At 37.5% G+C, this 72,089-nt stretch overlaps 3 protein-coding genes and 1 pseudogene across 4 annotated transcripts in view; all 4 read right to left on the bottom strand.

Moving 5' to 3' along the window:
* The window catches only part of LOC115989645 (protein SMG7L), a 5,380-nt gene extending 2,444 nt beyond the window's left edge, over positions 1-2,936 (bottom strand). Inside the window, exons 1-5 of one of the 2 annotated variants that reach the window (XM_031113442.1) lie at positions 2,660-2,936; positions 1,299-1,438; positions 588-1,193; positions 315-437; positions 1-199 (exon numbers count right to left, since the gene is read on the bottom strand). The exon at positions 1-199 is cut by the window's left edge and continues 10 nt beyond it. In XM_031113442.1, coding sequence (XP_030969302.1) covers positions 1-199; positions 315-437; positions 588-1,193; positions 1,299-1,361 — 991 coding nt within the window. In that variant the 5' untranslated portion in view covers positions 1,362-1,438; positions 2,660-2,936. The remainder of the gene's footprint in view (positions 200-314; positions 438-587; positions 1,194-1,298; positions 1,439-2,659) is intronic. The other variant, XM_031113443.1, reaches the window with a different exon arrangement.
* Positions 2,937-30,314: 27,378 nt separating this feature from the next.
* Positions 30,315-41,359, bottom strand: LOC115990481 (annotated as a pseudogene).
* A 5,255-nt stretch (positions 41,360-46,614) lies between these two features.
* Positions 46,615-48,351, bottom strand: LOC115990480. The gene has a single exon (XM_031114309.1). The coding sequence runs from the start codon at positions 48,349-48,351 to the stop codon at positions 46,615-46,617; it is 1,737 nt and encodes a 578-aa protein (XP_030970169.1).
* A 972-nt stretch (positions 48,352-49,323) lies between these two features.
* Positions 49,324-51,336, bottom strand: LOC115990479. The gene has a single exon (XM_031114308.1). It carries the CDS (start codon positions 51,334-51,336, stop codon positions 49,324-49,326), a length of 2,013 nt encoding a protein of 670 aa, XP_030970168.1.
* Positions 51,337-72,089: the final 20,753 nt, after the last annotated feature.

Genomic DNA, 72,089 nt, shown 5'->3' with positions numbered 1-72,089 from the left:
TGAAAAAGAAACTCATAGTTCTGATAAAAAGAGACCATAAGTCTGTTTCCATGAAGCAATTGTGTATGGATTCCAACATATTGCAATTTGAAAATTCATCACTAGATTGTGATTTTCTGTGGAAATCGCTTCTTTCAGATGGTTTTAAGAAATCAAAGTGAGCCTCTCTACAAAGGGAATGCGAATAAGATGATCTGTTCTGCAATATCAAAACAAACCTTGAGAAATGCCTAGATTTTGAAGATAAGTAAATCAGAAATCAGCATGAATCTGAGGAGGACTAACAACAAATGAAAAACACCATCAAGTCTTACCCTATCAAAGAGTAAAATTAGGTTATCCCAGGCATCAGGGAAAGGTTCTTTAACAGCTAAACTCCTTACACAGTGGTACAAGGCAAGGAACTCATCACCAACATATGTTGCCAATACTGCTAACTACAAACAAACAGAGTTGGTTACACATATTAAAACCAAAATAGAAGCATTGAAAATTGTGATGTCAAATTCCATATCTTAACTATTTCTCAAGAATGTTCATATATTTCAAGATAATTAAAGAAGTGATTGATGAGAAAAGAAAAATACCTGATTCTGGGGGTTTCCACTATCTGGCCAAATCATTGTTGCTTCCAAGTAGTGGGAGGCTGCAACCGACCAGTTATGGTTTTGATCATCAGGTTTTTCATATTGTTCTTTATACCTAGCAAGATCCCCGAGACAGACTAAAAACCGATGGCATAAAAATTGGCATTTCTGCATCTTCTTTGGTTCAATTGAAGTAGAGCTACCACTTTTCTTATTGAACAATGTATCTTCGGGAAGCCTATAACATTTTCTGATTTTCACAACCAAATTTTGGTAAAATTCAGTTGCTTCTGACAGAAATGACGTAAATCCTGCTATACCTTTATTATCACTTCTCTGCAAATTACCAACATTTTGTGTCGTTACCAATTTTATGCTCTCACCATTACCAGAACTTTTCTTCATTGTCTTACGAAATTCATCAATATGCTTATAATGAAGCTTCCACAAGGAATATTCAACATCTTGAAATTCCACATCTTCACGATCACTTAGAATGATTTCCTCATAACTAGAACGAACTTTGCGGTACAAGTCTTGAACATCAGAGTGCAATAAACCTTTGGAATAAATCAATGCCCACAGCTGTTTTTCTGAGTTACCAACCTGAAAACACAGCAGTTTCAAGAGTCAGGTAAAATGATGATGTCAGTGAAAGCTTACCTGTAAGAATTGAATAATTACAAGCAAATGAAGCTCCAAAAAAATTACCTCTGAGAGAAAAATCTGTTTTTCTTTATGATCTTTTAGTCGAATAGGTGAAGTAGAAGTCATGGCTAGAGTCCAAACTCTTCAAATATTGAACCTTATCTTCTTGAAGCGAAATGAATTACATTCACAGTACAGCTGACCTGATAGCAGATGATTCTATCCATCAGACAATGAGAGGGAAAGTAACCAATCAACAAATGAAAAGCTGGGAAGTTGCAACACACGATATCCCCATGGTTTTGGATGTATCTTTATAACTCTAGTTAAAATCTAACATTCACATGCAGAAGAAATTTCTACTCTGGGATGTTATGTATGCATAAAGCACATGAAATTCCTAGAAACATTCAAATCCAATGATTATTTACTAAGTCTAAACTGCAAAATTGAACCATATAAGTGAAAATTATTTTTTTGAACATTTTATGTAAATTATTTTTGTGGGGTTTTGAACATAAATTGATTGTCCAATGGCATAAAATTTACAAAACCATCATCTTTCATGATTATAGCATTACATAGAGGAAAACAAAAACAGTTAAAAAAAATTAAATATAATATAAAAAAAAAAAGAAAAGGAAAGGATTCACTGCCAAAGGATGGTAATGAGAACCATGATTAGAGTCATCTGAATTGTGATTAAAAAGCAAAATTTTGAGTAAAAAGACAAACCGTCCTCCAGAAATGTGAGTGTTTGACGCAAGCAGCACAAAAGTACTACAAAGACCCCATTTGAACAATAATTCGAGCAAATTGGGCCGGCCAAAGAAGAAATTCAAGAAGAAGTAATTACATAATCCATTGCAAGTTGAATATCACGAATCAATCCAAATGAAATTCAGGAGACATATGACCCATCAGTCAATGTGAAGTCAAATCTTAACTAAGCTCCACTAAATATCCAATTCACCAGGATAATATGAACAAGAACTGAACTCTTTAGCAGGTAATCCACCGACATCATATTTAAAGAACATAAAAATTCCAAACAAGCATCATACTGGTCTTTAATTAAGAATTATCAGTCAAATTAAGCACATGACACATAGTCTACTTCTCAATTACATATTCATAGCATAAACCATATCATAACTACAGATAATTAAAACAAATAAGTAAAAAAAACCAGAAGTCAGGACTTTCATAACCAAAGCTACCCATCTCAAAATTAGCTCCACCACCAACAAAAACATCAACACTAAAAGAAACCCACATCAATTAAGAAACATAGAGAGCAAGAAACAAAGTTTTTATGATCTTTGAAGATCAAAAAGAGAGAGAATTGCATCAGAAACACACACAATTGTACCCAAAAAAAAAACAAAACAAAACAAAACAAAACAAAAAACAAAAAAGCGCACCTGAAGAACTAAAAGAGACAAAACGACAATTACCAAAGTCACAAAAAAGTTGGTAACTTGTGACCAAAGTTGGAAGCAGAAACCGAAAACAAAGCAGGCAAGCAACAGCCCTCAAATGGAAGAAGCTAGAGAGAGAGAGAGAGAGAGAAATGCGGGAAAAGGGAGTTGCAATAGAAACAGGCCACATGTACTGTTTCAGTTGTGAAACAGACAAAGAAAAAGGTGGCTGATGATGATACTCAGACCAAGACTCCTATCTATCTCGTACCCATCCTCTTCTTTTTATTGTTCTTTGTTTTTTGTTTAATTACTATTATTATTTAAAATAAAATAAAAAACTAAAAAGAGAGAAAAAGAGAATAAATTAAAGTGGCTCGTTAATCATCATTATCATCATCTTCAGCTTTGTCTTGCCTTATATAAACAGGATAACGTGTAATCCAAGCTAAACGCCATCTTTCTGGTCCAAATGGGAGATATATCCCTTTCGGGCAAAATATGTAATAAAATATTTCTGTTTTGAACTATTTAAAAAAATATTTATGTTTTAAATTTAATTTTTTAAAAATCGAGTGTTAATAAAAAATTCAATTTTTAGAAAATCGAGTTACAGGTAATTAAAATTAAAAAATAAAATAAAAAATAAAAAATAAAAATAAAAACTACATAGAACTTGTGGGGCCCGGCCCAAAAATAATGGGCCACTCCAAATCCAGGCCCATCCGAGGAGCGTCCTTTCCAAGGAGAGGCCACGCATGAAGCGTTACTCAATCCCAGCAACGCCCAGGAAGCCTGTCCGAAGAGTAACTCCTCCTCGGACATCACGAAGCCCAGACCAAGAGCCATCCCCAGCCAATTCAGTTCACCCTCCAGACATATAAAATGAATAAAATCCAAAATATCCCTCGAAAAGCTACCACCACATTAATTGCGCCCCAACTAACCTCATGGCCGCATTAATGAAGAAAAGACCCCTGAACAGTACCGCCTTGGCCTCTGCAACTCACAAAGGGAGTGGTGAGGGCGGCTGATGGGACAGGCGCTCAAGTGAATGCTTAGATGATCAACAGGTGTAAGGTTGAGATGAAAGAAGGAGAGCTATATAATGTAATGCAGTCCCCCCAAAGAAGGGGACGGAAAAAACTGTAGGAAGACCTAAAGAGAAAAGGAATAGAAGGAGACTTGAGAAATCCTCCCCGTGTCTTTTATCTTCTGCAACCGCCTTATCCATGCATTCGACCGAACAGGCTCACTGAAGCCAAGTTCTTTCACCCATTCTCTACGAACATTCATTGTGGGTTGCGTCTTGGGTCAAAGCCTGATCATTAGAATTTGGGCCAAGAAAATCATGCAACTACAATTGGCGCCGTCTGTGGGAAGAACTAGGGCATCAGCAGGCACAACGGTCAAGCATGGCAGAACTAAATCCGCACCAGGGGAATCCTCACCAGGCCGACTCCCAACGGACACAACTCGTCGAGTCCCAGAGGCAGAATAACCCCGTCAACCCAGGCCACAGGGGAGATCGTGAGGGAAGTGTGCAAACTATCTGGACAAGCCAGAGTCACACTCAGATAAGAAGCCACGCTTCCCAGAGGCGAAAGAGTCACCAGGACATGCAAAGAGAGATAGATGATCTGAAGAGAAAGTTGCGACGAACCCAGCGAAAACGATCTCCTTCAGACTCAGACGGGTCCTCTAATGCGGAGGATGTGAGTTACCGACGGAGGTCAAGGACCCCCCCAAGTGAAACTTTTTCCTACGTAAAGGAACCGCGCCACGTGCGGAAGTATGAGAGCACATCCAGCAGGGGCTCGGGAAACGATGCCATGAAGAAGGCGTTGGACCAGGTCTCGAGATCCCCCTTCACGTATAGAATTGAAGAGGCTAAGCTGCCTCGACGGTTCAACCAGCCGACGTTCACCATCTATAGCGGTCGAACAGACCCGGTAGAGCATGTGAGCCAGTTTAACCAAAAGATGGCGATCTACTCGAAAGATGAGGCCCTGATGTGTAAAACCTTCCCATCCAGCCTGGGATCAATGGCGATGAGGTGGTTCAATGGCCTAAAGGCAAATTCCGTAAGCTCATACAAGCAGCTCACTCGGGATTTCTGCACCCGCTTCATCACCAGCACCAGAGTCCCCAGGCCCCTCGGTTCGCTACTGTCCTTGTCCATGCACGAGGGAGAGACTCTGAAAGCATACTCGGACAGATACTGGGAGGTGTACAACGACCTGGATGACAACCATGATGCGGTCGCTATCAGCACGTTCAAGAGCGGGCTCCCCACCGACCATGGCTTGAGAAAATCCCTCACTGGTAAACCGGTCGCCAACATCGATCAGCTGAGGGATAGGATTAACAAGTACAAAAGAGTGGAGGAAGATCAACTGCAAGGGAGGGGTAAGGATAAAGTTATCCCCCCCAAAGCAAACGACTTCAGGTCGGAACGGCACAATCCTGGTCAGCCGAGGAGAGATTTTTCGCGACAGGCGGGCCAGAGCAACCCGCAGGCAGTGAATGCCGTATTCAGGGAGCCAGTACAACAAGTGTTGGAGAAAGTACGGAATGAGCCCTACTTCAGGTGGCCAGGAAAGATGGCCGGAGACTCTTCCAGGCGTAACCAGAACCTGTACTGCCACTATCATCAGGATCATGGGCATACTACTGAGGACTGCAGGAATCTATGGAATCACCTAGATCAGTTGGTCCGAGAAGGAAAGCTACGTCACCTACTGCACCCGTCAAGTGGCCATCCCGGCCGAACAACACAAGAGCCCCGAAAGGACGTATCCTTGGGACCCCCCACCGGGACGATACATGTCATCCTTGCTGCACCAGGAAGGACGGGGCCGCCCACTCCCAGGGTGTTAGTTGTTGATCGGTTCCCCCCTGAGGGTAGGCAAGGAGAGCCCAAAAGGTCAAGAAAGGGAAGCTCTCTGGTACTGGGTTTCTCGGACGAAGATAAGAGAGGAACTATTCAACCCCACGATGATGCCTTGGTGGTCACGCTGAGGATCGGGGGCTTCGACGTGAAGAGGGTGATGGTGGATTCGGGAAGTGCGGTAGAGATAATGTACCCCGACCTATACAAGGGGCTGAACCTGAAGCCAGAAGATTTGGCCGCTTATGACTCCCCTCTTCTCAGTTTTGAGGGAAGGATGGTCACGCCAAAAGGACAGATCCGACTGCCCGTACAGACTGGAGCGGAGATAGTGGAGGTAAATTTTATTGTGGTTGACGCTTATTCGCCTTACACTGCGATAATGGCAAGGCCGTGGATCCATGCCCTGGAGGCGTAAAGTCTTGGACAGAACCAAGGTCTTGCATGGTCCTCGGACTCAAGCCTATGGGGAAACCAAGTACAAAAAAGAAAAATCGCGTAAGTCTTGGACAGAACCAAGGTCTTGCATGGTCCTCGGACTCAAGCCTATGGGGAAACCAAGTACAAAAAGAAAATCGCGTAAGTCTTGGACAGAACCAAGGTCTTGCATGGTCCTCGGACTCAAGCCTATGGGAAAACCAAGTACAAAAAGAAAAATCGCGTAAGTCTTGGACAGAACCAAGGTCTTGCATGGTCCTCGGACTCAAGCCTATGGGGAAACCAAGTACAAAAAGAAAAATCGCGTAAGTCTTGGACAGAACCAAGGTCTTGCATGGTCCTCGGACTCAAGCCTATGGGGAAACCAAGTACAAAAAGAAAAAATCGCGTAAGTCTTGGACAGAACCAAGGTCTTGCATGGTCCTCGGACTCAAGCCTATGGGGAAACCAAGTACAAAAAGAAAAATCGCGTAAGTCTTGGACAGAACCAAGGTCTTGCATGGTCCTCGGACTCAAGCCTATGGGGAAACCAAGTACAAAAAGAAAAATCGCGTAAGTCTTGGACAGAACCAAGGTCTTGCATGGTCCTCGGACTCAAGCCTATGGGGAAACCAAGTACAAAAAAGCAGAATCGCATAAGTTCTAGACAGAACCTAAGTCCTGCGTGGCACTTCGGACCACAGACTTAGAGAAAACTACTACTGGTGACAGATCGGGAGATTATCGCTTAAAGGAAATCATTTCTATGCGCGGCACACATCCATCGAGAGCCATATCTGCATCATTGCAAGTATTTAAAGTAAAACGCTACTGGCATATATCCATAGAGAGCCAAACTAACATTCCAGATTAATATTTCGAGTACACTGGAAAGAGAGGTCCTTACAAAAAATGGAAAAACAGGACGGCTCTCATATAAAAAAAAAGAGAAAGAAAGAGTACAAAAAACAAAAGCCTAAAAGACTAAGCCTCAACAGGGGGATCTTCCTTCTGCTCGGGCTGAGGAGGAGGAGCCTCAACGACTAAGTCTATGGCGGGACTCTTCGTCATCTCAGGCACAAGGGCGGTATCAGGCGCCGCCAAATCCTGCTCTGAAGTCACTTGGGCACCATCAGGATTCGCTCGGATCTCCTGAGGATAGAAGATGTTCTCGGGCAGTCTTAGTGCCGAATCCGCAGGAACTCCTGCAGCATCGAGAGCATGAGCCCAGGAGATACTGCAGTAATCCCTGCACACCTCGGGGACCTCCTCTGATAGCCTGGCCTCCGTCTCCTCAGCCCCAAGCTGGCGAGCAGCATTCTTCTCGGCCTCTGTAGCCTCTCGGATCAGCTGAGCCTCCTCTTTGACCTTTCTCAGTTCATCCTCGACCTTTTGCAGGGCAGTTTTGAGATCCTGCACTGCCTGCCTCTCGGTGACAAGGTTGAGCTGCGTCGAGTATAGCTCCTTGCGCTGGTCCTCCGCCTGGGTCTCGGCGCTCTTCAGACCAGATTCTGCACTCTTGCGCCGGTGCTCCGACTCCTTAAACTCGTTCGTGAGTTTAAGGTGATCGTGCCTGAGGGACCCCAAGGTCTTCTCCACCTCCGTCCGAGCCTGGATCTCGACCTCAGTCCGATTACGTTCACTTCGGCAGAATTCCTCAGCCACGAATACCTGCTGAGTAATCTACAGACAAAACCAAAATGCTTTAAAAATATCTAACGAGATCAAAAGAGTTAATGAAACAGTAGAAGGATCACTTACCATCGCAAGATCCCTTTTAAGGGATAGGAAGATCTCGGACTGAGAGAAACGCCTGTAAGCCTCCATGTCCCGAGGAAGGAGCAGGGGCAGCTCTAAGGCCTCAGCCACGTACCCAGCTCGGCCGCGGTTGTACTCTCTGATCGAGGCATTGTAAGGGATTGCAACCCCCTCCAACTCCAATTTGGGGCTCCATACACGCGGAGTAACCCGTACATCCGCAAGGCTCTCCTCGTCCCTACTCTCCGAGGAATTGCCCCTTCTGCTCCTCGGAGCCCGAGCAGTCTTCTGCTGCTTGGTGGGCTGAGCAGCCACCTCACCCTCCTCAGGGGTGTCAACCGGTCTCTTCTTCTTCAGGTCCGGATTGACCTTGAGACCAGGTTCCAAAGTTCCTTGAGGGACCACGGGAGGAAGGGCCTTGGCTTGTGGTGAAGGAGGTCCCTTCGATGATTGGCCTTTCCCTCTGGAACCCAACAGCTCCTTCAGAGTTTTTCCCTTTCCTGCCATGGGCTCCGTCTCTTCGTCCGAAGTGTCGTCCGAGCAGATAACAAGGGAAGGAGCACCAACCGCCGAATGTCGATCCCGCTCTCCTTCGGGATCGGAAAATTCCGCTAAGGGGGATTGCTGGACTTCCTCCTCAAAATGGAACTCGTCTATCTCTTCCTCAAGAGAGAGACGAGACGACTCAGCTTCTTCTTCAACTTGAACGGCAACGCCAGGCTCGTCTGGCGGAGGTAACTGCTCTGCCAAGTAGGGATTTCTAACACCGGGCAACACAACTGGCGGTAAATCGTGGTCGGCTAGGAACCCGTCCCTGGACACGTCAATCCTGGCCAGCCTCGGACTGCCAGCCCTTATAGCGTGACCGATCGCCTGGAAAGAGCTGCTTAAAGGTTGATAGCCCAAAACTAGATGAGCCGCACGCAACTGTCCGTCCTCGGAAACGTAAATCTCCGACCTCAGAAGGTAGTTCAACGCCGGCACGTTCACAAGGCTAAGCCGAGGAGCTACGTGAGATTTATCTGCAAACAACCAAGAAGAGTGGGGTTAGTTCAAGAAATCTACCAGTTATAAGGAAAGCAGTAAAAATAAACCCTCAACACTAATTCCTCTCCTAACAAGGACCGATCCCAAAGGACGCCGCACCTGGGTTTCCTGCCCGAGTTGGACAATGAATACCGTCGAACCACTCCCCAGAAGCAATGAGGAAGTCATTCTTCACGGTCTTATTGGATACCGGGAGACAAGAGATCAACCTAACGTCCTCGTTCCGGGATTTAAGATAATACCCCTCATCCCCGAGGCGGTGACACTCGTACAGATAGGCCACATTGTGCCAAGTAAGGCCTAGGTTCATCCGCTCATCTAGGACATCTACACAGCCTAATATCTTGAACATATTTGGGGCACACTGTTGCGGCGCCAACCTATGGTTGAACAAGTATTCCCTGGTAATCCTACGCATGGGAAGTGTCATCCCTCCCTCTATGAAAGCAATCATGGGAATGACAACTTCTCCCAGACGTTTATCTGTCACTATTCCTTCAAGAGGACAGTACCGCAGCCCAACCCCCGGGGGGATGCGGTATTTAGCCCTAAAGACCTCCATAGCGGCCGGAGTATTTACTAGTTTCTCGAACCTACCCATCTGAACTGAACTGGGAAACGAAAGTAAAGACTGAGCAGAAAAGAAGGGTCCGAGGAGAGAATTGAAACGACGAGATGAGCGAAATGTACTGGTACCTTCACAAAATGCTTGATGGGATGCCTGGAAATCACTCGTGGACGAGACGTTTCGCAGAAAATGGTCACGGCGGCGTAAGGGGCGCAAGTGCTTGTATGTCTCTGGGTTTCGCTGTAGATCTCTGGAGCCCTTTGAGGTTTATGAAACGCAGATAAAGAAGGAACTGAACCCCCCCCTGACGCCTTATATAGTCAAGAGGAGAGAGAAGAAATCACTCCTGCCTAAAAATACGCGAATGAACGATGGTCGTTCGATCCGCGCCGCACCGTTGGATGAAGGGAACATAACGCCTCCGGAAATTAATGGCCACGCCTCGAAAATTGTGGCACGTCAAAGGTCACGATCTGCACACGCGCCCCAGGTCCTCCTTATCCCTATCCACTCATTAACATCAAAACCCCGCTTTTCTCCTTGGAAGGAGATAAAAACCGGAGTTTTGAGGGGCTATTGTGGGGCCCGGCCCAAAAATAATGGGCCACTCCAAATCCAGGCCCATCCGAGGAGCGTCCTTTCCAAGGAGAGGCCACACATGAAGCGTTACTCAATCCCAGCAACGCCCAGGAAGCCTGTCCGAGGAGTAACTCCTCCTCGGACATCACGAAGCCCAGACCAAGAGCCATCCCCAGCCAATTCAGTTCACCCTCCAGACATATAAAATGAATAAAATCCAAAATATCCCTCGAAAAGCTACCACCACATTAATTGCGCCCCAACTAACCTCATGGCCGCATTAATGAGGAAAAGACCCCTGAACAGTACTGCCTTGGCCTCTGCAACTCACAAAGGGAGTGGTGAGGGCGGCTGATGGGACAGGCGCTCAAGTGAATGCTTAGATGATCAACAGGTGTAAGGTTGAGATGAAAGAAGGAGAGCTATATAATGTAATGCAGTCCCCCCAAAGAAGGGGACGGAAAAAACTGTATGAAAACCTAAAGAGAAAAGGAATAGAAGGAGACTTGAGAAATCCTCCCCGTGTCTTTTATCTTCTGCAACCGCCTTATCCATGCATTCGACCGAACAGGCTCACTGAAGCCAAGTTCTTTCACCCATTCTCTACGAACATTCATTGTGGGTTGCGTCTTGGGTCAAAGCCTGATCATTAGAATTTGGGCCAAGAAAATCGTGCAACTACAGAACTCGAGTTCCATATAGTTTTTTTTAAATAAGTATAACTCGATTTTTGCCAAATCGAGTTTTTTATTGAAATTCGATTTTCTAAAAATTAAGTTTTAAAATAGAGGTATTTTTCTAAATATTTTCAGAATAAGGATATTTTATTAGAACTTTTGGACAAAAGGGGTATTTTGCCCATTTTTCTATTAGATTTGCTATTATATTATTTTTTTAAATAATTTTCTATTAGATTGTTAAAAATACATTTATAATATATGTAAAAGGATGGCATTTATAAAATATACATAAGATTCATCATTGTTAAAGTTGTGTTTTTGTTAGCTTTATTACTATGATAATATATGATGGAATTTCATTTTTGAGAGGAATATATATATATATATATATATATATGTATGTATGTATGTATGATAAAAGTAATCCAGTAGGGTTAGTCGAGTGGTTGCGCACTTGATCTCAAAGTGGCTGTCTCAAGTTTGACTGGGTACTCTCTAGTTCAAGTCCAAGCACCAGTATGTTGAAAAAACTCCATGGGCCAACGATTAACCCCACTATAGATCCAATTGTCACAAATAATGATTAGCCTTTGATAGAAAGTTTTGAGGAAAAAAAAAAAAAAGTTGGTAGAGTGGTTTAGTGCTATTAAAAACTTTAGGCAGTTTTGCTGAACAGGAAGTTAGTCTAGTTACAAAGGGCTTAGCTGCACACGTGTGCATTGTGTAGAGGCCGCTGGTGGGTTGTTGGGGGATGGGTCTGTCTAGTCTCTATCCAAAATACTTCCAAAAAGAAAATGGGGCCTTAATCAGTCATATTCTCATATTTAAAAACATTCAACATGCCCTTAAATTCGTTAAGTCATGAAAGTTGAAACAAGGTCTTATTTTGCAATTGTTGAGCATTCATATAGCAACGTGGGATACAATTTACTATTTAATTATTGTAATATATTAATTTTGGTATTTAATTTGTAATTTTTGTTATTTTAGGTTTAGGTTATTTATTTCTTTATTTTTAGGTGTTTTTAACGTTTTTTTTAGATCAAATTTTATTCTTATTATGGTTAGGTATCAATTAGAAGTTATTTTAGAATATATTTTCTTGTTTGTTAAGTTTTACAGAGCCCTCAAATAGGCTTCTAAGTCTATACACGTTTTTTAACAATTATTCAATTAATAAAATTCAGCCATTCTATTTTCTGATGGATTCCGGACCCTTTCTCCTTATGAATTCAAGGAACCCTTGTGGATTCGAGATTGCTTTCAGAAACAAACGTGTTTTGTTTCTTGTTTTCTAGAAGTAGATGTGTTCCGCTTCTTAATGCTTCCACTTCCCACATCACACTTAGATACATGTATGATAGAAAACTGTCTTAAATGTTCACTTTTAAGCTAAAAATTAACTCATATCAGTCAATCTATAAATCTATAAAATGTGTATATTTACATTGTTGCTACAATAATAATGTAGTAACAATGTAAATATACACGGTTATTATTCATATTCACATGTGAATTCACTTTTAATACTCGTGTACTTAAAAGAGAGAGATAGATGATTTGAGTAATAAAAAATGATAAAAAAAACAATATTTTAATAAAATATAGTATAAAAATAAATCATTTTAATGTGTGTATTTTTGAAAAGTAATTAGATAATATAGAAAAAGTAATTGTGTAATATATAGTAAATCTGTTGGATGAGAAAATGAGAGAGGTCTCATTAATTTTATTTAGTTTAATTGATAAAATTTATCGTGAAATCAGGGAAAGACTAAAGTCTAAAGAGTTCTCCTTCTAAGGTGAGTTTTACTTCTAGTACGAAAAATTGAAAGAGGAGAAATAAATTCCATTTTACAAAAAATAAAATGAATAAATGTACCAATAATTCATTTATCCACCCACCACCAGTCATTATCGTATTCGCTACTTCAAATACTGTAAATGGGACGAGTATAAATTAATACTAAGCACTAACAATAGTAATGGAATGTTTTGTAACAAATTTATTAACTCTTTTTTTTTTTCGATTCTAAATTTATTAACTCTTTATCCATGCATATCTCCTCTTTAAATACTACTGTTTCTTCATCTTGCAACTTTCTCACCGCCAATTACCTTTTCTAATTTTATTTTCCGTTGGACAATACTTTTGTACAGAATATAAGTCAAATGATGCATTTATTTTTTAGAAACAAATATACACAAAGGAGAGAAAATAAAATTAGTATTAATGATGCCTTGTGTTAAATGATGCTTTTACTTAAATGCTGGAGAAAGGGAATAGTTTCATATAACATTGAAATAATTACTTTAGACATGCTACACTGAGTAATATTTATTTTCTATTAAAGTAAGAAATGGTGGTGAAGAGGAGAATTGTTTCTAGAGGGTCAAGGTTATCCAGTGAGATGAAAAATATTAAGAGTTAGCAACTTATTTTAATAAATAATCTAGTTTATAATAAAAGTCACAAGATATTTATAATAATTAAAAAAAAAAAAAAAACTCAATGTATATATCAAACAAATGAGAAATTAATAAAAGTGTTAATTTATACAGCTAATTAAGTTATAATCGAACATCCCCTTATATTTCAATATCATTGTCATAAATATTTCACTCACAATTTTGTAAGAAACCTTAGTTTGTTGAAATCTGTATTTTAAATTAAAAAAAAATGGGTAAAAAATAAGTTGTGAAAGGCATGTAAATACTATGTTTGCAACTAAATTTTTTTTTTAATTGGCTCTATCGATGTAAATTGATTAGACATGTGACTCATTTTAGAATTTATAATCCCCAATTACAAATTTTAACTTCTAAATTTCTATTTTTAAAACCGATCTAAAAAAGCTACAATTTAAAATAGGGATAAATATATTTTTAAAAAAAAATTTTATTGCACAATACCATACAATTCAAAATAGGGGTAATTATACTCCCATCTCTCGAGATTTTTAAAAATGACATTCTACTCCAAAATTGAAGAAAAAAAACATTTATCACCCTTAACATCTAATTGACCAAATTTTGTTACGTTAATATTAAAAATATTGTGTATTAAACTGCCCTTTGCTTAAGGGTAGATTTTCAAAATTAGCCTCCATTTTAGAATTAGAATATGTTGTTTTAAATTTTTAATGAAAGTGCATTTTAAAATATTAAATATGTCTTTTGCCTTTTTTTTTTTTCTTTTTGTTTTTAGTGGATTATAGAGAGATTTTATTTTTATTATTTTTCTAGAGATAATTATAATATGCTGTTAATTTTGCAACTCAAGACTCTTTCTCCCCTAAACCCCTAATCACTTTATGCATGTAGAGGTGCCAATTCAACCATAAAGCGCTTGGCAAATTTGGAATATTTTGTTATTAATATAAACAGAAGAAATGAGTATTATTTTTGTAAGGACTCAATTTGTAACGACCCCAAACTGGTTTTATTGGGTTCGAACGTTTAAGGCCCAAACAATAAATTTGTAGAGGGTGGGCTGAAAGGTTAGGCCTTAGTCACCGGACAATGGTTAGTCATGGTGTTCATGGTAACTGCACAAGGATGAACCGTGCTTGCCTAAGAAGGTTTTCTCCTTGGCACGGCCTGGGAGGCTCTAGTTCTTGGCCCTCCTCCCCGTCTTCCTTTCTGGACTGCTTCCTTCTCTTTTTATACTAACCTTTGCCCTCTCTCAAACGTTCATGTGTAGGTTCCGCTTTTTAGGGATGATACTTGTCTTGTCAGCCCATGTCCAAAGTGGTTGGGGGTGGTTGTAAAAACTGAAGAGCATGGCTCTGTCAGGCGCAGCGTATTCAATTGCAGTAATGACAGTCTTTCCCTTATTCTTTGTCGCCGCATTGTTCAGGGGTCCTTTCTCCATCAATGCGGAGGGTTCCTATACCGTACTTGCTCTTTCTTCCAGGAGCGCTTTGGGATGCCGATGACAGAATCGTCCTCGGCCATATCTCTAGGCCATTTGGACTTTCATTGTATGTCCTTGACAATGTCCCTCCTCAGTTCAGGCCTTGGGCCCTAACGTAAAGTAGGCTGGGGTCACAAGTTCTCTAGCCCCACAATTTTTTTTTCAAACCACAAGGAACGGAGAATGTTATTGCCCCCTTCAAAATATTGCTTATTAACATATTTACGAGGGTCAAAAATAAAATACTATTTTAGGTTTTTTTTTTTTTTTTTTTTTTTTTTTTTTTTTTTTTTTCAATTTAAGAAAATATCATAGATGGAGGTAGTGCAAAATTAAAGGGCCATGGCCTCACTCATGGACTGTGGACCCCATTCCATTCCCTCTAGTCTCCACCACTAGCCAGGAATATTTGAAAATCTTTCTGGGAAAAAAAAGAAAAACGTGATTTTAAATAGTGATTAGCATCATATCAATAACATTTCAAATACCACACTCAAAAGTAGTTGTTAAGAGCATCATTTGCAATAGTGTTTTAACTTTTAACACTAACAAGGTAAATATTACTCTGAAATTGATGTCCAAATGCGCATTTTCCTCTTAAAAACAAAAGGACAAGGGGACGGTTATTAACACTCCATTTGTTTTGATGAAATTTTTTATTTTTTTGAAGATAAATTTTCATGTGTTTTATTATTTGGTAGCATTTGAAAAATGAGTCAAATGAAAATTATTTTAATCAATAGAAAAAGTATGACTTATATTGTAGAGATCATTTTTCATTAAATATTTTTTGAAAAACAACTCAATCTCATGGTAAGCTAAATAAGAGAAATTAAGATATAGTTTTCTAACTCATTTAAGGTTGCTATAAAATATAAGAAAATAAAATATCTTTATAATTTTTTTTTAAAATGACTCATTTAAAAAAAGAGCAAGATTTAGGTAGAATAGGTGATATTCCTTAGATTCCATTTTTAAGATTCTGCTGTATGGATTTTTTCTCATGGGATGAAAGTGTATTTTTTGGTTAAGTAATCACATGACTGAATCTTAAGAGGGGAACTTAAGAAACAGCAACAGCAATAGTACCTAAAGTACTATACCTAAATTTTGTCTTTAAAAAACATATTAAGGATCCGTTTGGATATTGCTAAAAACTGAAAAAAATTGTAGCAAAATAATTTTTAAATTTATAAATAGTATCGTGGAACCCATTTTTAATGAAAAAGTTGTTGAAAAGTGAGATTTGCGAGTCTCGTGAATAGTACACAAGACCCACTTATGTGGCTGAAAAGTAATTGAAAAGTCAAATTGTGCGGCTAAAAAAAATGCTGAAAACGCAAATGCCCAACATGGACGCGCAAACCAAACGCACACTAAGTCAAAACAAACAAAACTTCATCTCTTTTCCTTTTTTGTATTATTAAAAATCGAAATTTAAGCTTAGGCAAAATTTTATAGGTTTGCCTCTTGATAATTTTGTTCAAAATACTTAAATAAGTTAAACGTATTTGTTTATAACTTATTCAGATTAACTGTGAGTATTTAATAAGATGTTAATTAAAGTTACTTAATTATGAGTCGTGATAAACTCATGTGAAATTCTTCTTCTTCTTCTTCTTCTTCTTCTCTCTCTCTCTCTCTCTTTTTTTTTTTTTTTTAATTAAAAAAAAATGATCGGATTTAAATATAAAGTGTCGATGGCAAGATGACTGTTTCATGTGAATACATTAATTAGTTTCTATGTGATGTGAACAAAATTCAAACCCACGTTAGTTAAAGTTTATCAATCAATCAAACCAACTTAAACCTGCTAATGTAAAAGCGATTATACATTCAACTTTATTTTTCTTTTCTTTTTGACATAATGTCTACTCACAAGTTTTAAAACAATGAAAACAGTAGAAAGGAAGAAAAGAAAAATGTATAAATAATTGAATGAGAGACAGTGGGTCTCACTTTGGATACTCATATCTCCCGCATGGATTATTAAGGCTATGCCTACAATTAATATCTGCGCAGAGATGGATAGAATCTATCGTATATGAGAAGCTTCTCTTCGGCGAGGAAGATGTTGCGTACGGGCATGGATGCACATGGCTGATGACACTTATTAGGTCCCACCTGGAAAAAACTGGCAAAATAGGGAGATGTCTTTTTCCTCTTCTTTTTATTTATTTATTTATTTTTTTTATAAATTTTTTTCATCCATAGTTAGAACTTAGAAGGGCATTTAAACCTGACATTTCGTGCTTTTTTTTTTCTTTTTTTTTTTTAAGAATATTTTCTGATAATTTGATAGTTGAGGAGGGAACAAAAATTGACTCTGCAACAAATAAACCATTTTTTATTTGTTTTATTTATATTTTATAAATATAATAAAATTTTAATTTATAGTATCTGCTTTATATTGATTACTGTTAGTTAGACGCTTCAGTTGATAATGTTAAAGCTACTACAAAATTTTCATATAGTAAAAAGGTTAGTTAACAATTGTCTAAGTACATTTGTTAAGGTTAATTTTTTTTTGGTTTACAATAGTCTGACATTTTTTAAGGGACAAAATTTAGCTACAAAATAGATCGTAATCTAATACTATAACCTTACTCAATATCATTAATATTACTATATATTTTGAAAATATAACCGTTAAATTGCATATTTATTACGCTCTTAATACACATGTCAAATTTGTTGTATATATAGGTATATATATGGTAGGTTGTAATAATGATGTTTGAGTTTGGAGAATATTGTTTCATAAAGTTGTTAAAGTGAAAATTCAAGTTCTGGAATTTTCTAAATGAAAATTCGAAGTTAGGCATTTTTAATCGGTCAAAATTTTGGCTCGATCGATCAAAATAGTAAAGAAAAAATCTTGAAGTTTTTGGATGTCTCAATCGCTGCTTAATTCTTGTTCTACCAATTGAAAATAACACTCAATCGATCGAAAGTAACTTTCGATCGATTGAAAATCATGAAACAGGATTTTTCTGCAAAATTTTTTAGGGACTGTTCAGAAAGGTTGAAGAGGTTTCAAGCCTTGTGAATGGTTCTATGAAACATTTTAACTCTCCATACGTACCTTTTGAAGGGTTATAATCCTATGAGTATAAATAGAGGTTAATCTCCCCAAAATAGTAAGTTACAAAGAAACACAAGAAATCCTGTGGGTGTTCTCCAAGATTAATATTTGTAGAATCTAATAAACTTAGTTGTATCTTGGAAACAAGTTTATAGAAACCCTTTAGCAACTTGCGAATGGAAACAAATATTGTCTAAGGATAACATTTAATTGTGCCTCTAAGTCAATCACTAATTTCTATTTACTTGATGTGTTCATTTGTTCACTTATTGTTATCCTTGATTTGGTAAAATCCCTAACAATCTTAGAAAATATTTGCTACAAGACAAGGAGTAAATGATGGTACAACTTTAAAGATGTTGAACCATGGTTTGGTGAAATTGGATTGCTTTGATGGAACCAATTTTACACTGTAAAAAGAGCAATTGGCTTGGATTTGAAGAGTCCTTCAAATGATGAATCGATCACAATGAAGATTTAGTGGAACAAGGCTTAAAGAAACAAGTTACTTTGTTGGCAAGACAAAGTGATGATCACATTGTGAATGCATTAAAAACCATGTTCATAGTTTGAACATTGAAGGTACGAATTTCTTGTTCATGGGTAATTTGAATTTCAAATTGATTGATGAGTTTCTTTGTTAGAATATTTGCATGTGTTGCGAATTTATTTGAATTGAGAAATAAGAATGAATTTTTGACATGTTTAAATGTTATAAAGTGAAGTAAAAAATCTAAAGGATGGGAACTTAAATTCTTAAAGTGATAGAGTATGTGAATATTTTCCAAAGTGATTTTCTAAGCTATGTGAAATCATTAAATAACATGTCAGAAGATCTCTCTTCAGATCAATTCAAACATCACTGAATTGAAGAGGAAAGTCTAGTTAGAGGTGTAACTAACACGGATTCTAAAGTGAATGTGAACAATGTTAAAATTAGAAGTTCTAGTAAGATCAATAAACACTTGAATGTGAATAAGAGTGTGAATGGTTTTAAAAGAACAACTCCAAGAATTCCAACAATGACAAGTAGAATTTGTCATGTTTCCTTTGTGGAAAAAAAGACTATTACATTTGAGAATGTAAGTTCTTAAAGAATAAGAAAGATGAAGATGGAAATACCAATGAAGCAATTGTCATTAAAGACATTATTGCTATGATGAGTGATGTATGTAATATGATCACCATAATTCATATGGCCGTAATTACAAATCCTTCTGATTAGGGGTTTGATTCGGGTACAATGTTGCATGTGTGCAACTATATAGCATATTTTAAGACTTATGAGGAGTCTTCCATAAAACTATAAGTGCTTGTGGATATTCACATTAAGGCAAAAGTTCATGGAAAGTGCATTGTTGAAGTGAAATTGAGTTTTGGCAAGAAGTTTTCTAGACCAATGCTATGTTTTTCACATACTTGATATCAAGGGAAGCCAATTTATTATTTAAGAATGGTCTTGTTCAAGTACGGGACATTAGTAGGCAATGGGTATGCTACTAATGACATGTTCAAATAGAGTGTTATATAGCAATATGTTTTGGTTGTGCTTATATTGTTGATTCTTTATTTATGGCATGCTAGATTGAGATTTTTAAATTTCAAATAAATTTCAAATTCTTGAAATTTATATCAAAGCATGATATAATTTATATAAGCATGATGATTTGAATTGAATGGTGTTTTAACTAGAAATGGTGAATATTTCTAAATGTATATTATTCTTTGTGAGGAACATGTCATAATACACGAAGGTTTAGTCCCTTATACACCTTAATAAAATGGTTTGGTCAAAAGAGAGAATTTTATTTGATATGGTGAATGCCATAATCTTGAGTGCAATCAGCTAAGTTTCTATCTGATCAATGGGAAGAAGCTTTGCTTAGTATATGCTATGTGCATAATAGAGTTCCATTTCAAAGGTATTTCATATGTGTTATGAAATGAGAATGTGACCAAATGTTTATCATTTTAAACTGTGGGGGTGTTTAACCTTTGTATAATGATAGACCAAAGAGAACTAATTAGTCAAAGAGCTATACAAAGTGTATATGTAGGTTTTGAGTAAATTCGAGGGTGTGTAGTTGATTAGACTTAATGTCTAATAGAAGAGTGAAATCAAAGGATATTGAATTTATTGAGTTTAAATTCAAAAATGATTTCAAAAATACCCTAATACCTACTTAAACACGAGTAAATGACTCTAATGTTAAATATCACATTAAGTGATATTAAAGACTCAAATGTGGTTCACCAAGTGAACAAAGGTGGAGTTAAAGTGTAAGAAGTAAAAGGATTTTAATCCAAATTTTTATTTCATGTGAAGCTCTTGTTTACCTTGTTAAAGGTAATAAAAGTGTAGTTCTAATTAAATACCCATAGTACTCTTTAAGAGAAGCGATCCTAAAGTTTAAGAAAGTTTTGTGCTTGTAAGAGATATAGCTTTCTATTATAAAAGTTATTAATGATAAAATAGACTCGATGTTATTTAATAATGATTGGATCTTAGTGGATCTACCTCTAGTTTCAAAACCAGTCAGTTGTGAGTGGGTATTAGTATAAAATATAAAATCTTTTGGTCTAAAATTAATAATAAAAGGTTTGAAACAAAGGGAAGAGATATATTTTGATATCTATACACTAGTAACTATTTGTGTTATTAGTTTGATCTTTTTTAAAACCATTCATATAATTTTAAAGAAATTCACTATATTCTATTATTACATTTTGATATATGTAATTGTAATGTGTGTATATATGCGAATTTTGGAATGGTTGAAAACCCAAATTGTGTGATTTAGAAACTCAAATTGTGGAATTATGATATCCAAGAAGTGTGGAGGTATAACCTTCAAAAGAGTCATGGACTCTTAAGGATGCTAATGTGCATCAAAGATGTGCTTGTTAAAGGTATTGAGAATTAACATCGAGGGATGTTAAATTCATTGTGATTAAATTCTGCCATGTGTGGTAGATGTCTTAAGTTTAATCAAGCACATGTGGTGATCCTATTTTGAAAGTATCTCTTTGTGAAATAAAGAGAGTACAAGTGAGTTCATTAATTTAACATTCAAGGATCAATAATGAAATATTGGATTATGTCTCCACATATAATTTGAGTATGCATCATACAGATGTAAAGTGAATTTCTTAAATAGTGATCTTGGTAAGGAGGTTTGCTTGAAAAACTTGTGGGTTTGTACCCATAATTAATTAAATGAAAGTCTTTTATGAATGGGAATCAATTAAAGAAATATAGTGGAGATATGCACTATATTAATCTCATTTTGAGATTTATGATATCTCATTGTGTTGAGATTAGTGATTTCTCATTCTACTGGGAATTGTGTTATCTCATTGTGTTGAGATTAGTGTTGAGAATTTTCTTCTTAGATTTTAATATTTTTAAAAAGACAAAGACACTCTGATTCCAATAATAAATAAAGAGATTACTGGAAGGACGGATGCATAGCTCGAGTTTGCCTAGTGAATTAAGTACATGTTGCGTATCATATATGGAACTAAACTATATGTTGCCTTCACAGTATGTAGACTTTCAAAAGTTTCTAAAACTTGAGGTTGATCACTAGAAAGTACTTAATTGTGATGAATATCTATTATATAGAATATTCAAGTTTAATTCTATTATTGATGTGAGTGATAATATCTATGTCTAGTTAGATAATCACTACATGTAGGGGTGCCATGTGTAAGCATTAAAGAAATAAGGTGTATTTCTTACTCTACTATAGAATTAAATTGAGAGCATTGATTATAATGGTAATGGGCAAGGAAAGAAATTGGCTAAGGTTTTGATAAAGTGTCATGGCCACAACCACAGTATGCCATTCCTTGTACTGTAATTGTGAAATCACAACGCGTATAATTAGGGGTGACAAAATTGGACATGACCTGTGAACCTGACACGACAGGACACGACACGACACAAAATTAATAGATTATGAGTTGAGAGTTAATGGGTTTGTGTCATATTCAAGTTGACATGGCTGGCTCATTTAATAAATGGGTTGGGTTAGTGTCCATCACATGGAACTTGTTTGACTCGTTTAATTAAATGACATTTTACCAACATACTCTTCAAACCCTAGGTATATAAACTTCTTAATTATTTTGGATTATTTTCTTTGACATATTATGATTGATTATATGTGATATTGAGATATACTTTAATTTTGAATTATTATTTGTAATGTTGTTACTTATTAGTTCTAATTTTTATATAAAAATATTTATTTGTTTGGGTTTTCATAATTCATATCAATTTGTTTAATACTAAAATTATTATTATTATTTTCGTTTCGATAAAATCTGATAAAAGAGTCGACAAAACTGACCCATTTAATAAATGGGTTGTGTTAGGGTTAAGGAATCTTAACTCGTTTAATAAACATGTCGAGTTAGGGTTGACCCATATAGTCCAATACTCATGACTCAACTCGACACGACACGAACTTGACACAAAAACACAAATTGCCACCCATACATATAGTATACATGAGTTGTATACAATGTGAACTTAGACTTAAAAGTCTAAGAAAAGAATACGTGAGGCAAGTCAAATGTGGTTGGATTAGTCCATTGCCTATGTAATTCTATATATAAAATAGGTTTTTTACTGAAGTGTGTCTCAAGACTAGGTAAGGATAACATCCATTAGAATGGGACTAAAATCCTTCTTTTAAAAGAATCACCAATAGTGGGAACCCAACCTCGAATTGATTATATCTAAGGGGTTTAAAAGGTAACAACAAGCTATTGATACATGGCTAGTAAGAGCACTAAATTTGTATCTTATTTAGGATGGATTAGTGATAGGCCAAGAATGTATTGACCCCTTTTGGTAAATTAATCAATTAATTATCCAAGTGAATTAATTAGATTCAATTATATGTAATAAGCATGGTCGTACAAAAAAAATCACCAACAAAGTTAAATGTAGCAGAAAATAAATTTGACATAGGTGATTTGTTTACGAATGGGGACGAGCACCGAGGTAAAACCTTACCGGGTGAATTTAAGGTCACTACTCTCGATAATCCACTATTATTAAAACAAGCGGTTACAAGTAAAAGGAATCCCAGTACCTAATACCAACCTACAGTTGAACTCTTACCCCAGTATCCAATTGGACTTGTAATGTAGCGACAATCTCTCTTTTTAATGCACAGCCCCCAGTACGTGACTAGCCAATGATGCACGGATCCTAGTACGTGATTAACACACTAACTTGAGAAAGATGTTAGCTACAAAATTCTTCAGTTTATCCAACAAAGAAGATCAAAAAACTCATTAGTTATAAAACCCTTGGCACAAAAACGCAGTAGCTTCTACAAAGAGAAACATGAACTAGGGCAAATTGTCTCCAGTCACAATATGCATGTATTATCACTTTGCATCAAGTTGCATCATCATGAGATAGAAGCTCGTCATTGGACACAGTCCTTAGACACTGATAACCGAGGTAATTAGTTTGCAATACCCGTGGGACATATAGTATCTCGAATATAAGATCCGGAGTGACTACGATACGTGTACCTTTGAATGTCGTGGCAAATTGAGGTACAGGGGTATCGATACCATGTATATTAGAGTAAAACTCCTATATAAACACGATAGGGCACCTCAAGGGAATCTCACAAAGAGATTCCCATCCCCGAGTCCGAATGACATTGGGTAGAGGAATGTCGAAAAAGTCCGACAGAATGATATGGCGCATTGGATGAACGCCATGTCTCTGAAAGTTCTTAAGGAAGTCCTACTGGGCCTTCCCATCACAGAACCAAACATGAAGAAGGGGTGTATTAAAAGAAGAAGAAGACCTAGAACCAAGAGGGTTTCGAGCCGGGGTATATTTGCCCTTGGGTGCCATGTGTAGTCTATCCTAGAGAGAGAGGGAGAAAGAGAGAAAACACATCACAAACAGAAGCAAAAAGAAAGAAAATAGAGGATACGTATGCATGAAATATGCATGAACATGTGACGTGTAAAAATAAATACATCATGGGTAAAATCCAATCCAAACCTACCAGCATACATTTCAACATAATCAAACATACATCTAAATGCATGAAACATTGTTAAAATACAGCAAGAAAGCAATGCATGATCATATATCATCAAATTCATAAAGCTCAACCCAAAAATTTCAAGAAAAACTCAAATACCCCAAAAATTTTCAAAGACCCCAAAAACCTAGGTCTAAAATGCATGAATGCATTTAAAGAGAAGGTTTTAGGACACTTACTAAGTGATTTGATCTTGGTAGAGGCCAAAAATGCAATGGGTGAGGAGATTTGAGAGTGAGAAAGGGTTTTGTGTCTAGAGCGAAAGTTTTCTATTGAGAGAGAAGTGAGAAAATGAAAATCGGATTGCGCCTTAGCTATATATAGAAAAACGTAGCTCGATGGATTGAGGAGCTATCGAGATCTATCGAGCACTAAATCTCGACATAAATGAATCTATTGAGGTGCTATCGAGGATCTATCGACGGCAAAAGTACCTTGATGGATCGAGACGCTGTCGAGAATCTATCGGCCATACAAAAAGTTTCTCAATGGATTGAAAAGCTATTGAGACGCCATCAAGACGAATTCCAGAAAGCTCAATGGATCGAAATTGTGCTAACTTCTGTCGAGAAAAGAAAAAAAAGGGGCACGATAGATGCAAATTTGTCGAGGATCTATCGAAAAGCTGTCGAGCTTGAAGAAAAAGAGTTTTTCAAAGAGAGGAAAAACACATAGAGATGAATGCAACAAACAAGCTACTCAAACATAGATCCAATCAACATATTAAGCTCTTAAAAAAACATCTCTCAACAAAAAAAAAAAAAAAAAAAATGCAAAGCATTCATGATCCAAAACACACACACACACACACACACACTAAACAAGTTTAATCAATTTTATATTTCAAAAACAAGTTATGACAGTTTAGTGAGCATACATTAACACATGTATTTCTTGTGATAGCCAAATCACATTGTACCTGCACATGTATCAAAAGTAGCAAATAATTTGTGTATTGTGTGTGAAAACATAGTACAAGTGCATAAGTGTCTCATATTATGACGATTTGAGATATGAGAAAATCAAATACACTCACACACAATCATAATTGCTTGATGGGGACTATCACATTCGAGGTACATCCTATAACTTCCACATCTCCTAGAAACATGCTTGCAACCATATTTAAAAGTATTTTGATTCTTTTTACTTTTATTTTTCTTTGCATATTTTTCTTTTTGAGCATATTATGCATGGGCATATAAAGGAGAGATAATAAATACTCAATTATGTTAAGCCACAAACATCACAATTTTGCTATGCTGAAACACACAGATATTATACATGATTGGTGAGCTTTAGTGGTGAGATGGTTATTTATATCTTTATCTTAGGATTTTTTAATCATTCCCGTCAAAAAGAGTGATATGAGTGTTAAGTATAAGAGATTACTTAATCGTACTCATTACAAACACGAGCCACAAAGCTCATTTGCTTAATTGTGCATTGAGATACTTATCTAAGCTACAAGAGATATAAAGTTTTGAAAACTTTATTTCAATGGTCATTCAAGGTACACAAGTATCAATGTACACAAATACACATTATTTTTGTATTTTTCTGATTTTTCAATTTTTTTATTTTTATTTTATTTTTTTGTATTTTTTATGAAAAACAAAGTAAATCAAAACTGAAAACAAACAAACAAAAACAAGTTAAACAAAGCAAAGCGTAAAACTAGACTAACTCAAAACAAGAAAGCAAAACAAAACAAGTAATGCATAACCATAAGGGGAGAGAGAGAGAGAGAAAAAGTGATTAAATCACTTGGAACATTTTTCCTTACACACCTTAGAAGAACCTTTCTTTTAAGCGAACCTTTGATCCGATGGTGAGGAGGAAAAATTGAAACGGTTCAAGTTCGAAAGGAACATAAAGGCCTTGAGAAGATCTCCAAGAGAAGCAAATGAGGATGGAAATTGATTCTGGTTTCCGGACGAGAGCATACTATTGCTTTATTGAGTGATTAACCACTTATAGCAATTTGGACGAGTATGCCTTGAAACTCCACATTGATGACAAAGATGCGGCTTCTTTGGTTGAGACTTTTTGTTGTTAACCTTCTTAGTCCTAAGGTTTTAGTCTCTTTTCTATTCAACTTTAAGGGGTGCTCCTAGAATATATTTTCCCTTGTCTACGTTCTCACTAGCTATTTCAGTTTTAATTTCATCATTCTTAGCATTAGCATTATTAGTAGGTGAGACAAACACAATAGTACTAGAAGAGGCAATATTAGGAGAAGAGAAATCATACCCTAAATCAGTTTTATCAGAAGCAGCTTTCTGAAAGCTTAGCATCTCATCGAGTTTTGCACTAGAAGTCCTCTCCAATTGAGCTCTAACCTGGAATAGTTCTGCTTTAAGCTTCTTTGTCTTTTCAGTAAGGAAGTTGTTCTTGAACCACAAAGCTCCTATGGATTGATTGGCTTCATCAACCTTAATAGAGAGCTCCTCTCGATCTAGCTCAACATCACTCAGCTTCTTGGTGACCAACCTATACATTTTCTCATACTTCTCAGAAACCTTGTACAATTTTGCATAGGCTGTATGGATGTCATCTTGATCGTCCATTTTTTCAAACTTAGAATCCACCAAGTCCTCTTCATCATCTAGTATTTCTGTAGCCCCTTCAGTAGGATTAACTGTAGTAGTGAAGGCATTTAAAATTCCCTTGTCATTACTGTCATCTGACTCAATCTCAGGCTCAGTGTCACTCAAGGTAGCAGCAAGAGCCTTGCTTTTCCCAATTGATTTGAGATATGTTGGACATTCTTGTTTCATGTGTCCAAAACCTTGACATTCGAAGCACTTTGGTCCGGAGGGAATAGTGTGCTGACTACCATCCTTAACATCCTTCTTTCCTTTGTCTTGGCTCTTGAAATTAGAAGAACTGGGTTGCTTACGGTCCTTATCAAATTCTTTCACATTGGCATTCTTCATGAACTTCTTGAACTGCCTAGTGATGTAGGATTTCATCTTGGAATCTTTATCATCAGAAGACTCATTAGTCTCATTTCTTTTGGCTTTCAGTGCCATACTCTTACTTTTGCCTCCTATCCAAGCCCAATTCATAGGTTTGCAAGTTGCCAATCTACTTCGTTAACGAAATGGAGTCAATATCCTTTGATTCTTCAATGATAGTGATCTTGGCATGAAATCTCTCAAGTAGAGATCTTAGCACCTTTCTTACAACCTTGGGTTCAGGAATAGTTTCCCCAAAATTAAAGGCTAAGTTGACTATGTCCTTTAGTTTGGCATAAAACTCATCAAATGACTCATCAAATGACTCATCCTTTTCCATTTTTATCTCCTCAAAGCTGGTAGTGAGCCTTTGGAGTTTTGAATCCTTGATAGCCTTAGTTCCTTTATAGGTTGTCTAGAGGATAGTCCATGCTTCCTTAGCAGTTTCTGTTGAGGATATCTTCTTGAATTCCTCATTGATGACCGCATTGAATAGAGCATTCAATGCTTTGCTGTTGAAGTTTGCTGCTTTGATCTTGGCATCATCCCAATCTGCCTGCACTTCCTTTGGCTTAGTCTAGCCAATCTCCATAGCTTGCCATATCTTCTCATCTAAAGACTGTAAGAAAACTCTCATGCCTACTTTTCAATATGAATAATTAGTGCCATCAAATAAAGGAGGTATAATAAGAGATTTTCCTCTATCCATGACAGACAGGGGTCAATGGATCACACAACAAATATTAAACCTAATCAGATTATGCCCACTCTGATACCACTTGATAAGCCAAGAATGTATTGACCCATTTTGGTAAATTAATCAATTAATTATCCAAGTGAGTTAATTAGATTCAATTACATGCAATAAGCGTGGTAGCACGAACAAGTCACCAACTAAGTTAAATACAGCGGAAAATAAATTTGACATAGGTGATTTGTTTATGAATGGGGAAAACCACTGAGGCAAAACTCCACCGGGTGAATTTAAGGTCACCACTCTTAAGAATCCACTATTATCAAAACAAGCGGTTACAAGTAAAAGGAATCCTAGTAGCTAATACTAACCTACAATTGAACCCTTATCCTAATACCCAATTGGACTTGTAATGTAACAGAAATCTCTCCTTTCAATGCACGACTCCTAGTACGTGACTAACCAATGATGCACGGATCCAAGTACATGACTAACACACCAACTTGAGAAAGATGTTGGTTGCAAAGTTCTTCAATTCATCCAACAATAAAGATCAAGAAACTTCTTGGATACAAAACCCATGGCGCAAAGACGCAGTAACTTCTACAGAGAGAAAGATGAACTAGGGCAAATTGTCTTTGGTCACAATATGCATTTATTATTACTTTGCATCAAATTGCATCATCATGTGACGACTCTCAAAATAATCCTTATATATGTCTAGGGTTGTGAGAAAAGAAACTCTACACAAATACACATGGATATGCGTGAAATCAGATTTGAAAATTCTAATTTCGTAATTCTCAACAGATATAGCTGTTGTTGAGCTTCAACATCAAATATTATTTTGTCGAGCTATCTGTCGAGTTTTAATGAATAACTCTTCTTCACTTGTTTCTTGGACAGATATGCATGACTTTAATACTAAACTTGAACTCTTGTTCCTTGAAATATTAAACTTATCCTAGATCTACCCAATTGCAAGTAAAATGCATTTTGTCAAAGGATTAGCCAATTTACATAACATATGTCTCTAACAATTCTCACATTTGTCCTAACAATTAGTGTAGACTGTTACGTTGAAATTGAGGATGAGTTTTAAACTCTTAATGAAGTTCATAAATCATAAATGTTTGTGTAACAGGAACATAAGATGGAACTTCACCTTTGTGAACATAGGAGTGGTGCCACTTCTAGCAAGAGTAAAAGGGTTTTCTCTTGTACATGTTCACTAAACCAAGAAGAGCACAAGGCCATAATAGTGCTAACAACTTGGATTTCTAAATGTGTTGTGGATATTCTCATGTGTGTGTTGTTTCCAATTTAAGCACATAAGAGTTTTGGTTTAAGCACCAAGCCACCATTAACTTTGTTGATTTCTTGAGCAATTATACTAAGGGAAGATTTAAGTTGAAAGACATTTTCTATTATGCATGATAGAATATCAATCAAGTGAGACATACATTATTACAATCTAGTGGGGGATTGTTGTATATATAGGTATATACATGGATAGGTTGTAATAATGATGTTTAAGTTTGGAGAATATTGTTTTATAAAGTTGTTAAAGTGAAAATTCAAGTTCTGGAATTTTCTAAGTGAAAATTCGAAGTTAGGCATTTTTGATTGGTCGAAACTTTGGCTCGATCGATTGAAATAGTAAAGAAAAAATCATGGAGTTTCTGGATGTCTCAATCGCTGCTCGATTCCTATTTGACCGATTGAAAATAACACACAATTGATCGAAAGTAACTTTTGACTGATCGAATATCGTGAAACAGGATTTTTCTGCAAAATTTTCTAGTGACTGTTTAGAAAGGTCGAAGAGGTTTCAAGCCTTGTGAACGGTTCTATGAAACATTTTAACTCTCTATATGTATCTTTTGAAGGGTTATAACCCTATGGGTATAAACATAGGTTAATTCTCCAAAATAGTAAGTTACAAAGAAATATAAGAAATCCTGAGAATATTCTCCAAAATTGTTATTTATAGAACCCAATAAACTTAGTTGTATCCTAGGGACAAGTTTGTAGAAACTCTTTAGCAACTTGTGAATGGGGACAAATATTGTTTAAGAATAACATTCAATTGTATCTCCAAGTCAATCACTAATTTCTATTGACTTGATGTGTTTATTTGTTCACTTATTGTTACTCCTTGATTTGGTAAAATCCCTAGCAAAATTTTATGCCAATCGGATATTATTTACTATATAATTTATAAGATTATATTTTATATATAATTTTAAACTACAAAAACTTGCAAATTTAAATTATTTATTAATGACATAGCTATTGATCTTTAATTTTCTAGAAATTTTGTAAGTATTGAGGAGATAAGAAGAAAATATAATCCAGTGGTGAATTTGTCAAAAATATAATACTGTTGTGATATCAAAACTTTTCTAAATTGGTCCATTAGCAAATCCCCTAAAAATACCCGTTAATGGAAATCTTCTTCATTAATATCTTTCAAAACGAATTCATTCAACATCGTTAACAAAATAATAAATTTTTTAATTCAATTGACACTTCTAATTATTTTGAACAAATATTTAATTGTTGAATTATAAATAATAATAGGGTCATGTTATTGAGTGCCTTTTAGACCATGGTTGATAAATTATTTTTTTTTAAAATTCTTAATATTAATTTATAAAAAATAAAAAAATTGTCAAAACATTAATTACTTTTTAATTTATTTCATAAATTTTTTTGGCAAAAATGCAAAACTGACCTTCTAACTTTCAGTCTTTTTCATTTCAGTCCTCTAACTTTCAGTTTTGTCATTTCAGTCCTCTAACTTTCAATTGTTGTCAATTTAGTACTCCGTTAAAACTCAGTTATGTCCCACCATTAATTGAGCCCAAATGACGTTGTTTTGGCTCTTTTTTTTTTTTTAATAAATTTTGGAATTAAAAGAAAAAAAAACTGATATTAAAAAAAAAGGAAAAAAAAACCATTTCAAAACCAACACATCATTTTGGAGCAGAGGAAGAAGATGACAAAAAGAAATGCACCTCATCAACAAAACTCCGATATTTAGGCCTCTCCTCTCTTCTCACAAACCCATTCGCTTCTCTCTCTCTGTGTACTCACTCAACCCCTCTCTCCCATTCTTCTCTCACAGCTTCTCCCCAAAGCTACGGTGCACGTAGTACGCCTTTGCCTATGCCTTAGCCTAAGTCTGAATGGGGAGCCGCTCGTGGTGGTCGAGGGTGGTGCCCTCCAACTTCTCTAGGCGACCGAGTCCGCGAGTTGACACGAAGTAGAGCTCGCCCTTGACCCGGTGACTCAACTCGGGGAGGTTGATCAGGTATGGGATACCATTGGGTCCGCACATGAGTGGGTAGGAGTGTTGGGTCACGTGGGTGCCCAAGAAAACAACGTTGTTCTGGTCTATTAGGGATTGCATTAGGCTGTGGTTCGGAAAACCTCGCTTCAGTGTGCTGTATGTGAGGATAGAGAATTGAACCTCGAGTCGTTGTCGTCTCCTTTAGGGAGTCTTAATTTTTTTCTTTTTTTAAATTTTCTTTTAATTCCAAAATTTATAAAAGAAAAAGAAAAAAGAGCCAACAACATGGTTTTAGCTCAATTAATAGCAGGACATAATTGAGATTTAACGAAGTACCAAATTGACAATGATTGAAAGTTAGAGGACTGAAATGATAAAATTGAAAGTTAGAAGACTGAAATGAAAAAGATTGAAAGTTAAAGGATCAATTATATATTTTTACCAATTTTTTTCTAAAAAACTAACAAATATTTTTAAGAATTGGCGTCAACTTTTTCCATGGTTTTAAAAACCAAACCGGGCATCAAACCATTTTTTTTTTAAAATTTCCAGTTCAACCCTAGTTTTTACTCGGTTTTAGATTGGTTTTCTGGTTTTTGACCGATTTTGGGGGTTTTAACTTAATCAGATTGGCTCCCATTCCCGATTGAACCGATCGGACCGGTCGGTCTGGTTCGATCCGGTTTTTAAAACTATGACTTTTTTCTATAATAATAATAAATAAATAAAATGTAGTATCTGAAACAACCACGTCTCTTGTCCTAACAATTTAATTGGTACAAATAAATAATGACATATAGGAGTGGAGTATTGAGAGTCGACCAATAAGTCAAAGAACAAGAGAGGGTGGACGTGGGTCTACGAAGTCGTTGTTAGGTATGCGAATTGACCTGTGCCAGCCAGGTTCAAAGCTCATTAATAAATGCTATAATCCAAATTCAATTCCAATCCACAAAGCTTACAATACATTTCATTTCCATCACCCTATTTCCTACTCTCCAGCCCTCAGATTATCTAATATATTCCTCGAGATTTGTGTAAAAATGAAGAAAAAAAAAAACAAAAGGCCAAAAATATGAGATATGCTTTATGATGTTGATGGCTATTGGCGGAGAAGGCTCATAGTTTTAATAACGGGGCAAACCACTCCATGTAATTTTCATCTACAGAATAGAGAAGAGGAAGAAAAAGTCCATTTCGTCAAGCTAGAAAAGTGGCGTGTATTTGTCCACTATTTCTGAGGAAAATATAAATGCTATTAATATTGGGTTTGATTGATTTGCACCTTTGGGGTCTACTCTATAATTAATATTTGTATGATCAGACAGAGACACAACCGTGACCCGTCCAATCCTTTCATGGTAATACCTAATGATAATGATTTTAACCCATGTTGAATATATTTTTTTTGATGGGAAACCCCATGTTGAATATTGTAAATTCAGACAGTGGTTTGTCCATGTAGTTCTTTTGTTGTATCCTCTATAAAAGAAAGGAAAATTAAAAGAACATATAATAAAGATAGAGACAAGACATGGGTATATTACATTATAATCTATATATAGTTTAAGGGTTTAACAAATTAAATCAATCCTATCAAAAGTAGCAAATTAAACTCAATAATTTTTAAAACTAATAAATGAAACCTTATGCCTTTAAAAGTAACAAATTAAATTTTAAATTTTTATGGCGTAACAAATTCAACCTCACTTTATTTATTGAAACTACATTGTATTTGGAGTTTAAATATTTAATATGGGCTGAAAAAGTAATTGGTTACTTTTAAAACTATAAGACATAATTTAATTTTCTTTTTGAATTTTCAGAGATTAATCAATTATACTCTAAGTTTTAAGGTTTAAAATATTTTTTTTTTCAAAGAGACAAAAAGGGAGCAAATTGAATGATGAGTTAAGAATTTTGTATCTTAACTTGCACTTTCTACTATCTACGATAAGTTAAATTCTTCATTTCAAATTATCAAATAAAAAAAAATTATAAAAATTAAGATTCTCCTTACTTGGTAGTATGGATTGATAAAAAGAAACTATATTATGCTTTAAAATATTAGTATCGTATTTTTATATAAGTAAATAAATATTAGTTAGATGCAAATGGGTCCCTTATGTCGATTTCTCCAAAAAAAAAAAGAGGGTCCCTTATTAGTTATTACGTAGCTTTGGTTTCATTGATTTTGCTCCAATTTTATATTTTGGCGGGCCGCGGATCCGAATAGAAAGTTCATCATTTTCCCTATTTTCTACATTCCTTTTTTTCCACATACCAAACCAAAAAATCTCTCGTCCACTCTTCATTATCCTTTTATGTTTAGACCCAATCAATTATTGCAATCCTGCCGTCTATCCTCCAAAAAAAAAGAAAAAAAAAAAAAAAATCAAGTATTGCAATCAATCATACAAAAGTGTAGCAAAGCCAATAATTAACTTTGATGAATGTTGAATAGTGGGTGTCACTGTGACTGGGATTTGGGATGAGTATTGACCATTGAGTAGATCCTTATATCATTACAGGTGAGAAGTCTTTTTCTAAAATTATTAAATGGTATCATCCTTGTCACCAAAGGCGAAGCCATGGCTCCAAGAGGGATGGCCTAATCCAATGAGTAACGGGTAGCAGGCCCAACCCGAAACTTTCGAGTATTATACGAAATGTTATGGGTTAAGAAAATTGGGTTGAGTTTGGAAAAAAACTTGAATTTTTAGAGTTAAGTACGAGTATTACTTGAATCCAATTCATATTTAAATAATAATAAATATTCAATAAAACATGCTGGGGCAATCGAATTTGCTTTCAAGAACAAGTTGGTGAGTAATATTGTTCTTTCTACCATTTTAATTATGGCAACAAGTTTGGAGATTTTTAAGGTTGTGAGTGAGATTTTTTTGCACACAAATGCAGGATAAATCTTTAGGGGTTGTCTTAAAGTCTGCGACTCAGATTGAAATGTTTGTGGTGAGAATTTAAAACCTATATTGCTCGAATTAATTGTTGTCCTGTAAAAAGCTTTCTTGGTAATCATGATGCTGATTCTCAAAAAAAAGAAAGGTTAAATCATGATGCTAAATTTATATCGTCTAAATACTCAGGTTTCATTTTGCGTGGTTAGGATGGTGGGAATTCACACGGAACTTGATTTCAACATCCTTCACACCACCTCTCTTGCTTTTTCAATAATCGCTATAGCCTTCACACTGCATGTGAGAATATTTATCTCTCAAAAGCTTCCTCTTAATACGCTTAGAGACAATAGTCTTAAACATGATAAACCATCGATTGCCCCTAGATATTTATCTTAAATTATCCCTTTGCATTCCATGATGTGGAAAAAATGTGGAAAATAATTTATTTTCATACATCCATTAAAAAAATATTAAGATAAATTGGTTTTTAGTTTAAAAAGGTTTGAATGGAAAATCACATTTTTAACTTAAAATTATTATTAATTTAAATAATAAAAAAAGAAACCCAAAAAATTTAGGTTCGGATCAGGTTTGATATCTATGGATAAAAGTCCAAGTAAGAATTGGGAATGAGGGCTTAACAAGTATCAAGATCCCAGTATCCATGGGTAAAAGTTTTAGATCGAGTTTAGGTATATCCGACCCAAACCCGGTCCATGGCAAGAGCGAGCAATTGCCCCTCTACCAATCTAAGTTGTCTAACTTATAACTTTACCCTTCCTCCTTCCCAATTATATATTCTTTATTTGCCAAGAGTCTTGTAAGTTGTAACACAATTGACACCTCCTCATATTTTCAATGGAGACATTCGGAGTTCAAATCTCCTACCCCGAATTATTAAATAATAAAAATACACACAAACACACACACACACATATAAAGTTAATATGACCTTAAATTCTTTATGTAATAATTTATTCTTAGTCATAATAATTTTTGTAATAGCAATAAAATTTTGGAACAACTACATAATAACATAAATTTAATATTAGTTGTATTATGTGTTTACGTAACTACTAAAAATATTTTTATTCATAAGTGGAATTTTTTACTTAAAAAAAATTGAAAAAGGCTTATTCATATTAAAAATCCTTTTAAGATAAAAAAAAAATATAATTACTTTACTACCCATTTTGTGAATTTTCTTATATTAAAATTTAAAATATTATTTAGACTAAAGTGCAAAACACACTCCTAAAGTTTAGGGATATTTGAATTTTACACATTAAAATTTTAAATTTTGGATTTTTCTCCCTAACATTATATGTCATTTAGATTGTTAGTCCTCCGTTAGTTTTTTTTTTACTAATATGTCCATTAAGTGCCACATCCTCTTATAACAAGTACTAGTCGGCCCAATCAAATTGTGACATGTGGATTAATTATTACATGTAATGAAAGGACCTAAAAAATTCAAAATACTTAAAATAAATCCTAAAATCTAATTCACTTAAATAATTAAATTAAGATTTTATTCTTTTCAATATCTTTCCGGAAGAATTGGATAAATATGTTCTTTTACAAAGAGTAAAATGAATATATAGCGTTCTTTCGAGGAAGGATCATTGATCTTACTACTAAATATATGGGTTTGGAGTTAAGGTACGGTCTTGGGAATGTGTTAGGCACGCTAAACCGCTTAACCCTAAGGTTGGCTTCCTCTCATTGTGTCTTATGTCTTAACCTTATTAAAGGCACACTCAATATTGTATCTATACTCACACACACACACTAACATTCATCTAAGTACACAACATGGCATCAATCATCCCTAACCATACATCTGTCATGCTTGTCACCCATCACAAAACCTAGCATGCATCTAATTATGCATATCATCACATTACAAACCCTAACATACATCTAATCATGGCATTGCCTAACACATCATCCATGGTAGCAAGGAAATAGGGAATAAAGATAGGCATGACAATCAAACATAGGTCATAACACATATCCCAACTTTTAGACATGAAACCAAACATCACACAAACATATTACATCATTAAAATGCATGTTCATACCAATGCATGACCTCACTTACCTTGTTGCAACTCAGCACCTATAGCATTATGCATGAACATGTGAATGTGTGTTCATAGCATTGAAACAAGAAGACACAAGATAAACTCTAATTCTAGCATGTGAAAGGCAAACAAGCAATTAAACATGTGAAACAGAAGCTTAAAACCATAAATACATTAAAAAGAGTCTAAACAGAAGTATTACATGTGAAAACATAAACAAAAATAGATAAAATAAAATTAGGGTTTTTGGGCAAGATCATGTGCATGCATAAATAGAGCACATGCGTAAGCAAGATTATGCGCATGTGAGTTTCAGCCCAAAAACCCTAGAAACACAGCAAATAGAGAAGGGCTTCAAAACACTAAATCGAACGTCCTAACATGCTTTAAAACATACAACTATGTAAACCTAAAATATATAAACATATTAAGCATAAAAAAAAACAAAGAAACAAGATTAAAAGTAGAGAAAAGAGAGAAAAGAGAGAAAAGAGTTTAGAACTCAATACCTCAAAACAAAAACTCCTAGGCTTGATTTTTTACCTTTCCCCTTAGTCAAATTTATTCATAATTAACCAAAAAAAAAAGTGATTAGTAATCTTAAACTCGAAGATCAAGGCCAGAAAAGGCCTCAATAAAAGGAAAATTGACTTGAGGATGTTTTGTGAAAAATTTCCTCTTTGATTCACCATTTCTAGTGAATCTTAGTGTTTTTTCTGCGAGATTTTTGTGTGTTTTGAAAAGGTATGGCTATTTATATTGTGAAAATAAGGGTTTGGAATGACTTACAGATGATGTGGAATTCATTCCAAACCTTTATATTAATGCAAAAACTTGCCTTATTATATCTTTGAAATTCACCATGCGTGCACAAGATTGTGCTTGTGTGTGCATGCAGAAAGCTGCGTGTGAGGTGATTCTTACGTGTGTACAACGAGAGTTTCCTTGGCTTTACTTTTTCAAAAACGGATCTATTCGCTCATTAAAAGTTATAGTTTCCATTTTAACATTTTTCAAGTCAATTTAACATTTGATTGGACCCTAAACCAACATTAGGTCTTAGAATTCAATATCATTGGGGAACAAGGGCCTGAGTCGTAAGTGGTACAAAATGCAGTGTTTATAGCTTGGAATATGGCCCAAAGACTATCGGTGAAGTGTGAAAAACCCATTTTTGCTCAAGGTCTAGATTGCATCCAACATAGATTATAATAAGGCCTCAATAATACCTCTTGCAAAGATATGTTAGCACAAAAGATGGCCCACCACAATAAGTGTTTAAATAATAGTCTAGTGGTAAACAAGAAAAGCGTCTAGTAGTAGATATTTAGAAAATTAATTAATGTATTCGCATAGTAAAAACTATGCATTTCCTCCATAGTTCATTAATATAAAAGTGGGCTCATTATAACAAGTACACAAGAGAAAAATGGTTTAGCAATGAATATGACAGACCTTTAGTGGTAACGTTTGATTAATAAATGTGTTTACATGATAAAAATCGTATATTTTCCTCATTATCATTAAGTCAACATAAGAGATAACTTTCATAGTATCCAAGACATTATAGCCTTCACCATAATAGCAATAAACAAGGATTAAAGGGCTTCATAATTACAAGTAAAAGAGGAAAATTAGGATGGAATGAAGGGAGAGAAAGTGTTCCTAGCTTGGTACAGCAAATATTTAACCAAGGTTCTTATGTCCATGTTGGAATATGTGGAAGGATGTATGGTAAATGATGGAAACTATTCTTACATGAGTGAGTGAGTAGAGATATGGTGATATGGGAATAAAATGGTAAAGGAATTTGGCTATTTTTTGCCATGGTGGTGAGAGACTAATTGTAGCTAATCATGAGACCTTTATGGTGTGGGGTTTTGTTAGAAAATAGAAGGAATGTTTGTGAGTTGATGGATATGGGCTTTTATGAACTAGAAAATGAACTTATTTCTGAATTAAGGGCTAAAAATAACAAGATTGATGGAGACCTTGAGAGGATTTCATCCTCACTTGGTGAGTAGATGATACTTTCTTTTTATGGTGAAACTTAGGGGCAATTAGCAAAAGCCAAAAACATTGGGTCTGATTAGTAAGGGAATTTTTAAAATATTCATTATGAGATTTGGCCAAAAATAGTGTGAGCTCCTTTTTGAATGTTTGTCTCTTTTGGGTAATGTTAGATGGAGCTAAATTTTAGAGCATCTAATCTAGGATTTGGCCAAAAATGGTGTGATTTGCTTTTGAGTATTTTATCTTCTTTGAGTAATGTCATTAAGTGTTGAGATTTGGAGATTGATCTCAGCCAATAAGATCAAGACAGATATGGGGCTAAAACTTGGTTGCGACAACTAAATTTTGAGCTTCAAAGAGTAGGAGCTATCACCCCAAGCTAGGTGTCAAGCTTTTAACCTACTTTAGGGAGCTCCATTGGAGATCTTTTTATGCTCTCCAAACCACATTTCCCTAAATTTCCCCTTTAAGAATTCATGGGCTTGGTTCATGAATTAGTTTTTAGACATTTTTAGTACTTCAGAAGCTAGTTTGCTGAAGTTTGGATGATTTGGTTATGGCTTCCTCTAGCGGTAACTGAAACTTAGGGAGGAAGAATGACATTTATTGTATTTCAACTTTTTGATGTCAACCCAGCCCCTGAGTACTGTTCACGTCTGAAATGGTAGTGGCAGAGACGTTGATGAGACAGGTGACTAGCTCCTAGTTTGGTTTGGGAGCTTGGTTGCTTCTTAAGGTGCTCTCCAGCTGAAGATAGAACTAAAGGGAGTTCTCTAGCTGGGTCAGTTTGTACACATGAGTTGTTTTGGTTGAGATTTCAGGTTGGGCTCGCCCATGATGGCTAAGTATTTTGGTGTGCTTCTGACTTGGTAGTTCTCTCCACTTGGGCCAATCCTTTACTTTTTCATTGTGAGCCCTACAAAATGGACAAAGCTACCATATATTGCCATGAATTTTTATTCCACATGGGTTTTAGTTGTTAGTAAAACTGAAATGTATTCATGAGCTTTAATATTTATGATTGCTCTTGGGTATTAATTTCCATGGGTTTTAAATAACAATTTGTATAGTTTCTCATAATTTTTGCCATGGATTATTTTCTAAATGATATTTTCTCTGGGGATTTTAAATAATAACCTCCAATATTTCTTGAATAATATTTACCATAGGTTTTAATAGAGGCAATATCCATGGGTTTCAAATAAAATATGGTAACGACCACTATAATGGAATAATGTGATATTCTTATGGGTTTTTCTATAGATAATCATAATGGGCTTGTAAGGTGAATAATTACCATGAGTTTTGGAAATAAACATTATGAATGTTGTGATATAAGATAAATAGTGACCATGGGTTCTTATATAATTTCCATGGGTTTATAATATGGTATGAAATAAATAAATTTCAAGGGTTTAAGATAAAAAATCATAACTTTCCATGGGTTTTTATATTAGTAACACACAAATTTATAATTTTCCATGAGCTTGATATATGTTTCCATGAGTTTTGGAAAAATGAATAGTGTTACATAACATAAATAGTTATCATGGGTTTGTAATAAGGTATGAAATAAATAAATGTTAGGGGTTTAAGATAAATAATCATAACTTTCCATAATCTTTTATCTTAGTAACACAAATTCATAATTCTCCATGGGCTTGATATATGTTTGCCACAGGTTTTGAAAAAATGAATAGTATTATGTAATATAAATAGTTATCATGGGTTTTATAAGATAGATTCCATATAATATTATAGTAATAAGTTTAAGAACTTAAAGCATTTTTTATCATTGGACTTTAAGTGAAATACTTATGATATAGTATTTTGTCAAGTATTGATAATCTTGGGCTTTTTACTAAATAGTGCCAAGTAGCTAGCTTGGGCTTTTAAAAGTGCTAATGTAAATTGAGCTTTTGATATATTGTCATTGAGAATTGGATTACTGAAATATTGCCAAGCATAAGTAGCCTTAGGTTTTAAAAAGAATGGGATGTGTGCATTGGGCTTGTAGGGCTGGTTTTGGGCTTAGCTAAATAATGATAATAAAGTTGGATAAAATAAGAGTTTTTTTTGGGTTTTTTGTAATAGTTTATATCGTGATTCAATTTAGATAGTGAGATATGAAATATTTGTGGGCCAATGGGATAAGAAAAATTCATGGAGGCCCAAAATAATTTGAGTGATATTTTAGTATTTTTTGGTGAATAAATAAATGTAATTAAATAGAATTCGAGAACATGACACAAGTAAAATAATTGTACCTCAACAATGTTCTCACTAGGTAGTGAAATAAATTTAAAAAACTATTTAATTATCTTTGATTTAAGATAATTAATTAATATATAAAAATTATAAATGATCCCAAATAATATTTGGCTCTAAAATGGCTAAAAATATAATTCAAAAGTTAGATATTTCTCAAAGGATAATTAGAAAATATCCAAAACTACAAAATAAATAAAAATTAGATCAAATCAAAACTTTGAGTTAAGGTGCCGATCGAAACTTTGACTAGAAATGAAAAGTGCGGATCAACACTTAAAAGAGGGGAAAATTCACTTACGGGATAGATTCAAAGGTGAACTGAATCTTGAAGAAAATTCAAGGTCATTATTGAAATCGATAATGCATACCTCAAACCGAAGTAGAGTAGATCAAAATTCTTGGTTGTTGATGCATGAAAAAATGTTTGTGATTGATGACATGGAATGAACATGATGAATATGTTAAGTATGAAATTAGGGGCTTCCATATGATAATATGCTCCAATCTGTTTTAAAATCTCTATTCCTTTTTCTTTTTCCTTTTTTTTTTTTTTTTTAATAATCTGTTTTATTGATTATAATATGCTGTTTTTCAGTATATGATATGTTTGGATGTTGTTTGCATGATATGACCACAACCATTATATTATAAAAGACCAATTCATCGGGTAGGGTGAGTGTCTAACATTTTCTCACTTTGTGGTTTGGTCTCTGATCTTAAATCATTGGTTTTAGACAAGGTCTTATTAATGTGGTATTTTGTCTTTTAGAATTTAATTATGAAATCAAAGACATGTAATTACTTAGACTGGAACAAAATTAATGTTGTAGGGACGGGTTTTTGGGGCCCAGGCCCAGCAAACTAGTGGTTCTGGCCCAAAAGTCCCCAGACAATGAATTTGTAGAGAGTGGGTTACAGAACTAGGACTAGACGAAGTGATCGTCAGTTAGATGTATGCCATGCAATACATTGAACGTGAGAATATTCCGCTTACGTTTGATAAGATATCGGCCCGAGGAGACGTATACGTGCACCTCTTGCTTTGTCTACAAACTCAAGAGTTCTTTTACCCTTTTTTCTCTTTTCTTTCTTAATTCTTCGATCCCCACTTCAAGGGGATCTCCTTTTCTTATATAGCCTCCTTGAATTGATAAGAACCTTACACTTGTTAGCCATCTGGACCTTCACTTGAGTGCCTGTCCCATCGGACATCTTCTTTGTCTTTCTGTGAGTTGCACTGGCCAACGTAATACTGTTCGCCTGTCTTCTCCACATTAATGTGGCTGAAAAAGTAGCTTTCTTGCATTTAATGCGGTAGTTGTGACTTCCCCCTGATTCCTTACATTTTCTTCTTTCCTGCTGGATGAGGCTCGCTTTCCTACCCACGTTCACCTGAATGGATTCTTCACTGTGTAGGGGACGCATATTGGGCCCATGTTTGCGTGTCCGAGGAGGCATTCCTCCTCGGACGTCTCTTGGATCAAACCGGGCTCAATAGGGTTGGGCCGGAAGTATCTCGGGTCCTTATTCCCCGTTGGGTCATGGTTGGGCCTTGTGTGGGTCCACGGGCCCATTTGTTGATTTTTGGGAATTTCATCCCTACAATAGCCCCTCAAAATTCCGGCTCCTTCTTACTTGTCCGAGGAGGAAGGGCGGGATTTTGACATTCATAGGATTATTTACTGTGGGCCCCCCTCTACTTGCGCGGAGGTATGCTTCTCACGTGCCTCATTAATGACAGAGGTGGTTAATGACCCCATGCGGCGCTAATTACTGCTTTTAGCGGTTTTGGATATTTTAATCCGACGATTGAACGCTAGATCAACGGTTGAGATCATTTCCGTTTCCCTAGGCGGGAAAATGTTTGTCCGGCTTCTCCCAAGTACAAAAAGACTTTCAAAGACATTTCCTTCTCGTTTTTGGACAAGCGTTCGAGCACTCAGAGCACTCTCGCACTCTCCCCCTTATAGCGTTCAAGCTTTCGCAGTCGTCCCCTTAGAGATTTCTTGCCAGTTCCTCACCCGTAAGTGCACACTCCCTTTTCCATTGCCCTTTTCCCGGCGTTATTTCTTAAGCAAATCGTTTTCGTGTCACCTAGGATTAGAGGGATGGGTAAGCTTGACAAGATGGTAGATTCCCCGGCCGGTATGGAAGGCTTCAGGGCCAAATACCGTATTCCGTCGGAGGTAGGTCTAGAGTATTGTCATCTTGAGGACCTCTTTATCAAGAGAAGGACGGGGCAGGTGGCCATTCCGGTGATAGCCTTTGTGGAAGGAGGAATTACCATCCCTATGGGGAGGATAACTAGGGATTACTTGCGTGGTCATAGGTTGACCCCTCACCAATGCGTCGCGAATATGTTCCCGATCCTGGGGTGCATAGAGGTCCTGAACAATCAGATGAACCTCGGCCTCTCATGGCATGATGTGGTTCATCTATATGAATTGCACAGCCTCGGCGACTCATATTACTTGAAGTCCAGGTCCGATGAGGTGAGGTTGATATCCTGCTTTCCCAAGTCCAACAAAGGCTTGAAGGACGACCTTTTGATCGTCTCCGGGCCGTGGCACGACGGTCTTCACTGCCCAGTCAAGGCAGGAAAACCAGGTGGGGCACCATAGAGTTAGATCCCTTGGAAAGGATTTTAGTTCTAATCTAATTTATTTATTTATTTTTATTTTTTATTTTTTTTATATTCTGACTTTGCTTGTTTGCCTCCTCGGACTAATAAGTCCCTCTCTTTGGATCTTGCAGACAAGAAGCATACGACTCCTCGGCTTAGCCTGGTTAACGTCTAGGCACTCAACTTCCTTCTAAGGTCTAAGATTTACGTGAGTTCAGACGGTCAGTTGCGATCCGCGCCTCTGATTTTGGACTACGTGCCCCTCACTCGTGCCCAAGTAGAGTCCGGCCAAGTAATTAGGGTAGGTAGTCCGCGATTGGCACGGATAGACGTCTCCGTACCAGGCTTTCTTGCCTCAAGAGATTTACCCCCCGTCCAGCTACCCGCTCAGCGTGCCTTTCCCGTAGTAGTTATTCCAGAGGAAGAAGTCGGTTCCTCGCACTCGTCTTTGGAGGATCAGATAGACCAATTTCACTTTGCCGAGGAAGGAGAGGTGTCGGCCAGGATAGTAGAGTTCTTGGACTCTGATTCAGATCTAGACCGCGCCTCGGCAGCCCCTGACTTGGGTTTGGTAACTGCACAAGTTAGTACTAGCCAAGAGCCTGAGGAAGAAGAAGGAATGGACCTGAGACAAAGGTCTGGCCTCAAGGGCCTCCTTGCCAATAGGAACAAAGGGCAGTCCTCCAAGGATGCCCCAAAGGAGCAGCCGACCTCCAAGGCTCCTCTTCCTCCTCCTCTCACCTCGGATGTGGCGTTGCAGCCCATGCCCAACTTAAGGCGTAAGAGGCCTGCGGGGGAGTTGGAGGAGGGTGAGGTTGGCCAAGAAAAAGCCAAACCTCAGAAGAAGGGCAAAGAGACTAAGGAGCCCAAAGAGAAGAGGACCAGGTCCATTGACAGCCGAGACGAGGCGGCTATTTGGAGGGAACAACGGATATGGTTGTCGCGGCTTGAACTGGATGACGCTCCAATTTCCTGGGATGCGACCATGTGGGAATCCCAATGACGGGAGGCGTCGTTCCTGGCTGAGGCCTTGCAGCAGCCTCTTTTTTTGTCTCGCGACATGAAGGGGCTCTGAAACACTCAGCAACCACAACTCTTCATGTCACTGAAGAGGGACATGGCAATGGTAAGTGAAAACTTTTACTATCTCGTTTTCTTGTTACGCATCCATTTATTCACCATTCTTTTGATTAAGCTTTTGTTTTCTTGGTGCAGGTTACTCAGCAAATCTTCGTTGCTGAGGAGTGGGCTAAAAAGGCACGTGAGGACCTTCATAATGAGGCTCAGTCCCGCCGCATTGCCGAGAGGACTACTGGCGACCTCAAGAAGGAAAACGAGAGCCTAAGTCATGAGGTGAAGGAGGCAAAGAAGAACCATGCAAGCGCGGAAGCCGGCCTTAAAAATGCTACTAAGCAGGCTAATGATGTGCGCCTACAGCTCCGTCAATCTGAGGAAAATCTCACGACAAAGAAGCGGGCAGTTTCAGATCTCAAGTTCGAGCTTGCAAAGGTCAAGGAGGAGGCTCGGCTGGCTAGGGAGGCGGTCGAGAAAGCAGTGGCAGCCTCTTATGATCACGGGGTCAAGGACACTGAGGTCAGACTGGCCGAGGAGGTGGCCACTGTATTCAGGGAATACATCACCCTGTCTTGGGGTGTGGCCTTGGACCGGGCAGCAGTCCCAGCGGATTTCGATCTTAGGAAAACTGAGAACATCTTTTTTCCTGAGGACGTTCGTGAGATCCCTGACGAGGCCACGACTGAAGCGCCCCTCCCCACGAAGGCTTTAGCCTCAGACTTCGCCGTGCCTGAAGCTGAGGGTACGCAACTGGCCGCGAAGGACAAGTTGCCCAAGGACAATCTTTCAATCAGGGAGGTTGTTGCACAGGCCATGGAGATTGCCCCGGAGACCCAAGCAGCAGATGATCAGCCCGCTCTGACTGAGGGCTCTTAGGAAAGTAGTGTAGGATTTTGTTTGTTTTATCTTTTGTGTTTGGTTTTGTTTTGCCTTGTTTAATCGTTTGTAAACAGAAATGCCTTTCGGTTTGAATGATAAAGGTTATTTCCCTTCAGATATTGTTGTTTTATTCTCTTCTGTTTTCATCATGAATAGATGTCTATTCTATCACTAATTGTCGGGAACCAAGCATAAGCGCATGAATACGAGAAAAGAACGATAGTTAATAATTAGGCAAAAATGGCTGCGAGGCCAATTTTCCCCAAGTCTGTGGTCCGAGGGGCCAGGCAGGACTTGTGTTCTGTTTAGCATTTATTGAAGATCGTTGCGTGGTTAATTTCCCCCAAGTCTGTGGTCCGAGGAGCCATGCAGGACTTGGGTTCTGTTTAACCCTTATTGAGAATCGTTTCGTGGTTAATTTCCCCCAAGTCCGTGGTCCGAGGAGCCATGCAGGACTTGGGTTCTGTTTAACGCTTATTGAAAATTGCTTCGTGGTTAATTTCTCCTAAGTCTGTGGTCCGAGGAGCCATGCAGGATTTGGGTTCTGTTTAACCCTTATTGAAAATTGCTTCGTGGTTAATTTCCCCCAAGTCTGTGGTCCGAGGAGTCATGCAAGACTTGGATTCTGTTTAACCCTTATTGAAAATTGCTTCGTGGTTAATTTCCCCCAAGTCTGTGGTCCGAGGAGCCATGCAAGACTTGGGTTCTGTTTAACCCTTATTGAGAATCGGTTCGTGGTTAATTTCCCCCAAGTCCGTGGTCCAGGGAGCCATGCAGGACTTGGGTTCTGTTTAACCCTTATTGAGAATCGGTTCGTGGTTAATTTCCCCCAAGTCCATGGTCCGAGGAGCCATGTAGGACTTGGGTTCTGTTTAACGCTTATTGAAAATTGCTTCGTGGTTAATTTCCCCCAAGTTTGTGGTCCGAGGAGCCATGCAGGACTTGGGTTCTGTTTAACCCTTATTGAGAATCGTTTCGTGGTTAATTTCCCCCAAGTCCGTGGTCCGAGGAGCCATGCAGGACTTGGGTTCTGTTTAACGCTCATTGAAAATTGCTTCATGGTTAATTTCCCCCAAGTCTGTGGTCCGAGGAGCCATGCAGGACTTGGGTTCTGTTTAACCCTTATTGAGAATCGGTTCGTGGTTAATTTCCCCCAAGTCCGTGGTCCGAGGAGCCATGCAGGACTTGGGTTCTGTTTAACGCTTATTGAAAATTGCTTCGTGGTTAATTTCCCCCAAGTCTGTGGTCCGAGGAGCTATGCAGGACTTGGGTTCTATTTAACCCTTATTGAGAATCATTTCGTGGTTAATTTCCCCCAAGTCCGTGGTCCGAGGAGCCATGCAGGACTTGGGTTCTGTTTAACCCTTATTGAGAATCATTTCGTGGTTAATTTCCCCCAAGTCCGTGGTCCGAGGAGCCATGCAGGACTTGGGTTCTGTTTAACGCTTATTGAAAATTGTTGTACAGTAACACGGCATTCTAGCATGGTGCCCTTCATTAATAACAGTACATTTTCAAGTTATTTACATTCCACGGACGTGGTACTACATGTTCGTCCAAGTCTTCCAAAAAGTACGCCCCGATGCCGGCTACGGATGTGATACGGTACAGGCCCTCCCAGTTTGGTCCAAGCTTTCCCCATGCAGGATTCCTCACGGTGCCCAGGACTTTCCCTAGCACTAGATCCCTGGGCGTCAAAGGCCTTGACTTCACCTTGGCGTCGTAGCCCTATTTGAGCTTTTGCTGATAATGAGCTAGGTGAACCATCGCACTTTCCCTTCTCTCTTCGAGGAGGTCCAGGCTTTTCTCCAGAAGGCCGTTGTTAGCAATGGGGTTGAAGGCAGTAGTCCTCTGGGTGGGGAAGTTTATCTCCAGTGGGATGACAACCTCGGCTCCGTAGGTCAATGAAAAAGGGGTTTCTCCCGTGGACCTGCGAGGCGTGGTGCAGTATGTCCACAAGACATGAGCTAACTCTTCGACCCACCTCTCTTTCGCGTCGTCCAACCTCTTCTTTAGTCCATTCACTATGGTTTTGTTGATGGCTTCAGCCTGTCCATTACCCTGTGGGTAGGCCGGTGTGGAGTACCGGTTGATAATCCCCAACTCATTGCAATATTATCTAAAGGCTTTGCTGTCAAATTGGAGGCCGTTATCCAAGATCAGGGTGTGCGGGGTCCCGAACCTAGTGATAATATTTTTCCAGACAAATTTCTTGACATCGACGTCCCTGATGTTTGCCAGCGCCTCAGCTTCAACCCACTTCGTGAAGTAGTCCGTGCCGACGAGAAGAAACTTCTTGTTTCCAGCCGCTTTGGGGAACAGCCCCAGTATGTCTAGGCCCCATTGTGCGAATGGCCAAGGGCTGGACAATGGGTTAAGCACTCCGCCCAGCTGATGTATGTTCGGGGCAAATTTTTGGCATTGGTCGCACTTCTTCACATATTCCAGAGTCTCTTTATGCATGCTCGGCCACCAGTAACCCAGTGTCATGGCCCTGTGGGAGAGGGACCTACCCCCCGTGTGGCTTCCACAGATCCCTTCGTGCAACTCCTCCAGGATGAGTTCCGTAGCCCCTGGGTGCACACATAGCAAGTACGGCCCTGAGAACGAGCGTCTGTAGAGTTTGGAGTCCTCGGACAGCCAGAATAGAAAAGCTCTCCTCCTGATTTTGTCAGCCTCAACCTTATCGTCCGATAAGGTGTCGTGCTTTAAGAATAGCACCAGAGGGTCCATCCAGCTAGGTCCTGCCCCGACGTTGTGTACCCGAATACCGTTGGGCTCCTCTTTCGTTGGGTGGCAGAGATCTTCAACTAAAATAACCCGCGAAAGGGACTGAGCCGAGGAGGTGGCCAGTGTTGCGAGAGAATCAGCATGGGTGTTCCCACTCCTGGGTATATGCGTCAAACGGAAGTCATCGAAATAGGTCTGCAGGTGTTTAGCCCGGGCCAGGTACCCTTGCATCCTTTCGTCCTTCGCCTCCAATTCCCCATTTACTTGTCCCACAATGAGCCTCGAGTCCGAGAACATGTTTGCGCATTTTCCACCCAATTTCCGGATTATAGACATCCCCTCCAACAGTGCCTCATACTCGGCCTCGTTATTTGTTGCCGAGAATCCTAGCCTCAGCGACTTTTCTACGATTATCCCTTCGGGAGAGACAAGGACGAGTCCCACCTCGGAGCCTTTTTGGTTTGCTGCACCATCGATGTGTGCTCTCCACCTATTGTGCTCTTGCTGAGAGACCGTGCTAATCAGTTTCCCTTCAGCACTTGGTGACCCCGACATTTCCACCCCTTGTAGGGTGGGCTCCACAAATTCAGCTACCAGATTGGCCAGGACCTGATCTTTTATGGCGGTGCGAGGCATGTATCTAATATCAAAGGCGCTCAGGATTGTTCCCCATTTAGCTATTCTACCTGTGTAGTCGGCGCTACGGAGGACTGATTTCAATGGAAGTTGGGTTAGCACAACTACTGTATGTGCCTGAAAATAGTGGGGGAGCTTCTGCGTGGCTTGTACGACGCCCAATATAGCCTTTTTGAGGGGGAGATATCGGGTCTCTGCCTCCTGCAGCGATTTGCTTACGTAATACACGGGCCGCTGCGTGCCATTGTCCTCTAGAATTAGCACTAGGCTCACCGCATGAGGGGCGACTGCGATGTATGCGAACAACACCTCGTCAGCGTTGGGGCTGAACATGATCGGTGGTCGGGCGAGGTATTCCTTGAGCTGTTGGAAAGCTAAAGCACACTCTTCAGTCCACTTGAAGCCCTTCCACTTGTGCAATAGAAGGAAAAAAGGCCTGCATCTGTCCGCTGAGCGGGAGATGAAACGGTTTAAAGCAGCTATCATGCCGGTAAGCTTCTAGACCTCTTTGGGATTCCGAGGAGGCTGCAGGCTATGAATGGCTTTTATTTGGTCAGGGTTAACCTCGATTCCTCGGTGGGTTACCATATAGCCCAGGAATTTTCCTGATCCCACCCCAAAAGAACATTTGGATGAGTTCAGTCGTAGCTTGTACTTTCTCAGGATTTGGAACACTTCGCCGAGGTCTCTGATGTGGTCGGCCGCCCATTTGCTCTTTACTACCATGTCATCTATATATACTTCGACGGTTTTGCCCATCTACTGTTTAAACATCCTAGTCATCATCCTCTGATAGGTCGACCCAGCATTCTTCAGGCCAAAGGGCATCACCTTATAATGATAGTTGCCAACTGGGGTGACGAAAGCAGTTTTTTCTTGGTCCTCGGTAGCCAGGGATATCTGATGGTAGCCCTGGAAAGTGTCCAAAAAACTCATTCGGGGGTGTCCGACAGTCGCATCTACCAGTCGGTCTATTCATGGCATTGGGAAAGGGTCCTTCGGGCAGGCCTTGTTTAAGCCCGTGAAGTCCACGCAGACCCTCCATTTCCCGCTCTTCTTCTTTACCACGACTGTGTTTGCCAACCATTCGGGGTAGAATACTTTCTTGATAGCCCCAACTCTCTTCAATTTTGCGACCTCCTCTCTTACAGCGTCTGCATGTTCCTTTGAAGGGCGCCGATGAGGTTGCTTCTTTGGTGTTATGGCCGGATTAACATTAAGGTGATGGCATATGAGGTCTGAGTCGACCCCGGGGGCTTCGTAGGGATCCCAGGCGAATACGTCCTCATTCTGTCGAAGAAAATCAACTAGCGCTGACTTCACCTGTGCTGGTAATTCCGAGCCTATCTGGAAAAACCTCTCAGGGTCTGATCCGATGAGCACTTTCTCCAGCTCCTTACAGCTCACCTCCACGGCCGATCCTCCACTACCCGCAGTTGGGACCGGGGTCATTGATTGCTATAAGCTGTTCCCGGCTGAAGTGGAAGGTTCGCTGCTTGGTCGTCGTGAAATTGCCGACACCATGCATTGTCTGGCCATTCCTTGATTCCCTATTACCTCTTTGATTTGACCTCCTGACGGATACTTCACTTTTTGGTGCAAGGTTGACGACACAGCCCCTAGTGCATGAAGCCATGGCCGGGCCACAATAGCTGTGTAGGGGGAGTATGCATCTACGATGATGAAGTCCACTTCCACTACGTCCGAGTCTGTTTGCACAGGCAGCCTAATCATGCCTTTCGGGATGACGATTTTTCCTTCAAAGCTAACCAGGGGTGAATCATATGGTGACAGGTCTTCCTGCTTCAAGTTCAGCCCCTTATACAAATCAGGGTATATTACCTCCATAGCGCTGCCTTGATCGACTAACACCCTTTTCACGTCATAACCTCCTATTCTGAGCGTCACGACTAGGGCATCTTCATGGGGTTGAATAGTTCCTTGCTTATCATCCTCCGTGAACCCGATTAATGGCGTGGCGCTTACTCTGGCTCTCTTGGATTCCCTTTCGTCTGGCTCCGTCGGGAACCTGCCCACTGACATTACTCTGAACGGGCCGGAATCGGTTCTCCCAGGTGTGGCAAGAATGACACTTATCGTGCCTATGGGTGGCCTCAATGCGCCTTGTCTGGTTTCGACATTTGACTGTTCAGGGCGGTGCAATAGATGTCTCAGCTTTCCTTCTCGGACAAGCTGATCCAAATAGTTTTTCAGATTCCTGCAATCGTCGGTGGTGTGACCGGGCTCCTGATGGTACGCGCAGTATAGATTCTGATTGCGTTTTGAGGGGTCGCCTGCCATCCTGTTCGGCCACTGAAAGAAAGGTTCACACTTCACCTTATCCAAGATCTTGTGCAATGGTTCTCGGAACACAGCATGGACTGCCTGAGCCCCGGTAGATCCGGACTGTTCCATGTAATCTCTTCTCGGCTTGTTACTGCTGCTAAAGCGGTCCGACCTGAAGTCCCTCCTCTCCTGAGGGACAACCTTCGCTTTACCCTTCCCAACCTGCTGGTCCTCCTCGACCCTTTTGTATTTGTCTATTTTGTCCATGAGTTGTCGCACGCTGGTGACTGGCTTCCCAGTGAGGGACTTTCTCAGGCCATGCTCTTTCGGCAAACCCCTTTTGAATGTACTAATGGCGACGTCATCATAGTTTCCTTCTATCTCGTTGTACATTTCCCAATATCTGTCCGAGTAGGCCTTCAGCGTTTCTCCTTCCCGCATGGACAAGGATAAAAGGGAGTCGAGGGGCCGAGGGACTCTAGTGCTGGTGATGAAGCGGGAACCAAAAGCCTGTGTCAGCTGCTTAAAGGAATCTATGGAATTTGGCGGGAGGGCATCAAACCATCTCATTACCAGGGGTTCCAAGCTGGATGGAAACACCTTACACATCAACGCCTCGTCCCTGGAGTGGACGGCCATCCTCTGGTTGAATTGGCTTACATGCTCCACTGGGTCAGTTCGACCATTGTATATGGCAAACGTTGGCTGATTGAATCGCTGAGGAAGCACTGCCCTTTCTATTCTACGTGTGAATGGCGACTGGAAGATGCGATCCAGGGCCTTGCTCATGGCGTCATTGGCCAGGCCTTGGTAAGACGGGCTTTTGTGGCCGCGTTTGCGAGACCGTTCTTCCTCGTAGGAAAAAGTCTCACTCGGAGGAGTTCTCGACCTTCGTCTGTATTCGCCATCCTCATAACTGCCAGTGTCCGAGTCGGGTGAAGGACGTTTTCGCTGGGCTCGACACAGCTTCTTCTTCAAATCATCAATCTCTTGCTGCAGAGCCTTTCGCTCGTTGTGCTTGTGGGACGCGTGATCTTTCCCTTTTGAGCGGCTTCTACTCATGTGAGAGGTGTTCACACTGCCCTCTCGTTGATTATCTTGGTCCTTCGCTCGTTCGAGATTTAGAAAGTTGTCCTGTCGTTGAGATTCTGCACGTCCAGTTTGGCGCGGACCTGATCCTTCCATCTCTTATTGTTTCACTTGTCGAAACACAAGTTCTCCCCACAGACAGCGCCAATTGTAGGGACGGGTTTTTGGGGCCCAGGCCCAGTAAACTAGTGGTTTTGGCCCAAAAGTCCCTAGACAATGAATTTGTAGAAAGTGGGTTACAAAACTAGATGTACGCCATGCAATACGTTGAACGTGAGAATATTCCGCTTACGTTTGATAAGATATCGGCCCGAGGAGACGTATACATGCACCTCTTGCTTTGTCTACAGACTCAAGAGTTCTTTTACCCTTTTTTCTCTTTTCTTTCTTAATTCTCCGATCCCCACTTCAAGGGGATCTCCTTTTCTTATATAGCCTCCTTGAATTGATAAGAACCTTACACTTGTTAGCCATCTGGACCTTCACTTGAGTGCCTGTCCCATCAGACATCTTCTTTGTCTTTCTGTGAGTTGCACTGGCCAACGTAATACTGTTCGCCTGTCTTCTCCACATTAATGCGGTTGAAAAAGTAGTTTTCTTGCATTTAATGCGGCAGTTGTGGCTTCCCCCTGATTCCTTACATTTTCTTCTTTCCTGTTGGATGAGCCTCGCTTTCCTACCCATGTTCACCTGAATGGATTCTTCACTGTGTAGGGGACGCATATTGGGCCCATGTTTGCGTGTTTGAGGAGGCATTCCTCCTCGGACGTCTCTTGGATCAAACCGGGCTCAACAGGGTTGGGCCGGAAGTATCTCGGGTCCTTATTCCCCGTTAGGTCATGGTTGGGCCTTGTGTGGGTCCACAGGCCCATTTGTTGATTTTTGGGAATTTCATCCCTACAAATGTAATTTTGCCTTTTATATTTTATAAATGTAAATTTATAACTCGAATAAAAAAAATGAGTTTTTTTAAAGGTTTTTTTATTTATAAAAATTTCAATTCAATAAAATAAGTAGTAATTCTATGTAAAACCTTCCATCTATAGGATCAAATGTCATCATTCTAATAGTTCATTTGAGAGAAAATTAACCCGATCTCACCCATTCACACCTATTAGGCCCACCCCAAGGAAGGGTCGTTATTTAAAAATCATTTTTCCAAAAAGAGAGGGTTGCTGGAAGGAACATTTCTAGAACGGTAGAACCTCAACTAGAGGCCTACTACGGTTTGAATTGTATCTATGTGTTTGAAATAAAGCCCGATGAAACATGGGCCTCACAACTCTGGCATGAGCAGCCCAGCCCAACCCAATAGAATGCACCATTTAAAAATCAGTCTAGCACATAACAACCTCTTAAGGTTTTTTTTTTTTTTTGAAACCGACAACCTCTGAAGTCAGTCCCCTGCTTCGTATATGAATAATTATACCATGACAATATATACTATATATAATAAAAGTTAAATCCTAAAATTTTTTGTTGATTCTATTATTAAAAAAAAAAAAAAAAAAACGAAAACATTATTTTGGTCTTTACATTTTGGTAGCAGTCAATTTGGTAGCTCTTATTTTCAACTTGTAACTAATTTGGTCCCTACCGTTAACTTTCTAACGGAAAATGCCTACATAGTAAATGGTTTGCATTGTTAGTACATACGTGGCTATAATAATAATAATATAAAATCAAAGAATTAAACATTAAAAAAGCCACCTGAAAGAAAAAAAGGCCACATTGGATAAAATATTCTGAAAAAATTATTTGAATGAAAAAAAAAAAATCAAAGAAAATGGAGTTTTAATAAACTTCAATTATTTTTTTCCTTTGTATTTGTGCACTTTCTTAACTACCAAACACAATACCCAGCAAGCAAGAAACAAGACACAAATCACACATTCACACAGTTATCAAAACTATACACAGATCCAACAAGAAGCATCTGTGTTATGATCATATTAGTGTTATAAAGCTCAAATTAGGTTTAATATTATACAAATCTTGATGATGCCAAAATCGTTAGTTTGGGTCACTCGCCCAATCCGAAGTATTAGACGATCTTGTAGGACCTACAAGATAAAGAAGAGATAGATCGAATAGACCACCGGGTTGTGCCCGGTAAGGGAGCCTCCGATGCTTAAGTTAGTATCAACCCATATTTTTCATATTTAGATAGTGTTTTGTAGTAGCTTTTGACGTACCTTTGCTAGTAAGATAGATTGTCCATTTTATAGGTGACTTAGGTAGTTGTTGTACATAAATTAGAGTGATTATTACCTTGATTGTAACGTTCTTTGTCTTGATGAGAGTTTAAGACCTTTGATGGTCGTTATTGAATGTGTTGAGCGGTTATCTTTGATGGCCTACTAATGATGCAAGGTTGTCCATATTAATGGACGACCTAATGATTTTTCTGGACTCATCAGTTGCCCCCCCATTCCCAAGTTTGATTTTGCTTTATGCTGATCAGGCTTAGGGAATTTTCTTGACTTGTTCAGATTCAGGCTTCTTTATCATCAACTACTTTCTTCTTCAGGAATGTTAGTATTTCTATAACGACCTCTTAGTATCTGCCTTTTAAAGGTCTTTTTGGACATTCGAGGGATCATAGCTTGAAAGTGAGCTAATTTCTTTGGACGAACATTTTTATCACTGTTGAAGAGTAAGGTAATTTCTTTAGACGACCATTTTTTTATCATTGCTACGGAGCGAGGTGATTTCTTTGGACAACCATTTTTTTATCATTGCTGAAGAGTGAGGTGATTTTTTTGGACGACCATTTTTGATCACTTTGATGCTTCTTCTTTCATTCATTTTCTGGTTGTCATGTTTGATATTCTTGATTTGTGTGTGACTTGCATTTGTGTGAGAATCCTTGTCTGCTTACACTCATCTAAGGGTATTTAGTCACTTAGCCACTTTTAGGTGACTTAGATCTAGTTACAAAGCTTCGTCATTTAGACTTCATCAGCGATTTACATCGGTCTAGCGGAATCTTGTCCTTTTTTTTTTTTTTTTGGTGACTTGCATCCATTTAAGGAATCTTGTCACTTAGGCTTCGTCAATGATTTACATCCGTCTTGGCGAAATCTTATCACTTAGCCATTTTTTGGTGACTTACTTCCATGTAAGGAATCTTGCCACTTAGGCTTCATCAGTAATTTACATCCGTCTTGGTGGAATCTTATCACTTAGCCATTTTTTAGTGACTTGCATCCATTTAAGGAATCTTGTCACTTAGGCTTCATTAGTGATTTATATCCGTCTTGGCGGAATCTTATCACTTACCCATTTTTTGGTGACTTACATCCATTTAAGGAATCTTGTCACTTGTTGCTAGAAAGATTCCTTGACACTATGTCGTTTTGGACCCTCTTAAGGCCATGTTGATATCTGCATTAAGTAGCACATGCACTTGCCAAGACTTTGTTAAACAAGAATTTTAGAACAATTCATAAATAATAAGTTACCAATAGCCTAGGTGGACCTTTTTCTTATTTCCTTGTAATCCTAGAGTTTTACCTCTTTTGTGATATGTTTAGTAATGCGTACATTTTTGCATGAAACCTTACTAGGTGTAAATTTTTATAAATGAATATAAAAGAGACAGAGATAAATGTGTTACCTTAAATGGCGATATTATTTTGTCACATACCTCGATCTTTTTATTGTTGGGATCTTCTTGAGAAGCTCTTCCCTTTTTAAGATGATGAGCTCTTCCCTTTTCAATTTTTTTTTTTTTTTTAGCTCAACATGATACTTCATGTCTAAGGCCTAGATCTCTTTTGCTTCAATTTTTGAAGGCGTAAAAACTAGGCCACGTTTTTGCCCCCCGCTCAAACGTGAAAAGTACAATTCTCATTTGTTGACAACTAGGGGAATGGTCTTTCACTATTGGAACCTCTCTTCTTCTTTTTTTTGGCATGCTTTGATGACTATGGTCATTGCCATTTGTAATAGCAATTTCCTCTTCCTTCTTCTTTAATTGTACACTTAAGTCATTTCAATAGTGCTAGTTGAATGACAATGTACAAATGTGCAATTGCATGCTATATATGAATCATAGAGAAGTATAAGAATTGAAGCTATTTGACTATATGCTTCTTTAAACTGGTCTTTGTTAGGTGCTTGCACCGTATATGATTTTTAAAACAATTTAAGAAGATTTTGGTGAGTTGATGGAGATAGCGGAAATTTATTGAAACTTAAATTCATGAGCATATTGTGAACACGATCATCTAGCATTTTAAGTATAGTAAACTTAATTGAACTTCTCAGATTCATGACGATGAAACATATGCTACTAAAAATATAGTCATATTGATTGTGATGATTGTAACAATTTTATAGCAATATTTTCAACATGTTCTACATAAACATTTGTAATAATTATGCAAGCTAGATATTTATTTAGTTTCAATAAAATGATCTCATGGATAAAAAAGAAAGAAATAAATGAGTTACCTCAATAGAAGACCTTAAATTTTAATACTATTTTGTACATACCTCGGTCTTTTCAATGTTGTAGTCTTCTTGACGAACTCTTCGTCATTGAACTCTTACTTATAGAGCTCTTCTTTGTTGGATTTGTACAACCAATAATTTACAGGAGTTAAACTCGGCATTTGTGATATAGATGGAATTTTCACAACTTTTAGCTATATTTCTATTTTCTTTTTAAGGGTTTCTCTTCATCAAATTATGAAATCCCCTTAGAAAATTTGGAACATCTGTTTTTTGCATATTTGAAGCTAGTAATCTAGCAAACCTCTTATAGGTTTACATATTATACAAAATTTTGGGTGAATTGATATAGCTTATGTCCAAACAATATCATTTCATGTAAGAGTATAGAAACTTAGTGAGAATTAAATCCACACTTAATGCCATGCAATTGAATAGAATTGTCTTATTTTATGTATGAAGCACATGCTCTATAGGCAATTCAGCCATTTCCACTTTTTTCTTGGTCTTGGTGATAGTAGAATAATAAAAGAAATGGATGGACTTAAGATCATTTGATTGGCTAGAGATCAAAAGTTTAAAATAGGTCACACTAGCTAGAGCAGATATTACTAGTCAAGCCTTTTAACTTTAGCAAGAAAGTATCTAGCCTTTTGTGTCAATTGTACATGTTTGTACTAATCTTGTAATTTAGCAATTTGCCTTTCCAACAATCGTTTTCATAACCTATTCTCATGCAACTAAATAACACTTGGCAAAGTGTTTAAACTTTTTAAAGAGTGTTGGAATTCGGTGTGTTTAATGACATTTGCCATTATGATAAACAGTCATCATATTTATCATAGTAAACAGTTATGATCTTATTTTAAATTTATAGCTTGGTTTTTATTTGGCAATAATAATATTTGTCATTATGCCTAAAACTTGACTTCAAACATTGTTGCAAATACTTAGAGAGCTAAAAGTAAAAGAAAATTTTAAATCTGACCTTAAGGCCCAAGAACTGGGCACCATCATTGCTGTATTTTGTTCTAGCTATTTGAAGATGTAGATATATCCAGAAGGTTTGCCCCCGTTCAAACATGAAAGGTACATTTGCTGGTAAGAAAACTTGTACGACATTCTCAACAGTTGTGCCTATGCCATGACCTTTTTTTGCCGGATGATTTTTCTTATGTCGAGCCTTTGGTTGATCCATTTTGTCAAGCTTTACCAGGCTCATTTTGCTCCAAAAAATACTAACAAATTAATAATCTCGATTGTTCTCAAATGATGAGCTTAACAAAGAGTACATGTCATTCTGTTTAATAGAATCACGTGGAAATAATTTGACACTATTTAGTATTTAGAGACAGTAAGCTATGCTTGTATATCATATATGTGAGTAAGTACTTACTCTGGTGATGTCACTAGTGCAAGCATAAAATAAAAAACATTGTACTTGTATAGCCGCTTTTATTGAATCATAAATGTGGATTGTGACACCGTGAGAGTCCCACATTTTTCCCTTTGAATGCTCAAAGCATGATTAGGTATAGATGGAACCATTTAAATTCTCCATTCTCAAAGTCAAAGCAACATATATTTATACATGGAAAAATTTGAATAATAAATTTTGTTCATTCTATTGTGGAACATTTTAAGATACAAAATTTCATAATATTTTGAAAATGATTTATGCTTAACTATTGCAGTAATCTTGTAAGGACTGAATTTTATAATTCTCTAGGTCTTTCAACCTCAGTCCCACCTTGCATTCACTTTGAAAATTATTCTGTGTGCAAGGCTGAATACGTGATTCATGCATTTTATTCCTAAAGGTTTCTTTTTAAATCTTTTTGGAATTGTTCCTTGAAAAACATAGTTTCATTAACCAAGTGACGGACTAATAACTCATGCATAACCGACTATAGAGCATTCTAACCATGTTATGCATTTTCTACTATACTTTCGCCACCAATAAATACACATATAAGTTTGGGGGATGGCCTTATTTTGTGACTTTATTACCCGTGAATATCAACTAAGATATTATCAGGGTACCATTTATTTTTCTTCTTTAGTGTACCATTATTCTAATACCATAAAGGGACACAAACATTCTATTTTTGTTTTAGTTATAGCAGGAGCCATTATTAGGATGTCAATTACGCCATAATATATGTAAAAACAATTAATTGAAATTGTTTCCTAGCCTTACCATTCACGGTTCAAGGCATTTTCATATATAGCATAGTTTGTAACATATTCAAAATTTAAAAATGCAATTCGGCCTTACCACATCTATACACAATCAGTTTGCTTCTCCATGCAATTCGGCCTTGACTCTTCTATACAAATCAGATATGTTTCTCCCTTATCACTTAGATACAAAATTAAATTCAATTCCGTCTTATCCTAATCCTATCTCAACACAATCCAAGATTTGTATTTTGAATACTACAGCTGTGATACATCAGTGACACTAGCTACGAATGACTTAGCTGCTATCCTTGGTGACTACAGCTGTATCCTAAACAATATATAATTATATTTGGCTTTACTGGCAAGGACCTCAAAGAGACCGGTTTGACTGATGCAGTTTATAACAGTCAAGGTATTCATAACCTTTCCTTTTTTTTTTTTAATGCCTATATTTAAGATCACAATTTTGGTAAGGTAATTATGTTCTATTGAAGTTTGGTTCCACCTTTCATGCAAACTAAAAACAATGGGGAGCCAGTGAAACTGAGAAAGGAAAGTTCTCCTATAGTAATTTCATCATAGTTGACTTGGGTGGCTGAAAATTATATGACCACCTACAATCACTTCTTTTTATTTTTTAACAAAAGGATATCTAATAGAATAAAATCCTTTGTTATATTTCTAAAGTTTTAGACGAGGTTATCATTTCGTTTTTAGACTTCTAGTATTCTAGATCTTTTAACAAGATGATGTAAGACCATATAACAAGATGAGAAACGACACATCTTACCTTAAGGCCTAGGAGCTAGGCCATTCCTGCGAGGTCTACCAAAGTCACTCAATTTCTGTGGTTGTCGTGTGTACTGTGTCATGCCTAGAAGGTCACAGGTTGTGAAGTTCTTATGTCACCGTCAACCAACCCAATCATGTCTTGTGGCTAGGAGTCACACTTTCATTGGTAACGGCATCATTGGAGGTGTCTTTCCACCAGACATTCAAGCTAGAGGCCAACAGATTTGAGACCTTGGATCTAGGCTCTCTCATCATCGTCTATTCATTTGGCTAACAATTCGTGTTTTAAAGACGAAGGTGCCTTGGTAATATCTCTTTATCTTTCCCATCTCGACCCAATTTTAGATGACTGGATATGGGCAGAGTAAAGAGATGATCGTTGAGTCTCATCCCATGAGGTACTCTAGATTGAACTGAGTGAACCCTTTGTTATAGGAAGAGCTAGATGACTAATCGCCCTTCCCACAGACGGCGCCAAATTGATGATGCCAAAATCGTTAGTTTGGGTCACTCGCTCAATTCGAAGTATTAGACGATCTCGTAGGACCTACAAGATAAAGAAGAGATAGATCAAATAGACCATCGGGTTGTGTCCGGTAAGGGAGCCTCCGATGCTTAAGTTAGTATCAACCCATATTTTTCATATTTAGATAGTGTTTTGTAGTAGCTTTTGACGTACCTTTGCTAGTGAGATAGATTGTCCATTTTATAGGTGACTTAGGTAGTTGTTGTACATAAATTAGGGTGATTATTACCTTGATTATAACGTTCTTTGTCTTGATGAGAGTTTAAGACCTTTGATGGTTGTTATTGAATGTATTGAGCGGTTATCTTTGATGGCCCACTAATGATGCAAGGTTGTCCATATTAATGAACGACCTAATGATTTTTTTGGACTCATCAAATCTCATTGTTGCAATACTGGCTACTCGGATTTTTTCTTCTTCAACAAATAGAAGTCATGTTGAATCACAAGTACCGATGCAACAACAAACCCACTCCTCCAATCACAATAACAGTTATTTGAACTCTCAGATTTGAACAATTCAAGGGTTTTCAAAAGATGAACAATTCTCAAGCACGGTGTTCATGCCTTTAGCTTATCCCAATCGCTGAAGTACAGATAAAGCTTCAAAGTTTTAAAACTATTCGCTCTGATAATAAGCGGACTGAAGCACCGATAATGTTTCAAAGTTTTCAGATTACTGTGTTGCTTGTTGGGTATAGTGTTTGGTAGCTAAGAAAGTGAATGAATACAAAAAGAAAAGAAAATAAATTGATTCTTTTTTTTTTAATTCATTTTATTTGATTTTTTTTTTCAATTAATTTTTTCAGATTTTTATTATTTGACATGGCCTTTTCATTTTCATTAAAATGATTAGGTGGCTTTTTTAATGTTTAATTATTTGAATTTAAATTATTATTATAGCCACGTGTGCGCCAACCATGCAAACCGTTTACCACGTAAATATTTTCTGTTAACAAGTTAACGGTAGGAACCAAATTGGTTGTGACCCCAAAATGTAGGGACCAAAATAGTGTTTTCGTCTTTAAAAAAAAAAATGGTTATACCAAATGACTATTTTTCCATTGCGGAAAATGGATACTTTCTTTGCATCAAAATATTGACTACCCGTAATAAAAAAACATGGCCAAATTTACTTAATTACCTAATAATTTGGGGTGATTTTAAATTAAAACTTAGAGTTTAAAAAAAATTAAAATCATGAGCTTTTCAACATTGTTTAATTTATGCCCTCAACCAGGTTCTATTATCTAATAGTTGTGTCCCAAACTTTTTGATTGATCCAATTGCATGTGCTCTTCTTTTTATTATTATTATTATTACTATTATTCGTTTTTATGTCATGTGGTGTACTATAAATACATTAATTAATATAATTTCTCGAAAAATTTTACTTACAAGAATTTCTAGAAATTTAAAGTTTTACTAGTTATTTTATATTATTTTAATAATCTATATAGTCTTTGGTTTTGAGAAAAACTTAAACTTACACGGTGTACATTTATCACTTCAAATAATTTTTGTTCTTCTAGTTGTACTATTTATTTTATTATTTAATTTTGATTATATTATTAAAGAGGTGAGTTCAAATTATATTTGGTATAACACATTTTTCAAACTATAGATTTTCAATAGACATAATAGGTTTTTTTTTTTTTTTTTTTTTTTTTTTTTTTTTTTTTTTAAAAAAATTCACTATTAGCAAACAAGGGTTTTTGGATGCAACTCTTCCTAAAAAACCAAACAAAGGATGGTTTCATTTGAGTTTGTTTAATTGCATTGAAATGAGCTTTTCTTTCGCACCTTATGTGTGATTGGCTCAATAAAGCATGTTTTGAGCCAAAATCCTAAGATCCTTAATTTGATACACACTTCAGTCCCTTTCTCTTGTTATTCTGATTGAAATTTCTGTTTTATAGATTTTGGAGGAGAAATTACAAACTTAGATACTTGGAATGCAAGATGGTCTTCAAACTCCCGGGGTTTGTTTCATTTTGTTTATTCTTTCATATTTATTAATTTTGCATGAAGTTTCAATCTTATTAAAATGTAACTAATCCTATATTTTGGAGAGTTTTAATTAGGATCCAAATTCTTGTTTCATTTGTTGAAACAAGTAGGAAGGGAAAAAATGTGTTAGGGTCATATTTTCTATGTAATTGGCTAATCCTTCAACAAAATGCACTTTACCTGTAATTGGGTAGATCTAAGTTGGGTTTAATGTATTAAGAAGTATGTTGTTCAAACATATCAAGTAGTATCATTAAAGACATGAAGTTTGATCCAAGAAAAAAGTAAAGAAAAACTGTTTCATTAAAGCTCGACACTAGCTATTATCGAGGATTAATAGGGAAGCCTAACACAAGCTTGATCTGTCGAGAACTACGAATTCGAATTATTAGATCTAAATTTCGGCCCATGATGACTTGAATGATTAGGGTTTCTTTCTCCACAACCCTAGTCATAAATAAGACTTATTTTAAAAGTCGTCAAGTATGGAAACATAGACCCAGAACTCATATACTTTGTGTGAAGCTATTGCGTTTGTACGCTTTAGGGTTTTTTAATCAAGTGCTTCTTGATCTTCATCATTTATGAAGTAAAGAATTTTGCAGCCAATAACAATCAATCAAGTTGCTGGAGTTAATCACATATCGGGATCCGTGCAAAAGAGTTAGTCACAAATTGGAGATTTGTGCAAAGTAAAGAAGTCTACTATAGGATCAAGTTCAATTGTGTATTGAAGTGAAGGTTCAACTGTAGGTTGGTATTTTGGGATAAGCCAGGGTAGTGGTAAGATTCCTCATACTTGTAAATGCTTGATTTTTAATTAGTGGATTCTTGGGAGTGGTAACCTTTTGTTTATTTGTTTGTTTAGGCCCTTTAACGCAGATTGTTTAACCTAATATATTAGCCAAGTGATTACTTAGGTTAATTATGAGATTTAGGTTAAACAAAGAGATATCATATCATGCACAACAACGGAAAAATAAAGAACACACCGATATGATTACCTAGGAAAACCAATGAAACGAACCGTCTCAAGGTAAAAATCTTGGGAGGATTTAACCTAACTATCCTCAAGGTAAAAAAAATCCAATAAAATAGATTTGAAGTTTTTACAAAATATTTAACCCTAAATCTATTGCTACCTCCAGTAGTAACTTACTGACATGACCATGTGAAAACTCCGAATCCACAAACTCTTTCTCTCTTGGATTTATAGAACACAAACTCCCATGTTTGTGACTTTGAGATTCCACTCAAAGGTTTTCAAATCATAGCTTGTTAATCTTGCAGCAACTAGATTCCATCAGTACTTGATTGTAGATTTTGTTCAGTAGACACTTGTAGAGTTAGAAGGTATAGAACCTCTCAGATCTCACAAGAGTAACTCACTAGTCTTCCAAGATTCTTCAAAACGTAGTTAGGGTTTTCATTTTATACTTAGGAGTGTTGGACTGAAACCCTAAATGTTTCACGGGCTTAGGCCTAATTTAAAATTCTACAGAAATTATTTTCCTGTGATTTTCGATCGGCTAACACCGATCTTTCGATTGATCGAGCTTCATAGAAAATGACTTCTTTTTCCTGCAGCTTAAATATTCTTAAGGCTTGACTTGAAACATTTTAAGCAATGTCTAACACCTAACCTAGAGATGTTTTTGTTCTCGGTTTGCCAACATATACAAATTGAGACTCTAAACATTTAATCTTAAATTTTTAGAATCTAACAATCTCTCCCTCTTTGACAATTCGTGACAAAACACACACATATATACGAATTGCTCAACTCAAGAATTACCCCAATTTACAAAGTGCTACCCAAATACAACTCCATCACAATCCACTAACTATTAGTTGCTAGAATAGACAGCGGTTGAGAAAGAATTAACCTATAAATTCTTGAAACATTGAAAAGAAACCATAAACGCATGTGTGGAAATTACAGTATAAATCCAAAATTTTAAAAGATAGACATAATATCAAATGAATAATCATCAATAATACCATCATAGTCAATCATAAACTATTAATGTTTGTGAAACAAGAACAATAGAAGAAAATATACATCAAAAGTGAAAATATACAACAAAAATCACATATCAACTAGCATAAACTACTTCCCCTAAATACAAAAACTCTCTAACTCTCCCCATAAGTACAAGAGCAATATCAAAACCTACTTCCTATTTTTGTTACATATTGCCAAAGGCAACCATCAAGAATCAGAGGGTAGAGGAGGTGGAAATGCACTTCCATTCTCAGCAAAATTAGCTCTCAAGGCAGCAACCTCAATGAGTAGCTCATCAATTAGCTGTTCGTGAGCTGCCTTAGTAGTCATAAAAGTCTCCATCATGGCACAAAGTGAGAGAGGAGGAGTAACTGTAGGATTAATAGTCTCAACATCACCAGCAGGATCCATAGCAGCAATAGGATCCACATGAATCTCCTTAGCAGGGTCTACAGTAGTAGGCTGATCACCAAAATCAGGAGCAGCAATAAAAGCTTCCACTCTTGGTTGCTTTGAAGTCCTAGTGCTTGGTTTAACACTCTTCATCTAAGCCTGTCACTGTCTAAGAAAGGTGACTCCTATAAGGGCAGTGATATGAACTAATTCTAGAGCGGATTAGTCTTCTAAACCTAGAAAGGTCAACACCTTATATATAAACATTGGAAAGAACAGCTTGTGTGCTTTAGATTTACTCCTAAAAACCTCAACAATGGTCTGAATGAATAGGGAAGGAAAACACATGGATCCATTTGTGATAAAAGCATAAAGAAAATCATATCTGTCTAAAGGAATGATGTGAATGTGAGAGATAGGGAAGATGTTGTGGCAGGCTATCCTAAAGAAAAGATAGTTAAGCTCAGTAAACTCACTTGAGTTTTTTCTTGGTTCAAATCCCTAAGTGACTGATCTTCCACAGAGTAAAGACATCACATCATCTATAGGAGGAGACTCAGTGTATGGGCATGTAGGTCTACGTACTAGAGGTACACCAAGAGCTTCAGAAACTATACGTGTAGTTATCTTAAACTCTTTACCTTTAATCCAATTAGTCAAATAATGACCACCTGTGTTAGGACATATGTGATTCATTTGTTAGGAACATATGTCACTATTTTATGTAATTGACTAATCCTTTGACAAAATGCACTTTACTTGTATTTGGGTAGATTTAGGATGTGTTTAATACTTCAAGAAACTGTGTTTCAAGATCAAGTGTTGGAGCCATGCCAGTCTGTCCAAGATTCAAGCTGAAAAGTGCAAGTTCATTAAAGCTCAACAGCTAGCTCGACAGCTAGTTATCTATCAAGCTTGAAGAGCTGTTCCAGCCCCGTGGCTCGACAGCTGCTTGACAGCATCTCGATAGATAGACATCTGTCGAGGTTTATGAAAAACAGAATTTCAATTCTGTTTTGACTCTAATCCGTGATTATGTGTTTGAGATTTCTTTTCTCATAACCCTAGACATATAAAAGGATTATTTTAAGGATCGTCAAAGTGGACATAAGTTGCACAAGTGTTGAGAAAAATTTGTTCAAGCAAATTGTGACCGGAGACAGAATTTGCCCTAGTTCATCATTCTTGTGAAGAAGTTGCTGTATTTGTGCACCCTAGGGTTTTGTAACCAAGCATCTTCTGGATCTTCATTGTGGATGAACTGAAGAACTTTGCAGCCAACAACCTTCTCTAGTTGGTGATTGAAGTTGCGTACTAAGATTCGCGCAATTGGTCAGTCACGTACTAAGAGTTGTGCATCAAAAGGAGAAATTGTCACTATAGAACAAGTTCAATTGGGTATTAGGGTAAGGGTTCAACTGTAGATTGGTATAAGATATTGTGATTCCTTTACTTGTAACCGCTTGTTGTGATAATAGTAGAATTTCAGGAGTGGTGACCTTAAAATGACCTGGTGGGGTTTCTGCCGTGTTGGTTTTCCCCATTCGTAAACAAATCACCGTGTCAATTTAATTTCCGTTGCACTTAGTTTAACTGGTGATTTGTTTGTGCTACCATGAATTTACATGTTAATTTGATTAATTAATAAACTTGGCTAAATAATCAATTAATTTATCACAAGGGGTCAATTTGTTTTTGGCTTTTCAAGTGGTATCAGAGTAGGCACACTCTGATTATGGTTTAATCTTTACTATGGGATTCATTGACCCCTGTTTGTCATGGATAGAGGACAGTCTCTCATTATACCTCCTTTATTTGATGGTACTAACTATGCATACTGGAAAGTATGCATGAGAGTTTTCTTGCAGTCTCTAGATGAGAAGGTGTGGCAAGATGTAGAGATTGGTTGGACCAAGCCAAAGGAATCGCTGGCCGATTAGGATGAAGCCAAGATCAAGGTGGCAAACTTCAACAGCAAGGCATTGAATGCTTTGTTTAGTGTAGTCACTAATGAGGAATTTAAGAAGATATTCTCCACTGAAATTGCAAAGGAAGCATGGACCATCCTTCAGACAACCTATGAAGGAACTAAGGCTGTCAAGAATTCGAAGCTTCAGAGGCTTACTACAAGCTTCAAAGAGATTAAGATGGAGGAGGATGAGTCGTTCGATGAGTTCTATGCCAAGCTCAAGAACATAGTGAACTTAGCCTTCAATCTTGAGGAAACCATTTCTGAACCCAAGATTGTGAGAAAGATGCTTAGATCTCTACCTGAGAGATTACATGCCAAGATTACGGCGATTAAGAAATCAAAGGACATTGACAAGATTCCTTTGACAGAGCTAGTTGGTAATTTGCAGACTTACAAGCTAGGGTTAACAATGATTGGTAAGTCGGGCAAGAGCAAGAGCATGGCCTTGAAGGCCAAGAGTAGTGACCTGGATGAGTCTTCAGACGATGAAGATTCTAAGATGAAGTCCTACATCATCAGGTAATTCAAGAAGTTCATGAAGAATGCCAATGGGAAGGGCTTCGACAAGGACTGTAGGCAAACCAGTTCTTCTCAGTTCAAGAGTCAAGACAAAGGGAAGAAAGATGCTAGGGATGGCGGTCAGTACACTATTCCCATAGGACCTAAGTGCTTTAGGTGTCAAGGCTTCGATCACATGAAACAGGAGTGTCCTACATATCTCAAGAGCATTAGGAAGAGCAAGACACTTATTGCTACTTTGAGTGACACCGAGCCTAAGGATGATTTCGACAATGAGGATGACAAAATCCTGAATGCCTTCACTGCCATTGTCAATCCTACTGAAGGGATTGTTGAAGATGTGAATGAAGAAGAGGAATTGGTGGAGTCCAAGTTTGAGAAGATGGATGATCAAGATGATATCTATATAGCCTATGAGAAACTATACAAGCTTTCTAAGAAACATGAGAAACTTTATAGGCTGGCCACCAAAAAGCTCAATGATGTGGAACTTGATTGTGAAGAGCTTTCCACAAAGTTTGATGAAGCTAATTAGACTATTGGAACATTGAGGTTTGAAAATAATTTCTTGGCTGAGAAGACCAAGAAGCTTGAAGCGAAACTGCTTCAAGTCAGAGCTTAATTGGAGAGGACTTTAAGTGCAAAGCTTGATGAGATGCTCAGTCTTCAGAAATCTGCTTCTGATCAAATAGGCTTAGGGTATGGTCTCTCTTCTTCTGATATTGCTTCTACTAGTACTACTGTTTTTGTTCCTCTTAGTAATAATGTTGAAATTGAGAACAATGATGTTAAAACTGATTTAGCTAGTGAGAACATAGACCAATGTAAATCTATCTTAGGAGCACCCCCTAAGTAAGATAAGAGGGAAACTAAAAACCCCAGGGCTAAGAAGGCTAACTCTCAAAAGCCTAAACAAAAGAAGCAGCATCTCTGTCATCATTGTGGAGTTCGTGGACATACTTAACCAAATTGTTATAAGTGGTTAGCCATTCAACAAAGTAACGACATGATAGCATCTGGAAGCCAGAATCAGCTTCAATCCTCTTTTAGTTCCCTTGGAGATCTTCTCAAAGCCCTCATATTCTTTTCAAACTTAAACGGTTTCAATTCTTCTCTCTCATCGTTGATTCAAGGGTTTAATCAAAGGAAAGGTTCTTCTAAAGTGTGGAAGGAAAAGGGCTCCATGTGATTCTATCACTTTCTTCTCTCTCTTTGTGTTTTTGTTTTTACATAACTTGTGTGTTTTGCTTTTTTTTTTTTTTTGAGCCAGTCTAGTTTTTATGCTTTGGTTTGTTTAACATGTTTTTGTTTGTTTTTAGTTTTGTTTGTTTTTTTTATATAAAAATAAAATAAAATTGAAAAATAAAAAAAATACAAAAACAGTGTATGTTTTGTGTACATTGGTACTTGTGTACTTTAGATGGCCATTGAAACAAAGTTTTTAAAACTTTGTATCTCTTGTAGCTTAGATGAGCATCTTCATGCACAACTAAGTAAGTGAGTTTTGTGGCTCGTGTTTGTGATGAGTAAGGTTAAGTGATCTCTTGTATTTAACACTCATATCACTCTTTTTGATGGGAAGGACTAGAAAATCCTAAGAGAAAGGCATAAATAACCATCTCACCATTGTTGCCCACCAATCATGAAATGACATTTGTATATTTCGGCATAGCAAAAGTGCAATGTTAATGGCATTTGTGTGCTTAGGCATAGCAAAATTGGAATGTCAAATGTTTAACATAATTGAGTATTTCTTTTCTATCTATTATATGCCCATGCATGATTTGCTGAAAAAGAAAAATATGCAAAGAAAAAATAAAAAGCAAAAAGATCAAATGCTTTAAATATTATTGCAAGCATGTATTCTAGGAGATATGAGAGTTATAGGATGTACCTCGAATGTGATAGTCCCTATCAAATAGTTACGATTGTGTGTGAGTTAAAGTAATTTTTTTATATCTCAAATCGTTATAACATGTATACACTTATGCAATCTTGCGATATTTTTCACACACAACACGCAATATTCTTTGCTACTCCTGATACATGTGCAGGTACAATGTGATTTGGCAATCACAAGGTTTACATGTGTTAATGTATGCTTACTAAATTGTCATAACTTTGAAATATAAAGTTGGTTAGACTTGTTTAGTGTGTGTGTGTGTTTTTGGGATCTTTATGCTTAAAATTGTTGTTGAGAGATGATTTTGAGAACTTAAAATGTTGTTTGGATCCTTGTTGAGTTGCATGCTTGATTGCATTTATATTTGTGTTTTTCCCTTCTTGAAAAACTATTTTTAAGCAATCTCGACAGCTTCTCGACACCTCCTCGACACCTAGCTATCTATCGAGCTTTTCACCTTCCTCTTATTGCAATCTCGATAGCTTCTCGACATCTAGGTGAATCAATCGAGATTTCTTCTGGATCCTTGATAGCTTCTCGACAGTTGGTGGATCGATCGAGCTTCTTTAATCGTGTTTGATGAATTCTTCCTCGACACCTCTCAACAGCTGCATCTATTCGATGCTTTAACTCTTGACACCTTTCTTGACAGATGTTTCGACACCTCTATCTGTCGAGCTTTATTGACCTTTTATATAAAGGTCTAGCACGATTCGGTTCTCACTTTTCTCGATCTTTCTCTCGACAGAACCATCCTTTCACCTCCCTAAACTCTCTCTCTCACTCTAAACCTCTTTCCAAGTGTTTTTCAAGCTTTTTCAAGTTTTTCTCTTCACTTGGTAAGTTTCTTTTCTCTTATTTACATGCATTTCATGTTTTGAAACCTAGGTTTTGGGGTTCTTTTGAAAAAATTTGGGGTTTTTCAAAATTAATGAGTTTTTGTTGAAATTTTGGGATGGGTTTTTGCTTAAATGAGTTTAAAATCTCATACATTGCATCACATAAGCATTATAACAGTATTATCATGCATTTGGATGTGTGCAAATTGATTATGTGCGGGTAGGATTGGATTGGGTTGAGCCCATAATGCCTTTTATATTGCATGTCACATGTTCATGCATTTCCTATGAATACGTACTCTCTTTTTAATATATTTTAATTGCTTGTGACTTTTCTGATCGCTCTCTCTCTCTCTCCCTCTCTTTTCGTTTATGTTAGTCATGTCTATGGCACCTAAACGTAAGTCTACTCCGTCCCAGAACCCTCTTCGTTCTAAGGCATTCACTTCCTCTGATCCTACTCCATCACATATTTGGTTCCGTGATGAGGATGCCCGTAAGGCCTTCTCGGAGAACTTTTCTCGACGAGGCATTCATTTTGAACGCCGAGTCATTCTGGCGGACTTTGTCGACATTGACCTACCTGATATCATTCATAGTCGGGGTTGGGAGTCACTGTGTGACATCCTGATCACATGTCAATCCGTGTTGACCCAGGAGTTTTACTTCAACATGCATGAATTTGATTTTTCAGTACCTCTCTTTCATACTTGCGTTCGAGGTACGTGTATTGCTGTCACACCACAGATTGTTGCAGATGTGCTTCATGTCCCTAGGGTAGAGTTTCTTGACTACCCTGGTTGTGAGCTTCTGAGGACTGTGTCCAAAGATGAGCTCAAATATGCTTTTTGTGAGCGTCCTTCTGATTGGGGTGAGCATCAATTCACTTACTGTTTGGACTTTGCAAAAGATCCTCGGTTTTTGAACATGGTTATGACTTTTGTTCTTCACCCTCTTTCTCACTATAACTATATCACAGAGCCTCGTGCTCGATTTTTGTTGTCCCTTCTTGAGCATCTTACCATAGATTTTCCTTCTCACTTTATTCAGTCTATCCTAGATGTCTATAGGGATTCGGTGTCCTGTGATAAGCTCATCTTTTCTTCGGCTATCACGAGGATCTTACGCAATTTTTTTGTTCCCTTTCTAGCGTCTGACCATTTCACTTTCATAAGTGCTATAGACTACACTACCATTAAATGTAATAAGGCGCAGTTTAGGTCGAGGCAGTTTGGGTCAGCAGCTCCTTCCTCCCGTTCGGCTTCATCTTAATCTGCTCCATCCACATCCACTCCCTCCTCTTCTATAAGCGATGTGTCACTCGAAGACATCATGGCGCAGTTTCAGCGCATTGATGCTCGCCTTGATATACTCTCTATAGAGCTGTATCAGGTGAACGTTCGTGTTAGCCGTATTACACGGCGGTAGGCGGTCATGGTGGCTTAACTCTTGAGGCTTCTCCTCCACCTCCTCCAACGGCTTCTGATTCTGAGGCTGAGGATGATGATGATGGTGATGATGATGATGCTTCCGATGATGATGATGATGGAGATGTTAGCTCTACCGATGAGATGTCTACTTGACACTCTTACCCTTTGTCATTCATGACAAAAAGGGAGAGTAGTTTTGGATATGAAAGTAGTCATTCTTAGGGGGAGAGTTAGTATAGGACATTTTTATTAGGGGGAGTGTTGATATCTGAGGGATGTAGTGAGGATTATTTGTATCTTTTTCTTTTCTCTTCTTTAGAGATATTTATTCTTGTACATGGGTTTTGTGACCATTATTGACATACATTGTACTTATCTTCTTTATATATGTTGATGTATGTTTCTTTCACCTACCCTTTCATGTGTTGTTTTTTTTTTTTCTCTCTTTATGCACATGCTTCTTATAACTTGTATGTAATCTATTATTTCTATTTCACACAAAGATGCCTTGATGAGTTTTGTTTAAAGTGTTTCAAAAATACAAGTTGTCAAAGTCTACTTGCCATAAACTCTCTTCTTGTAAAGTTTTTCAAGAAACTGTGTTTCAAGATCAAGTGTTGAAGCCATGCAAGTTTGTCCAAGATTCAAGCTGAAAAGTGCAAGTTCATTACAACTCGATGGCTAGCTCGATAGCTAGTTATCTATCAAGCTTGAAGAGCTGTTCCAGCCCCGTGGCCCGACAACTGCTCGACAGATAGGCATCTGTTGAGGTTTATGAAAAATAGAATTTTAGTTTTGTTTTGACTCTAATCCGTGATTATGTGTTTGGGCTTTCTTTTCTCATAACCTTAGACATATAAACGGATTATTTTATGGGCCGTCAAGTGGACACAAGTTGCACAAGTATTGAGCAAAGTTTGTTCAAGCAAATTGTGACTGGAGACAGAATTTGCCCTAATTCATCGTTCTTGTGAAGAAGTTGCTATGTTTGTGCACCGTAGGGTTTTGTAACCAAGCATCTTCTAGATCTTCATCGTGGATGAATTGAACTTTGCAGCCAACAACCTTCTCTACTTGGTGATTAAAGTCGTGTACTGGGATTCGCGTAATTGGTTAGTCACGTACTGGGAGTTGTGCATCAAAAGGAGAAATTGTCATTATAGATTAAGTCCAATTGGGTATTGGGGTAAGGGTTCAACTGTAGGTTGGTATAAGGTACTAAGATTCATTTACTTGTAATCGCTTGTTGTAATAATAGTGGAATTTCAGGAGTGGTGACCTTAATATCACCCAATGGGGTTTTTGCCATGTTGGTTTTCCCCATTCGTAAACAAATCGCCGTGTCAATTTAATTTCTGCTGCACTTAGTTTAATTGGTGATTTTTTTGTGCTACCACGCATTTACATGTTAATTTGATTAATTAATAAACTTGGCTAAGTAATCAATTAATCTATCACAAGGGGTCAATTTGTTTTCGACCTATCAACCTGTATCCTCAGAATAAACAGAGAGATTCGAGTAGAATTCTCTGATCAAGGTAACAGGAGGGGGATGCGAAACATCACATAGAGAAACCCAGTTTCTAGACACTAGACTTCTACAAATGGAAGGATCTAATTCATCTTGAACAATCTGTCTTTCCCCTTAAATAGACCTATACTTGGTTAAGGTCTCAAAAATTTCCTCAGTCCTAGCTGTAGGAAACCTAACCCTTTTAACCTGAGTTAGGGCAGAAGAGGATGTTGTGGTTCTATTGGCTTTAGTTTTAAATTTTCTACCAACCTTAGGAGCCATATCTAAGATTTAAAGAAAAGGAA

This window comes from Quercus lobata, chromosome 5 (genome assembly GCF_001633185.2).
Source record: "Quercus lobata isolate SW786 chromosome 5, ValleyOak3.0 Primary Assembly, whole genome shotgun sequence".
Classification (NCBI taxonomy): Eukaryota; Viridiplantae; Streptophyta; class Magnoliopsida; order Fagales; family Fagaceae; genus Quercus; species Quercus lobata.
This window is presented reverse-complemented; position numbering and strand designations above follow the sequence as displayed.

Excerpts from the sequence above, each read along its gene's own strand:
- LOC115990480 (XM_031114309.1), bottom strand. The coding sequence starts at position 48,351 with ATGATAGCTGCTTTAAACCGTTTCATCTCCCGCTCAGCGGACAGATGC.
- LOC115990479 (XM_031114308.1), bottom strand. The coding sequence starts at position 51,336 with ATGGAAGGATCAGGTCCGCGCCAAACTGGACGTGCAGAATCTCAACGA.